The sequence below is a fragment of the Musca vetustissima genome, unplaced genomic scaffold (genome assembly GCF_032173495.1).
Source record: "Musca vetustissima isolate MV318-11 ecotype Yass unplaced genomic scaffold, APGP_CSIRO_Mvet_v1 utg113746, whole genome shotgun sequence".
NCBI classification, from domain to species: Eukaryota; Metazoa; Arthropoda; class Insecta; order Diptera; family Muscidae; genus Musca; species Musca vetustissima.
Window position 1 is genome coordinate 1 of NW_026879297.1, and position 72,089 is coordinate 72,089.

General features: G+C 34.9%; 2 protein-coding genes across 2 annotated transcripts; both read left to right on the forward strand.

Annotated features, from left to right (window-relative positions):
- The first annotated feature begins 6 nt into the window (after window positions 1-6).
- Window positions 7-13,158, forward strand: LOC133324118 (uncharacterized). The gene is made up of 5 exons (XM_061533004.1): window positions 7-58; window positions 11,257-11,454; window positions 12,595-12,687; window positions 12,805-12,954; window positions 13,022-13,158. Exons 1-5 carry the CDS (start codon window positions 11-13, stop codon window positions 13,154-13,156), a joined length of 624 nt encoding a protein of 207 aa, XP_061388988.1. The 5' UTR covers window positions 7-10; the 3' UTR covers window positions 13,157-13,158.
- Window positions 13,159-16,890: 3,732 nt separating this feature from the next.
- On the forward strand, window positions 16,891-19,661 carry LOC133324115 (NADH dehydrogenase [ubiquinone] 1 alpha subcomplex subunit 11-like). The gene is made up of 4 exons (XM_061533002.1): window positions 16,891-16,946; window positions 17,217-17,478; window positions 19,319-19,413; window positions 19,484-19,661. Exons 2-4 carry the CDS (start codon window positions 17,222-17,224, stop codon window positions 19,621-19,623), a joined length of 492 nt encoding a protein of 163 aa, XP_061388986.1. The 5' UTR covers window positions 16,891-16,946; window positions 17,217-17,221; the 3' UTR covers window positions 19,624-19,661.
- Window positions 19,662-72,089: the final 52,428 nt, after the last annotated feature.

Below are 72,089 nucleotides of genomic sequence, written 5' to 3' on the forward strand. Positions count from 1 at the left end.
CGAAAGGGCAATGGCCAAGTTAATTGCCGAAATGAATTCCGATCAATATGAAGCTAAGGTTAGATTTGGCTAAAAAGGTTTTCATTTTTCATTCAACTTATGTTTTTTCTATTCATTTAGTTAATTTTTTTTTTAAGTTTTAAAGTATCTTTCGTTTTAAGAATTATCCACACACACAAACACCCACTCATACATATACATGTTTACACTACGAGGACACAATCATTACATTACATATGATTAAGTAAACAGCTGATTACGTTAACAGCTGATGGCGTTAACAGCTGATCACGTTAACAGCTGATGTAACAAGGATTTGATCACATAAATAACTGATCAAATAAACAGCTTTTCAGTTGTTTTCATGATTGTATTTTATAATTTGATTGCAAAAATTATCAACATTGATGGTTGGAGAACTATTTTTTTTAAATTTATTGACTCGGAAATAACAAATATTTTTGGACAATCTTTTATTGACGTCTTCTTCAAATCTCCACATACCTTTTATTGCAAAGGACAAAACTATTCTTTAAAAATCAGATTCTAATTTAGACGTTAAAAATGTTTTTTAGAAAAAACTCCTCGTGTTAGTCCTTGAAAAATTATTCTTTGAAAATCCACGCCTATTTTAGGCCCTGGAAAAATATATATGTAAATAATTTACTCCGTGTTTGGTCCTTGGAAATATATACATAATTTAAAAACCACGTCCCGTCTGAGTTCTTGAAAAAATAATCTTTATAAAATCTTGTCTTCAAGTGTCCACATCACAAAAAATATTATTCTTTAAAATTCCACGCCAATATTAGGCCTTGTAAAAAATATGTTTTTTAAGTCCTTAAAAAATATTCTTTAAACCATCTACGTCATTACATTAAGTAAACCTATGGCTAAGATAACTGGTAAAGCTAGGAGTTGGTCAATTAAACAGCTGATCCTATGAACAGCTGTTTGCATTATTGTGAGTTCTTAAAAAAATATTTGGTTGGGGAAAAATAAATTTTGCAATGCAGGAAAAAGATGATAAACGCTTGGTGCCAAGTCCGGGCTTTATGGACTGTAAAACTTCCCAACCAAGCTCCCGAAGTTTCTGGCGAGTCACTGTAGATGTGTGTGGCCTAGCGTAGTCCTGGTGGAACACGACTCCTCTCCTGTTGTTCAATTCTGGCCGTTTCTGGTCAATTGCTACCTTCAAACGTCCATTTGTTGACAGTAGAGATCAGAATTTATAGTTTTCCCATATGGAACTCATAATAAAAAAATCCTCTTCCAATCCCATCAAATGCATAGCAGAACCTTTGACCACGATCGTATTCGAACAGGGTTATCGTATTTGATCCATTTCTCATCTCCAGTCACCATCCGTTTAAGAAATGGGTCTATCTCATTCCGTTGGGCAAGGCTTCGCAGATGGAAATTCGATTCATCCTATTTTTTTGCCGGTCAACTTCCAACATTTATCCGATTTCATCGACATTTTCATAATGGATTTCTTTTTCCCCAACCTAATATTATTTATAATACTCACGACTTGACTTCAAGTCTCCACATCCAAACAGAGCCTTAAATTAGTTCTTTATTACAGTATTCTTTAAAAAACCACACCTATATTAAGGATTAAAAAATATTTTTTTAAGAAATAAACTCTTATTGTGAGTCTTTGAAAAAATATTGTTTTAAAAATCCACGTTATTACATTAAGCAAACATATGATTAAGATAACAGTTGATCACGTTGAACAGCTGTTTACATTGATGTATTTTTTTAACTTTTATATTTGACATGAATTTAGGATCTAAGCATAGTCCATTTCGCGATTTTCTGTCAACAATTGGCAAGCGTTTCAATATGGACCAATGATTGTTTATCTTCGAATTTGATACAGTTCTTGCTTCTTACAGAAACTGTTCCGAGAATAAAACGATCGGAACCAGACGCATATACTTGGTTACATACATGTATTTAATATCGATAGAAGAAACGACATTGGGCGCCAAATAATGGATGATCGGACATTTATATTTTTTAATGATTATGGAAAGGTGGTAGGTACTAGATCAGTCCACATAACTAAATTAATCTACTGCACGAACAATTCCAGGGCCAGGAATGTTTCCTGATAATAGAATAGGCCAATTTAAAAAAATACAATTTGTTTTTAAAATATGTGTGTATTTTTTATTACTAAATTTCAGTATTTTAGCTCCTCTGATTCCAGAAGTCTTAGATCTGCCAAATGAATAATTTACTGTGAAGTCTTAGGTCTGTAAAAGGAATAATTTAGTGTGAAGTGTTTTTTCAGTATAAGTGGAAAGCGAAAAGTGAAAAAATCACGAGGAATCGACGTCCAGAATACGACTGTTTATATATTCTACGCCTCTTTGTGAAAAAGTTGGAACACATTTACACAGAACGTGTTTTATGATAAATCATCATTTAGTCGAGGTTTATGTTGTCATTTCCTTTGTGTATATGTCAAATAAATGATGATTTCCGTAAAACATATATGGTGTAAATGTGCCTTTATTTGGTTTGCAAATGTGTTCAATTGAATGATTCACTAAAAAGAGCACATGAACTAAATCAGTCGTTATAGATAAATGTTCAATGGTTTGGCACTGATTAAATCATAATCAGGATGTCAATTGACAAAATTAAGGATGGATTTTTCAGAGTATGTAAACCTTATATATGAACTATTAAAAAAATATAACTATGAACAAATTTAACGAAGAGCTAATGTGTAAAGAATCGCTCTTTTAAATATACTAAACAATTAAAGTGGAAAAATAAAAAAGCATTGAGGTTTTTAAAAAGAAATTTGAAAAGGTTTTTTTTTGGAAATTTTATTTCAAAAGTTGTAGAAATTTAGTTTTACGTAAATATAAATTATATATAAATATATATTAGTATAACATCACATTAATTTACATAGTCAGATACCGGACAATTTAAACTTAAAATTTCCAGAACTTATTATTTTCCCAAAAAAGAAAACAAAACAAAAACTACAAACCAACCCATTAAATCAAACACCATTTACACATATCAAAATTCCGTAGTGCATACTCTAAAAACATCAATTGATTTTCCAATATTTATTCACCCTGAGTATTTTGTTTTATTTCATATATTTCAAGATGGTTGCCATAAATTTTCTAAAACGTCAGCAATTCCATTCTTAAGAAACAATAAACCAAAACCAATTAAACAATTCGAAAAATAAAACGCACTCATCTTTATCAATTGAATCATAAGTATTATTGCAATTTTTTTAATTTTCTTATTTATTTAGCGTTTGGCATGAATGAAAAATATTTTTTACAGAGAAAAATAAAACTAAAAATAAAATCCATTCAATTTCATCATAATAAAAAAATAAATGTAAACAAATGTTTATTCGCACAAGGTCAATTACTAACAAATAATGGCTTGTGTATGCCCATGTTTTTAATATATTTCCCAAGCAAAAAAAAAAAAAAATAAAACTGACCACTTTTTTTTTCAAATTGTCCATGAAAAAATCCATTTTGTCTTGTTTGGCATGTTTGAGTAAATAACAAAGAAATACTACATACAAGTATTTACTCACAGTATCTATATAGTTCGATCTCTTTCTCGTTTAGTACTTTGTCTCTCTCTCTATCTCTCTTTTAAATCTCTTTAATAAATTCTCTTCGTTTTTCCAAAAATTAATTAATTGCAAATTTTCAGTGCTCCTAATAATTTTGCATGTTGATTAAGCCAGACGTAACGTATAGTCTACACTAACGTAACGTCTTGACTAATCACAGTGAGAGCCAAATGTAGCATCGTAGTGTCATACTAACACCATATATATTTTTTCCTCAAAAATTATTGAACAGCAGCATTCATTTCCTTTGCGAAACAAAAACAACAAACAAATAAAAAAATAAAACATGTGGGGACATATTTCTAAAAATGATTTGTTTTACTTTTCACTCTCTCTCGCTCTCTGTTCAGAGATTATTTTTGTGTGCAACATTACTGAATCAATTTTTATTTATTTTATTCATCCACAAATTCATTTTTTTTTTTCATTTATTCTAAATGGCTCTTGGGTTGAAATAACGAGGGAAATAAAAATGTGATAGAGTGCGTTTAGATTTACCAAATTGAATCAATTTCAAATGTCATTCACATTGCGTTTACGTAAAGTAAATCCTATTCATAAATCCAGTGGATTTGACATTTGAAATAATTTTTTTCATAAATCTAAACTTAATTCCATATATGATGCAATAATAGGGTGTTATATAAAAACAAAAACAACTGTTCTGTATTCGACCATTTGTCAGAAGTTATCTAGTAATATTTCTCATGGTTGCCAACATTGTACGATGAATTCAATTATAAATCAAGGTCTATTAATAAGGTCATCCAGGGAGACCAGCTATATTTCAGATCCCTCTCAAGTTTGCTGTCAAAATCCATTACAAAATTGTAAACAAAGTCCAAATTTTTGACATTAGACTTGAGAAAAAACAGCTGCCTTCCGCTAGCTAGGAGATCTTATTGATTGGTCTTGGTATAAACCATTATGAAATAATAAGGTCATGTATCAAAACAAAAACATTTGTTTTTTGTCTAGACCATCTGTCAATTTTTCCATATAATATTTCACATGGTTGGCAATATTGCACATCGAATTCAATCAAGTCATCAGCTGCGCTATTTATTGTGCCATAGTATAAACAATGGTACAATAAAAAGGTAGTGCATTTAGTGCAGCTGATGTCTCGATTACCTGTCAGAGTGCGTAATTTCTACTTGAATTCGATGTGTAATGTTGCCAACCATATGAAATATTATAAGAAAAAATTTGACAGATGGTCGAGACAAAAACAAAGGTTTTTGTTTTGATACATCACCTTATTGACTGTTAATCGGATAGTCAGCTGCGCTAAATGGAGAACCTATTTATTGTGTTATGAATATATATTAATAATAGTGACATCGTATCGCGAAGTAATTGCTCGTTCGTCATTTATTTATTTTCATGGTTTATACAAGTCTGAAAGTAATAAATTTTATCAGAATAATTTATTTTTATTTATTTATTTATTTAATCTATTAGTCTATGGATAATTCCTTACAGACTATATATGTACATAACTAATAATTGTATAATTAAAATTAAGAATTTAAAAACATTATTATTTTACTTTTTATAGTATTAATATCCATTGTAAAATCGATAAAATTATAAAACGCGTTAAAATCTTTTGAAATTCTTGTTAAAGGATCAGCGTTTGCATAGCTCATCCTGGAGAATTGAATTGCTAGTGGTGCATAGTGGCGGGTAGTACGTTGAGGAACATTGAAATTTATGTTGTTAACAAGAAAGCCAGCAGAAATATCACCCATAATCACATTATAAAGAAATGAGACATTTAGCATTTTTCTACGGCTTTCCAGAGTTGGCAGCTTAATCAGTGAGAGTCTATCAGTGTATGGTGGAAGATTATCATATGAAAAGTTCAAACTTCGTAGACAGAAAAGTAGGAATTGTTTTTGAACAGACTCGATGCGGTCGCTGTGTGTTTTATAAATTGGATCCCATATGACCGAAGAGTATTCCAAAATTGGGCGAACAATTGACATGTATAAATTTTTTGAAACATAAGGATCCTTAAACTCTTTACTCCAACGTTTCACAAAACCAAGAACTGATTTTGCTTTGTTTATAGAAACAGAAATATGAGATTTAAAGTTAAGTTTACAATCCAATACAACTCCAAGATCAACAAATGTATTAACTTTTTCCAGAGAATAAACACCGAGGGTGTAACTAGTATCCAATAATTTTTTTCTTGTGAATCTCATAAGTTTGCATTTCGAATAATTAATTTCCATAAGATTAATGTTGCACCAGTTAACAAACGAATTCAAATCATTTTGAAGCAGCTGATTCTTACATATCTCCGAAATGCTAAGAAATATTTTCACATCGTCGGCATACATCAAAATATTTGAAAATTTTATAGATGAAGGTAGATCATTTATAAATAAAGAAAATAGGATTGGTCCTAGATGACTTCCTTGTGGGACTCCAGAAGAAACCATAATACTCTTCGAAATTGCGTTTTTAAAACATACTTTTTGTGTTCTATTTTGTAGATATGAAAAAATCCATTCGGAACTTCTATTTGTAAATCCAATGTTTTTAAGTTTTAATCGTAATAATTTATGATTAACTTTATCGAATGCCTTGCTGAAATCTGTGTAAATTACATCAGTTTGCTTTCCTTGAAGAAATCCTCGATTTATAACTGTAGTGAACTGAATGAGGTTTGTTGTTGTAGAACACTTCCTCTGAAATCCATGCTGATAGGGTGAAACAATAGAACTAATGCAATGGATAAGGTTTTCAGTAATCAGTTTTTCAAAAAGCTTTGGAATCACGCTTAATTTTGCTATTCCTCGGTAATTGGCCACATCAGATTTATTTCCGTTTTTAAAGAGTGGAATGATATACGATGTTTTCCAAACCTCAGGAAAAACAGCTTGAGTTATGGAAGCATTGAACAGTATGGTAAGAGGATAAACAAAAGCATCGGCACACTTCCTTAGGATGCAACTCGGGATATTATCTGGTCCAAAATCATAGCTATACTTTAAAGTTTTCAATCCATTTAAAACCATAGAGCTGTTTAATAGTGAAATAGATATTGATTGATTAGTATTAATTTCGAAAGGGTAGTTGTTGCCGCTAAATGTTTTAGTAGAATATGTTGTACTGAAGAAGTCTGCAAACATGTTAGATATAACATTTATATCACAGGATTCAGCATCATCGTACTTTAAATTTGGTGGAAAATCGGTGGATTTGCGCTTCGAATTGACAAATTTGAAGAAGGACTTCGGATTCTGTTTAAAGTTGTTTTTGAGTTTTGTCAGATAATTTGAATAGCAAATATTATTCATAGTAGTATATTCAGACCGTGCTACAGAATATCTTCCGTAGTCAATGGAAGATCCTGTCTTTTTATATTTCTTATATTGTTTATTTTTCACATTTTTAGCCTTTGCCAAAGCTATAGAGTTCCATGGTGGCCCAGAAAGCTTCTTAATTACATATTTCGGTACGCTGATATCAATAAAATCGTATAGCTTTTTGTAAAAAATATCGATAGCACCATTTAAATCGTAAGCGCTAGACAAAAGGATATCCCAGTCTGTGTTATGCATAAGTTCACGTAACTGCTCAAAGTTTGTTTTCGAAAAACATAAGGATTTCTCACTTTGAGTCCCGGGTATGATTTGGTTTCCAGTAGGAAACGAAACATTAATTTTGATAGTTGGATGGTGCTGGTCTTCGGGAAATGTTAACGGATCAATTCGTTGAATGTAACAATCATCCACTTGATTTACAAATATCAGGTCCAATAACTTATTATAGGTGTTACGGATACAATTTATTTGAAAAATACCAAGATCAAAAAGTGTATCGAAGAATAATTCATAAAATTTGTGTATATTTTCGGGCAGCAGGTATTTATCCCCAGGTAAAAAATTCCACAACATGTTTGGTATATTAAAATCGCCAAGTATACAAATTAGATCCTCTGGCTTAGTTTTTTGTAAAACTGCTTTTAATGCATGGGTATGCTTTTCATAAATTATTTGCGGTGATGATGGAGGAATATATGAGCATGTTATAAACATTTTTTTCAAATTGTTTTTTACTTCGACAGCAATGAACTCAATATCAAGGGAAGAATCAAGATCCAGTAATTGGCATGAAAATATATTGGAGACAGCTATGAGCACTCCACCGCCGTTGCTTACACGGTCACGTCTAAAGATATTGTATTTATTTGACAGAATTTCCGAGTTTAAAATACGTTCATTTAACCAGGTCTCAGTCATTACTAAGATATGATGATCAAAGGTAAAACTGTCAACATACAATTTCGATATTTTAGATCGAATTCCGCGGACGTTTTGATAGGCTATAGATAATGTATCATTACAAAAAGTGCTTAGTTTTTTGAAAAGTTAACAGAGTTTTGATGAATGTAACCATTATTATCAGGCATTTGTCTTTCTCTATATACGTATTCACGAACTATAGTATGTTTCGGCCAGAACTCAGGATCAATAAGACGAGTATACATTTCATCAGAGGTTGTAATTTTGAATGATGCAATTGAGCGTTGTTGCGAAAAATTGAATTTATGTATGTTAATATCATTAAATTTTCCAATTTTAGATGTGATGTAACGGTCAATTGTCTCAGTAGTGGTATCCGCTGGAAGTCTTGAAATGAAAATGCTTCTTTTTGGCGGGACGGCAGTAAGGATAACCTCAACAGGGGTTACGTTATAAGGCGAAGAAGGATTGGCGACTGATTCAGGAACATGGTTTGTTAGGCGTTCAAGCCTGGTAGGAGGTACATCATTAACGGAAGTACTGTATGAACTAATTGGATTATTTGACGTAGGGGGATTGGATGAAGGAAGATTAGGTATAGGTGATGAATTGTAGGAAGTAGAATCAAGCATTGGCACGGAAGGGGTGTTTGATAATGATGTACTATAGTTATTTTCAGAGCGTTTTTCTTTGTTTGCATTCCTAGTTGATTTTCGACGCTTCGGAGATGATTGTGGTGAATTCATATTCTCTAACAGCTTATAATTTTCAAATAATTTACCGTAATCACTTATTCGATTAGAGAGTTTAGCTGAATCTTCTAGAATCTGCAGAAAAGTTTGTTTTTGAGATTGGAAAAATCGGTAAAAGCTCACTCCAATTTTTCTGCAATCCACACAGCACCAGTGAAGTCCCTTGTTGTTCGAAATTGCATCCGCAACAAGTCCAGAAATGTCACTACATTTAAGATGGCAATTTTCGTGACATAACCAGCATGTTATCATTCTTTCGTCTGATTTTATTTTGCAATTTTTATTTAAACACGCCATTACAGTAATATATTTTTACAATATGACGTACAGAAAAAAGTTGTAAAATTTGAAACAACGTAAAATTTATTTGCGATGGAAACGGTGTAACAGGGTTTTAATCAGGTTGATACAGCAAAAACAGGGTGTTGTAGTGAAACAGGGTGATGTAGTTGATGTAGTGAAACAGGGTGATGTAAACAGGTTAGTCAATCCAGGACACACACCGCAACGATAGCAGGGAAGATAACAGGTTCACAAGTTCAAGCCAGTGAACAGGTACGATAAACGAAAAACAGAATGCGAGATGACGTACGTACTTGTATATGAACAGGTAGGTTCAACAGCAACTAAAGATAATGAGAGCACTTCTATTTATGTTATTTACGAATGATAGCATAAAAGGGAATGGTAAAATTTATCAATATTGGTTTTTGTTTTGTATTTCTAACTGCTTAACATCACAAAGAAATGCGAATACTCGATAGCACACAATGTTGGCGAAACTGTGAGAGATCAATGGCGCAGATTATATGATGCTTTTGCTGCGACGAGGCGAAAAAATTGTAAATTTATAGGAGCGAAACACAAACACGACCGTACAGTACAGTGTCGATTAGAACTAAATCCTAATAAAGATGGTTAGCCCAGCAAAACGTTATAATGTAAATGCCTTTTTAACCCGGATTTATTAGAGTAAACGCGAATTTAGACTATGTCGATATAAAAATGATTGCACATTTATATAATATTATATATATAGATCATTTATATATACCTTGACATAATTTACAATTTATGTCAACTCATGGTATAACTACGATCTGATTACAATTTTTGCTGTGTATTTGTGTATCGTTGTATTGTGTATTGTGTATCTATTAAAAATTAGAACACTATATCTTTTTAGAAGATTTATTTCAATTTTGAGTCTCAATTAATGCATTATTTCTAAAACCAGCCACAGCATTTCTATAGTTAAGGAATACGTAGTCAACGTTGACTTTATGATCTTTCGATTTTTAATTTCTAACAAAAATGTGTCTTTTTCGAAATTAAAAAATCGACTAAAACGAGTAGAAATGCATTGATATAACAGGGTTGTATTTGTCTAATCATTAATGCCCTGTGTAAATCATAAGTTAGAAAATAATATTTAGAGAGTATGTTAGTGACATACGGAACGATTGTCATAAATTTCACTTCAAAGACGCGTATAGACAATTGGTCTGTTCCAGTACTTTTTTAATAGTAATGCTGGTAAAAGGGAAATAGGGAAAGTTGCAAAATTTGTAAAATAAATAGATTCTTTTTGGATCTGGAACGTAACTAATGTATTTTAAATGTAGCAGTTTAAATTAGTATTAAATGACATTGTGTTGATTTGTCAGCTGTTATTTGTTTACGTATACATACACATTTCAATGATTTCAGAGTTTCTGTGGCAGTTTTTCAATCAATTAAGTCAAAAATGTATTTTGAAGCATACTTTTAGGATCAGTAATGAAATTTTTTGGTGCAAAAGCAATTGTAATTGAAATTATATTAATTTGGAATATGATTTGAGTTGATTTAATTTTGTAGGGTAAAACGTGGTAAATTGATCTCGATTTAGCAACTGAATCACGATAAAAGGTTTAGTATGAATATGTCTCAAGATATCCTACAGTTTTATTGTATCATGTTATGTTGTCACATAAACAGGAACATTTCTTGTCGTTCAATTTCATTCCAAGAGCACATAAACATTCATCAAAATGCATTATAAAAAAAACAAAAAATAAAATAAAAAATCAATAATTTGATATTGTATTTTTCATACATTGCTCGATAAAACCCCCAATTTATGATGAAAACAAACAAAAAAATCCCATAAACCATTCAAAAAAATTACGTAACGTAGTAGTAACAGCTATACAAGGTTTAATTGATGCTGCTGACGAAGAATTAAAATTACGAGAGACTTCGACCAACGCCAACACCGATCCAAACAAGGTTAGCGCTTAGATTTTGAAATGATTTTGCAGATAGATGTACAAAAATGTGAAAAAACCCAAAAAAACAAACATGCCTCTTAATCCACTCCACGCTGCTGAATAACACTACTAATACAAATTTTGTATTTTGATTTTTGATAACAATAATTTTTATTAAAAAATACAACAAATACTAATAATTTTTGTTTTTGTTACCCTTTCTTTTCTATAACAAATTAATATTTCTTGTTTTTTGTAAACATTTTTAACAAATTTTGTGTTTTATGTTGTTTTCGGATTTTTTGTGTGTAACTGAATTTTAACAATTTTTTTCCATCATCCCTGTAACATAGAAAAATTCCAACGAAAATTCGACCACGAACCAACAGCAACAACAAAAAGAAAACATTTCCAATGGGCATGCAAATATTCCTGAGACCATATCTGGTGACGATAGTAAAGTAGAAAAAGAAACAGAGTTGAAAAAATCGGAACAGGCAACGGATGATAAACGTAAAAAGAGAGACGGAAGTGCTGATCGTACAGTTTCGGTGAGTATTTTTTGTTTAACAATTTATAATATTTTATTGTCAAAGATATTGGTCTGTGTGAACTGGTAGTTAGCGTCAACAACAGTGATGCCAAGTTAACAGAAAAGAAATAAATGAAAACAGTGATGCATGTGTCAATAAGAAGGTCGCCCGATATGGTCAGCTGATTTCACCGGAGATGTCAAAATGCTCAAAATATTGACATAATCGTATGAAAACGTAAACAAAAAATTGAAACGTAACAAAAAAAAATTAAATATAATATTTGCTTCTTACCTTCTGAATGGACCTGCAGTGATGTAAACTGTTTATAAAAAGTCTATAAATTGTTCTTTAGAATAACTAAAGATCAGCTTTTCTGTTAAAGCGGTCCTAAACACGTCTGTCATCTTTGAGTGAATGTAGGACACATCTATTCGAAAATTGAGACACAAAATAAATTGATTATAATAAGCGGTCTGTATACAAAAATTATATGCCTGTTTAACTACATTTCCTCTCCTCTGCAGAAAAGGCTGATAATACGTATTCCCCAATAATTAAAAAAATGCTTAACAATTTTCCTCTAGGTCCGAATTATTTAAAATTTCCCTTTTAGACTCGTATTAAAGGATTGTTCGGAATCAATTTTCGGAAGCCATTTTTGCAGCAGTTTCTTCCTGCTTATTAGGTTGAGGACAATTCCATATATATTTTTCAGCCCCTTCCTGGCAGAATTATTATCGTTGTCAGACCAAATTCTCTCCCTGTAGAAAGTGTTTTGGAAACCTCCATGTCTCTTATGTACACATGTTAAATTTTGTTTCGATCTGGCAACTTCTGCATATAGAAACAAGGCGCATCCGATGAAAGCACGCATTTCTAATTTTTCCATTGTAAACAATTGCGGATGCATCTTTTTTGAACACCTGTTTATATATGAAGGAGTTGTCAGATCGAAACAATATTTAACATGTGTTAATAACAGAGATGAATATTCCAAAACACTTAACTTTTTTCTGTTTATACCGTGCTTTTTGTGCTAGGCTAAAAACTTTCCGAACTGCCCTCGTAAAAAGTTCGTTCGAGCTTAAAGAACCTGTTTATTTCTTACGTTTTATTTTTCATTTTAATTTCATTTTATTTTCTTTTGATTTAAAGGTTCTTGGAATGGAAGTAACAGCCAGTTGTGAGGGAGGCCATAAATGGTCTGGTCGTCCTCCAACTCCGGTACTGTCACACCATCACGAACATGTGAGTTTTATAATTTGGTTTCTTTTTCATTAGGGAATTTAGACACTGCTTAGATAACACAGTATTTTGGTTTTTATGATTGGTTTCGAAATTAAATCTTATTCTCTTTTATTTCAGTCCAAATCTGAAGATGATAAGCCAGAACCACAATCAATTTATTTGGAAGGCTCCTTGGCCCATGATTCACAGATTTTGGTTTCCGATTCGGAAATCAAGCAGGAAGAAGTTTATGATGCTGAACTTAATGGATCTGAAGAAGAACCAGCTGTAAGCAATAATAATACAATAATTAATATTTAATGGAAAAAATATATAATCATTCCTCTTTTTTTAGGTTATATTGAGTAGTAAAATGACATTATCGCTAATTAATCTGGATAATAAAGCTGATTTGAAGAAACCTACAAGTCCCGAAGTAGAAAGTCCCTTGGCTGATGATATTGAAATAATTGGACATGACCTAAACTAAAAAGAGAAAAGAGAACATTGGATTGAAAATGTGTGACATGAGAAAAAAAACGTAAAAGTTGAACCCTGGACATAATAATGTTATCGGAAAATTATCATAGAAAAAAACATGAAACGATTTAAAAACATAATGACTGATTTATGAAATTAATTGCAAAACAAAAAAATAATTATGTTGGCCTCCTAATTTGTTTTTATAATACTGTGACACACATTTTTTATTAGTAGCAAATTAAAAGCATATATATCCAGTACTTCCGTTATAAGGAACTTGTGTAAACGTTGCCAAAAATTTTAACTCTGTTTTTTATATTGTTATATTTTGTTAATTTTTTCAGTTTATTTGCAAAGATACAATATGCATGGTATAATTAATAAGATAAACTTGCGGGAAATATTTTATTTTTAGTATTACAAATGAAAAAACATGTGTTTGCCATTCATTTGCCACACGTAAATCTTAAAGGATTGCCTTTAACCAAATAAAAAGTGGTACCAAGTTTACCATGTTTATCATTTTAATTGTATCATGTTTCTATGCATTTTTTCGGCTAGTTTGTAGTACAATTATTATTTTATTTCATTTCATTTGTTTTTGTTTCCATCTGACACTGTGTATGCTCAAAATAAAATATATCGTAAAAATTTTAAATCTATCGACCTTTAAATTATTTCTAAAAGAAAATAATTAATTGTATGCCAAAAATATTTTTTAGTATTCATCACGAATTAAAAATACAAATTTTATAAAAAACAAAACAACAACAATATTAATTATATTCTCTAATAATTGTGTCCCTCTTCCTTTTTTGTGAATTCATTAATACTACATTTGCTGCAATTGTATTTGTTTTAATTGTATGTATGTGTAATTTGAAATGAATAAATTAAAACAACAAATAAAATATTTTAGATTTTAATAAATTATTACAAAAAAAGAAAATTATGAAATAACAAAAAAATTCAATGAATTGATGGTATTTATTCAACTTGGCAGAGCAGGGATTATAGTTGAGAAAATTTTAATATGTGGATCATGGCCTATCAAATAAGGTCTCTCGGGCGAATTCAATGTCAATAATTTAATATGTATTTAATAAAAGTAATGATAGTAATGTGCACGCATATTTTTGTTCGAATAATAATCTTTCGCCGTAAAAAGGCATACAAACTCAAAAATAGTTTTTGTTTATTAATTCTTAAAACAATAAATTTGACAGTCAATGACATTTTCCAATTAACAGGAAAATCCCTCAAACTGTCAAAAAATTTGTTTACGTTTTCAGACTATTACACGACCTGTTACTTGGATCGTGATCAATGAAGACTTCGAATTCGGCTCCCGGTTAATCTTATGAATAAACCATGATGCAATAATAAGGTGATGTATAAAAACAAAAACATTTTTTTGTCTCGATTATCTGTCAAATTTTTCCTTATAATATTTCAAAAATTTGGCAGCATTGCACATCGAATTCAAGTAAAATTGACCACTTTGACAGTTAATCAAGACATCAGCTGCTCTAAATGGACTACCTATTCATTGTGCCATGGAATAAACCAAAGTATATTATAAGGTAGCCGGATCGGCCTAGCTGTTGGTGCAAATACATGTCAAAAATGTAGTTGTAATGTTGAACCAAAAAATTAAAACACAAAATTATAAATGAAAATCTCCGAATTTCGAAGAGGTTTTTTTCAATACTTTTATTAAAATTTTCTACAAGATTTTGTGTAAAAAATATTGTCAATCCATTTGTTTTGACAAAATATTTTTGACATATCAAAATACAACTACCTATGTTTGTTGTAGAAATTCGCCAATGCGGCTACCTTGTAATCTACCTTGGAATAAACCTTGATGTGAATTGTCCTCAATTCGCCTTAGTTGAAGCAAAATGTACATATTTCGCTTCGTCTAAAATTTTGACATAATGAAGAAGAAACGGCTGTGTAAATACGGCCAAATTATCAACGACACTACACGAGACAGGTTCAAGGCTTTGATATAATAGTCGATATGTCAAAAATGATTAAAGCTATGTTGGTTCTTGAGTCTACTAGAAATGTCGAATAATCGATGACAAATTCATTATCGTCAATTTATGGTGAAAACGACATCAAGTACTAAAATCGACGATACTATAGGAGGTGATGCAAATGTGGTATACCCATTTGTTTTTAGATTGCCAAATTTTTATTTTTTATCCGATTAAATTGAAATTTTGCACTTAACATGCTACATGTGTTGTCTTTTCATGTATCAATTTGAAAATAATATTATTCTAACAATTTACGAGATGTTTGAGAAAATATTTGAAATCACATAAAAAGTGATTTTAAAAAAAGTGCTGGTAATGTGGTATACCACATGATGTTAATGTGGTATAGTATAATTTTCACTTCCAATTGATATCTTATATAATTTATTGTTTTTAATGAATGCGAATTAGCTCGAGATTTATGTCTGTTAAGATTTTTAACGGATACGTTGAGTGCAACTTTTATTTTTATTATATAATAATGTCTACACATGGCAATATTTAATTTTTGTATGGAGAAGTTGTTCAAACAATAGCCTTTGTTTTTCATCCTTGTGATTCATGGTAGACTCTCGTAGAGTACAAATGTTTCACATAGAAATGAGATTTTGTCTAGTGCTGGCCTTTTTTCATGCAGAATCAAGGTATACCACATTACCTACACTTGTGTTTACTGAAGAAATGTCTAGTTTTTTTTTTCAAATTGGTGATTATGTGGTGCAATCGCGCATATTATTTGATTTTTAGTTCATACTGATTATTTTAATGCTTTAGTAATAACGATTAAAGTACATCCGTAAAACAAAAAAAATATTTTTAAACTTCAATCGAAAAAAGTCATTTTCATGAAAAATTTTATTTTTGGTACTGATTCTCAACGTGATTTAAATAAATTAAACAGGTCATTGCTATCTTATTTTTTTAAGAACAGCAAACTATAGAACATGTTTCAGTTATTCTAAAATTTTCAGTTTACAAAAAAAGTGAATATACCACATTACCAACCTATACCACATTTGCATCACATCCACTAATTACAATGAAACCATGGCAAAATAAAGGTCATCTCATTTGAAATCGAGTGGATTTCGTAAATCTAAACGTGCCTATAGCTAGACACGTAGTCTCTTATAATACGTTTACATTTAACCGGATTTCGTTAACCCAGTGGGTTTCAATTGTCAATTCCTTTGCATATATGTCAAATAAATCCTCATAAAGTAGGTTAACCCGGTGAAAAAGTTCTAGTGTACATGCCGTTTTATATATTTTTTCGTCTGCATTTTTTAATGATGATCTCTCAGTTATAGTAAGTTTACATTGTACCGGATTTCGTTAACACAGTGGGTTTCAATTGCCAATTCCATTGTATACATGTCAAATAAATCCTCATAGAGTAGGTCAACTCGGTAAAAAGCTCTAATGCCGCTTTATGCTCTCACACATCTACTCACGATTTTGTTCTATTCAACATTGATGTAAATGAATTATAAACTCATTCATTATCTAAATTTGGTTCAAATCCTCTGTGACATTGAGTATTTGTTCTTTAAATTTTCGATCACAACCATTTAATGCTTTGACATACGTCTCCACTAACTGTCAACATTTGCACAGCATTGCCTCATCAAGAATGTTTGGCAAAAAAGTGCTGCCAAATTTGCAAACCATCAACAGCTGTGTTAGATTGTCATTTTGACAATTGGCTAAATTACTGTTTTGTACGAAATTACGTAAAATTAGCAGCAGGTTAGTGATTTTTGTTAAATATTTAAATAAATATGGCAGAAAAACGACAATTAATAATCAAAAATATAAATTAATGACACCAGTGATTGATTTATGGTTTTCGAAAGCTTTGGTGATCGGGACATAAACCAACATAGACTTTTGCAAACAATGATCATCCTCACTACATGGCAATTGGTAGATTGTGGAAAAGAAGAACCAATTCAACAAATGTTATATATGTTAATTTTGTTATATATTATTGTTAAATATTTATTTTTTCTTTTGCAGTCAAAATGGCTCTGTCAAAGACCGGCTACTATGATAAACCCGAGGGTCAAGACTTGTTTGGCAAAATGGTTGCGACCAACACTTATGCCGCCACAGCCGGTTTGGCTTGGTCCACCGTTGATGTGTTGATGTTGACCCATCCCAAGGGTTATTTGCCAACATTGGCTCGCTTTGCCTATAATACCGGTCCAATGATGGGTATGGCTTCGGCATTCACATTGGCCACATATTTGTCGACAAATGTTCGTGGCAAGGATGATAGGTAAGTGGATGGGAATTCTGATATTTAATATTGGAGAGAATGAAAGCGGTTCCAATAGCCTATTGTGAAACCTGTAGTTTGGAGGAAAATGTTGATTATGTATTATTTCACAGCCAAAATTTTGCACCCGAGAGAAGTTTACATTAGAGTATCCAAAATTCAATATGCACAGTGGATTTCATTAGCAAATATGGATTTGATAAAAATCATGATTAAATCAAGTTTTTGGAGAAAATAGAATTTAACCTGTAAAATCTTTTAATGCTCCTGGTGATATACCGGCCAAGAAACCTTCGGAGTATGCTCGACAACATTCCGGGGACAAATTCAAATAATAAAAAAAATAATTAATATATTTTAAAGTCCTTAAAGCCGTTAGGCTGTTAAGCAGTTGGAAAGGTGTTGAAGGGGAAATTGTGAATGAATCGGGAAACTAGGAAATGTTAACAAATTCAACAATAGACTTGTCCGTTGACAGTACTGATAGGAAGTTATGAAACTGTGAAAGAATCGGGAAACTGGAAAAAATTTATTAACTTCAGCAATAGAGTCGTGCGTTGGCAGTGCTCATAGGAAGTTACGTATTTCAGAATGGTGTCACTCTCAACATGAGGACGCATTCCATAGTATCTTGACACAGAGGTCCACAGTGGACTGAGGTAAATTGTAAAAGCAATAGGGCTGTTAAAACAACAACACTGATGTCCCGTTTTCACGACAGAGGGATCAACAATCGGAAACGACACGAGTCGTACTTTGTCAAAATTTGTCACCTTAGCCCATTGTGTAACATCGGTGGGGCTGCTATAACAACAACATCTTTGTCCATTTAATAACTCCTGCCTATCAAAAAGCTTTAAACTATTCCTTACGTCTGTGCTGGATCTCAATAGAATATATATTCCAAAAGAATAGAAGGATGATGATTTCTTGACCTACATGACCTACAGAAGTTCCAAGAACATCTATATCCCGTTAAAAGGCCGAGAGATATTCTATTCTGTGTAGAAACCCCTTATGTTTTATTCCTATGAATCTGTCATTTCTTATTTTTTATAGAATAGGTCCTCTATGTCAATAGCTCCTCTATTGTGTTTTATACGTAATAGAAAACCCATAGGTCTTCTTTAATGAGACCAATAAGTAATATAAGTTCTTCTAATGGACCAATAGGTCTTCTTTACCACATGGAAGACCAATAGGTCTTATTTTCCAATAGTGTTTCTATTGCTTATATAAGACCAATATGTCTTCTATTTCTTATAGTAGACCAATAGGTCTTTTTTACCTCATAGAAGATCAATAGGTCTTCCATTCCTAAGAGAAGACCAATAGGTCTTATATTCCTAGAGAAGGTCAATAGGACATATTTTCCTTATATAAGACTTATAGGGCTTTTATTCCATAGAGAAGACCAATAAATCTTACATCTCTTATAGAAGATCAATATATCTTCTATAACTCATAAAAGACCAATAGGTCTTCTATATTGCATATAAAAGACAAGTAGGCCTTATAGATTGTCAATAAGTCTTATACTATTTAAGAAATATTTTATAATAATATTCCTTTAAGAAGAACAATGTTATTATATTACCTTATAGAAGTCTTTAAGGTCTTCTATTCTTTTCCAAAAAGACTATTAGGGCTTCAATCCGATGTAGAAGAAGAAGGCTCTGAGATTTATTTTTTCTCATGCAGTTACGTTTATGTATAGAAGACTCTAGGGCCTACGATTTTGCACATACTTGATTATGAGCTATTTTATTTTGTAATTCATCCTGTGTTCATTCATATTTTCGATTATTTAATAACGCACTTTTCTCCTTCTCCACATCAGACTAAACTACTTCATTGGTGGTTTTGCTGCTGGTGGTGTCTTTGGTGCCTGGAGACGTAGCCATGTTGCTGGTCTTGTTATGGGTCTTTTCTTCGGTGAGTTTTTGAAAAAAAAAACATTTGAGAATAATATTTATTATTAACTGTTCTATCCCCTCTCTTCTAGGTATTGCCGGTGTCATTAAGAAGACTTCCATTCAAGAAGGCTGGGAATTCTTCCCACCCCTCAATCATCATGCCTATATGGGTGTGAGACAAATCGATAATTCTTTGATGGCTGATCCCACCAAAGAAAAGAAAAATTAAAGGCAAAGATATCTGTGTTTTTAGTCAATAGTCAATAAATTAAACAAAAATGAAAAGAAAACATAATTCTACATTACAAATGTTTTGTTAAGAAACGAAAAAAGGAAATAAATATCGTGTAAAATAAATTCAATTGGAGTGCAAGAAAATGCATGGAGAAGCAAGATAATTCAAATTTTATTGCAAGTTATTTCGTAAGAAGGATATCAAGTGGATAATTGAGGTATATTATTTTAATTTTTTGTATTAAAATATTTATATATTTTTAATTCTTAGAGATTATTGTAAAGAAACTCATATGAAATGTGTATAAATGTTGGGTGTAATTGAATTAGAGCCGCATTATTTACAAACTACTGTATAAACGCAATAATTTGTATTTTCACAAAACAGATATGGCTGAAATTTGGAATTTTCGCTTCACATTGGGTATCAAATATCCCCACCAAAAATTATCAATATTGATTCATGTTTTGATGTATGCCGATATTCCGTATTTTTGGGAGTTTGGACACGTTTTCAAAGAAATTAGCAGCAATTTTGTGTGCTTGGTTTATAATTGGATAGCAAATCTAACTTCAAAAAATTATCAATTGGCCAAGTTTTTAAAGTTGCCCCCATTATAACGTAACTTCCCAAATTTCGCTATATTGGTGAATATGGGGACATTTTTAAACAAATTTAACAGTAGTTTTATATTTTGGATTCTCATTGGGTGAAAAATCCCACAATCAAAATTTTTTTCAATATAGGTCCTTCTTTCTGTATAGCCACCATATAATGGTAACCCCGCTAATCGGAATTTTGAGGCTTTTAGACATATTTTTCAACCGTCACGCATCCTTTAGAGTATGTTCAAGGCCCTATTGTGAAGCTATGCTGAATTTAACGACGTTGTTATACCCTTCACCACAATGTGGTACAGGGTATTACGTCTTTGTGCATATGTTTGTAACAGGCAAATGAAATCAAGATAGACCCTTGGTTGCTTTTGAGAATATGCATAGAATCACTTTCTGAGTCGATTTATGCATGTCCGTCCATCGTTCCCTCCGTCCATGTATTTTTGTGAGCAAAGTACAGCTTGCATTTATGATCCGATTTGGATGAAATTTGGCATAGGCCCAAGGACTAACCCCTATTGAAATTGGAGAAAATCGGCTGAGATTTAGATATAGCTCCTATATATATTTTCGTCCGATTTTACCTTATTGATGCACCAAACTCCCAATATTGGTCCGATTATGACAACATTTTACACAGAGTACTGAATTAGGTCCACAGTGATGTATGCCAAGTTTTGTTGAAATCGGTTCAGATGTAGATATAGCTCCCATATATAGTTTCGTCCGATTTTATGTAAATGGAACACCATACTGCCAATATTGGTCCGATTGATACAAAATTTTACACAGAGTGTTGAATTAGGTCCAGATTGATGTATGTCAAGTTTTGTTGAAATCGGTTCAGAATTATATATAGCTCCCATATATAGTTTCGTCCGGTTTTATGTAAATTGAGCACCATACTGCCAATATTCGTCCGATTGAGACAACATTTTGCACAGAGTTCTGAATTAGGTCTAGATTGATATATGCCAAGTTTTGTTGAAATCGTTTCAGATTTAGATATAGCTCCCATATATACTTTCGTCCGATTTTATGTAAATGGTGCTCCAAACTCCCAATATTGGTCCGATTGAGACAAAATTTTACACAGATTACTGAGTTAGGTCCAGATTGATGTATGCCAAGTTTTGTTGGAATCGATTCAGATTTAGATATAGCTCCCATATATAGTTTCGTCCGATTTTATGTAAATGGAGCACCAATGGAATCAAATTTAGCCCGATTGGCACAAACAATTTGCACAGCCTGCTGAATTAGGTCTAAATCTAGCATCTCTTGTATGTACCCAAAGGGGTGAAGAGTATCTTATAGTCGGCCCGGTCCGAATTTTGATCTTTCCTTACTGGTAAATATTTGTTTTATAGTTTCTTATTATTTGTTTATTTTATTTATTTATCCGACATGTTTGTGGACAATGCACCATAGCTCAGTCAATTCGAACTTTAACCTTATTTCACAATACTTGACAACAACTTTTTTTGTTGGCATTATAATTTTCCCTACTGATAATAACCTCATTTACATAAAATCATTTATTTCAAACAGTAGTAAATTCTTTTGTTTTTTTTATTCTCATGATAACTTCAAAATTGAATATAAAGAAAAAAATCCGAACAACAAAGAAGTAGTAAAGTACGTAAATAATATTCATATGTATATTTTCCTTCCTTCCATATAACTGTGTCATTATCATAAGAAAGTAAATGGATCTTTCATTTAACTAAGAAAGGCCATAACAACCGAACGAACAACTGACAACAATGACTGCTCGAATATCAGCCAAAGATAGATAGATAATCTGCAACTAACCGCACATAACAGATTTTGACAAACCAACAAAGAGACACAGAACACACTCTTCGAAAGTGTGGTGGGTCGTTCGGTTTTGGGTTTGAGACTTGTCTTGTGTTCGTTCGTTCGTTTTTTCATTTCAGTTGTTTCTTCAATTTCAATCACTTGGTTTTGTTTCTGGGTTTCTTGGAGTTGTTGCCTTCCAAGGAATTGAAATGAGATTCATGCAAACAAATTAATAACCCCTTTTTTCCTTCTTCTTCATTATGAAGGTATTGTGAAAGCAATAACAAACCATTTGAGTAGGAAAAAAAAGCTAACCTATCAGCAACCAAAAGAAACTCCATGGCCGACCTCAAGAACCGATGACGAGGAAGAAGAAGTTAAAAGCAGTAGCAGCTGCGGTTTCAAGTATTACGAAACTAAAGATTTCTGTTTTGAAAAAAAGAAATATGCAATATTCAGTGAAAAAGGTGAAACAATCAACTAGGGTTTGCGGCAAACATACACACACGCCTCTAAATAACACACAAACATATTTATGCTTTGCGATGCTTGGTTCAAAGGCATTTCCTGTCTCTTGGCCAAAGGAGTTTTATTACGAATGGAGAAGTTTTTTTTGTTTTTAATTGCGGATGGTGAATTGAAAAAAATCTTAGCACTGGGAAATATTTGAAAATTAATAAGAAGGTTCTATGAATTTAGTCTGCGAAAGGGAAAATAAAATAGAATAAAATATGTAGAGTTAGCCTGGGAAACGAATTAACTTTTCTCAATGGTTCATAAAAAATATTTTTTTCAAGGGGTGGATTTTTAAAAAAATATTTTTTCAAGGCGTGGATTTTTAAATTTTTTTTTTTTCAAAGCTTGGATTTCTTTAAAGTATTTTTTCAAGGCGTGGATTTTTTTAAAAATATTGTTTCAAGGCGTGGATTTTTTAAAAATATTTTTTCAAGGCGTGGATTTTTAAAAATATTTTTTCAAGGCGTGGATTTTTTTAAAATATTTTTCTAGGTGTGTATTTTTTAAAAAATATTTTTTCAAGCTGTGGATTTTAAAAAAAAAATTTCAAGGCGTGGATTTTTTAAAAATATTTTTTCAAGGCTTGGATTTAAAAAAAAATATTTTATCAAGAGTTATTGTAGAGTTAGCCTGGGAAACGAATTAACTTTTCTCAATGGTTCATAAAAAATATTTTTTCCAAGGCGTGGATTTTTAAAAAATATTTTTTCATGGCGTGGATTTTTAAAAAATATTTTTTCAAGGCGTGGATTTTTAAAAAATATTTTTTCAAGGCGTGGATTTTTAAAAAATATTTTTTCAAGGCGTGGATTTTTAAAAAATATTTTTTCAAGGCGTGGATTTTTTAAAAATATTTTTTCAAGGCGTGGATTTTTTAAAAATATTTTTTCAAGGCGTGGATTTTTAAAAAAAAAATTTTAAGCCTTGAATTTTTTAAAAATATTTTTTCAAGGCTTGAATTTTTTAAAAATATTTTTTCAAGGCTTGGATTTAAAAAAAATATTTTATCAAGGCGTGGATTTTTAAAAAATATTTATTCAAGGCTTGGATTTTTAAAAAATATTTTTTCAAGGCGTGGATTTTTAAAAAATATTTTTTCAAGGCGTGGATTTTTAAAAAATATTTTTTCAAGGCGTGGATTTTTAAAAAATATTTTTTCAAGGCGTGGATTTTTAAAAAATATTTTTTCAAGGCGTGGATTTTTAAAAAATATTTTTTCAAGGCGTGGATTTTTAAAAAAAGTATTTTTTCAAGGCGTGGATTTTTAAAGAATATTTTTTCAAGGCGTGGATTTTTAAAGAATATTTTTTCAAGGCGTGGATTTTTAAAGAATATTTTTTCAAGGCGTGGATTTTTAAAGAATATTTTTTCAAGGCGTGGATTTTTAAAGAATATTTTTTCAAGGCGTGGATTTTTTAAAAATATTTTTTCAAGGCGTGGATTTTTAAAAAATATTTTTTCAATGCGTGGATTTTTGAAAAATATTTTTTCAATGCGTGGATTTTTGAAAAATATTTTTTCAATGCGTGGATTTTTGAAAAATATTTTTTCAAGGCGTGGATTTTTTTAAAATATATTTTTCCAGACGTGGATTTTTTTCAAGATCTCTCAATAGTCGTGGATTTTTAAAAAATATTTTTTCAATGCGTGGATTTTTCCAAGTTCTCTCAATAGTCATTGATTTAAAAAAAATATTTTTCAACGCGTGGATTTTTCCAAGTTCTCTCAATAGTCGTTGATTTAAAAAAAATATTTTTTCAACGCGTGGATTTTTCCAAGTTCTCTCAATAGTCGTTGATTTAAAAAAAATATTTTTTCAAGGTGTGAAATTTTTAATATAGATGACGTAGGGGATGATAGATACCAAGCAACGGCTCTGATTGGTTTTTACATGGCGAAGCCCAGGCTTATCTTGGTCCCTCTTTCATCTCAACACAGAACTCCCCGCGGTGTCATCTGGGGTAACTACTTTCATCACCCGTTGAAATAGTGATCTAATATGTGCCGCGAGTTCACCCATAAGAACTATAAAAAAATGGGTTGAGGCGTCGGGTTAGTTGCCCACACTCGGAAAACTCCTCCTACTATGAAAAAGCAAAGAAAACCAAACCCCCCTAATGTTGACGACCCCCGCAAACGTATAAAGGACCACGATCTGCGAATCTACAGATTCAGTTCTCGCTTTGGTGGATGTACTCAAGAAGGACAAAGCCGATATTATTGCCTTACAGGAAATGCGAAGAGACCAAAGACATATTTTACGAGTGCCTAGAAACAGCATATGACCGTTGCCCTGGCCATGACATTAAAATTCTGCTAGGAGATTTTAATGTAAAAATCGGAATGGAAAATATCTTTGGTCCCACCGTCGGAAAATTCGGCCTCCAAGAAGAAACATCAGACAACGGCATGAGGTTGATTGACTTCGCGGCAGCAAAAAACATGGTAGTTAGCAGCACGATATACAGAAGGCCACCTGGATTTTTCCTGATCAAGCAATGAGAAATCAAATTGACTATGTTGTGGTAGACGAAAGGCATTCATCCAGTGTATTAGACGTTCGATCGATCCGAGGAGCGAATATCGATTCGGACCACTACCTTGTAGCAGCCAAGGTTCGCACTCGTCTTAATGTAGCAGCAAAGGTGCGATCTAATGCAATACGGAAATTTGACGTCGAAAAGCTGAAAACACAATAGGTTGGAGAGGTCTACTCCGCTCAACTTACCCACCTGCTTGACGAAAGCACTTCTTGTCCCGATAATAGTATAGAAGCACCGTGGCAAAGAATTGCTCACTCCCAACATACTGCAGCAAAAGCAACACTTGAGTACCAAACATCACCACAAAGAAACCCATGGTAGGATCAGGAGTGTCGTAATGCAACTGATCTGAAAAACGCAGCGTATAGGGCAACTCTGCAGACAGTAGGAACACGTAATGTGATGGAGAATTATCGGGAGAAAAGGAGAGGGAAGAAACGTATTTTCAGAAAAAAGAAGAAAGAACAAGAAAAACGTGTGCGTGAGCAAATCGTGGTGTACAGGAGTCAGAATGAAGTCCGGAAATTTTATCAACGGGTAAAACGGGTAGAGATGGAGAAGGAAACCTGGTAACAGATATAGACAGCCTGCTGAAGATCTGGAAGGAGCATTTTGAAAAACTTCTGGTATCAAATTGTAGCGGTGAAGTGGATACCCCTGAACCAATAATAGATGACGGTATAGAGTGTATACCACCTAACCAATCGGCTGAAGAATAATAAAGCAGCAGGTTCCAATGGGTCACAAGCCGAACTATTCAAGATTAGTAGTCAGATGCTGGTAAGGAGCATGCACCAGCTGTTTAGTACACTTTGGCTAGATGAATGCATGCCCAATGATTGGAACCTCAGCATCATGTGTCCCGTGCACAAAAAAGAGACAAGACGATATGTGCCAACTATAGAAGAGTAAGTATCCTTCCCATCGCATATGAAGTGCTATCCAGTGTGCTATGTAAACGATTGAAGCCAATGGTCAATGACATTATTGGACCATACCAATGCGGCTTCAGACCTGGCAAATCCATCATTGACTAGATTTTCACTCTGCGACAAATCCTGGAAAAAACCCCACGAAAAACACATCGACACATTCCACCTATTCGTCGACTACAAAGCCGCATTCGACAGCCCTATCCGTTCAGAGGTGTTTAAAGCCATGTCTGTGTTCGGCATTCCTGCAAAATTAATACGGCTATGCAGTATAACTTTAAATGGCACAAGGTCAGCAGTTTAAGTCGGAAAGGACCTCTCGGAGCCCTTTAATACCGAACGAGGATTCAGAAAAGGTGACAGTTTGTCGTGTGACCTTTTTAACATCCTACTGGAAAAGATCGTACGAGAGGTAAAGGCGAACAGAAATGACACTCTGTACACCAAACAATACATGTTACTCGCCTACGCCGATGACATCGACATAATGGGTCGAACATTGCGAGCGGTAACAGCCACCTTTGAATAAATTGAGAAAGAGTCTGCCAAAGTGGGACTGGCAGTCAACGGTGAGAAGACCAAGCTGATGGTATAAACGCGCAAGATGTCCAGTAGACTCGGACCAACTGTGGAACTTGAGAACTACAGCTTCGAGGTAGTTAAAGATTTTATATACCTTGGTACCGCCATAAACAAAACTAATAACCTTTCGCCGTTGGTTATTAGTTTTGTCGCATAATGGTGGGAATGTATCTCTCTGGCTTTCCATTTCATTGCAACTCCGATCATGTAGCTCATCTCGAAAGAGAAATTAATAAAAAAACATTTACATGAATGATCCTTCGCCTTGAAAAGGCATAAAACTCAAAACAGATGCTAATATGGTCTGAGCAAACAACTCAAAAGCAAGGCCACCTTCAGCCAAACCAAACTCACACTCTACAAGACGCTGATACTCCCCGTGTTGTTTCATGGATCTGAAGCATGGGTACTGACGCAAGCAGATGAGGCAGCTCTTGGGAATGTTTGAGAGAAAAATTCTCCGAAAGATCTATGGGCCGATCTGCGTTAACGGTGAATATCGCCGTCGAATGAACCATGTGTTGTACCAGCTATTCTCGGACATCGGCATTGTTAGACGTATTGAGCTGCAGCAACTACGTTGGCTAGGTCATGTTGCGAGAATGGATGAAGATGCCCCAGCCCAAAAGGCATATAAAAGCGAACCAGCTTATGGTTCACGCAGAAGGGAAAGGCGACGAATAAGATGGAAAGTTCAAGTGAAAATCGGTTTAGATTTAGATATAGCTCCCATATATATTTTCGTCCGATTTTAGATAAATAGTGCACCAAAGTCCGTTTATAACCATCGATTTGCACTAAATTTGGCATAGCGTAATGAATTGAGTCTAGAATAATGAGTGGTGAGTTTCGGGAAAATCGGTTCAGATTTAGATATAGCTCCCATATATATTTTCGTCCGATTTAAATAAAAAATCGACGCCTTGGAAGGTGGATTTTTTAAAAATATTTTTTCAAAATATAGCAGAAGGCGTGGATTTTTTTCAAGATATATTATTTAACAAACATGGAAATTGCCTGGATTTGTTTTCTCTTTCAAATCTCATTCCATCCACTCATCATTTGGCGCTTCTCCTATATAACAACTTCCTCTTTTTACCATTGTTATTGCATTAATCATAAAAAATAATTTTCACCGGGCGCATTCCAGGCCGTATGAATCACTATGTGGTCAACCTAAAAGCTGTTGCCACACAAAATTAACAACTAAAACAACAACAACAGCAGCACATCAAAGAATTCGTTTTGGCCAAAAACAGACCACTTAAACCACATCACACCATGCAGAGGCCGCCGAAGAACGACTAAGCCATCATCTAAGACGTAGCAGCAGCAGCAGACGAAGAAGAAAAGACAATTAACCGAAACCTTTATGACAAACTTAACTTAAAAAATGAAAATAAATAAAAGATTTACAAAACGAATTACCTAAAAAAAATGTTGAATGGGTTTTTTCACAATTGAAATGTGTGGCCAGCCCAACACCAGTTGACCAGCGGGTACCAGCAATTCTTCTGTTGGTGGTAATACCATTTACCACCACAATTGGGCCAAAATGCAAAAAAGAAAAAAAACTGTTCCGCCGTGTTGAAGTGAGTTGGGTTTTTTGATGTGGAATGTTTTCGATATATTCCCCAAATGTGCGCTATTACTCAGAGTCTGAAGTGGAAGGAGACAGAGAGCGAGAGTTGAAACAGAGATGGAAGAGTGGCGCCCAATCAGTTACTTCTTTATTAATAAATTTGTATTGGTTTTAATTTATTTTTGCCAAGAAGAAATGCCCCTGATTAATTGTGATCCGAAGTCTTGAGTCAATAAAATATGTTTCAGAGTTCCAAATTCGGAAATTTCAGGGTCGGAAATTCATTTAGGGTCGTATAAAATTCACATTTTTTTCGTATTTCCCCATTTTAGAGCTTTCCATGTTGAAAACCAAATCATTCCCATCTCTGCCATGTCAGTATGTTAGTCATTCATTGGCCGCTGTCCACTGACCACCATGGCCCGCTAAGTCATTTTTTCGGACCACTCACCCAGACAGCATTTGTGGTGCTCGCTGGTTTTGTTTGGCCGTTTCTGCTTAGCAGTTTTATTGTGGGTCTTAATGTTAAGTTTTTTCGTTTTGTTTTGATTTTAAAAGTTTTATTTTTTTATTTTATTGTAAATTTTACGGTTGCCTTATTTTTGCACAATATGCGGGATTTACTGGTTGGCGTTTTTTTGTAAAGTAAGTAAAGGCAGTGGTGGAAAATGTGGGGTGCATATGGGCCAAAAGTGGGTAAGATTGTAAAGGGCCCTAATTTGTCAAGCACTCGATGGCACGAAAGCGAGCTTCGATCTTCTCCTCAATCAAATTTGGGAAAACGGTTATTTCCGTCTCAGCCAACAGACCTAACCCTGGAAAGATCCAACCTTGACAGATTCATGAACTCCAAGGAGAATAATCAATGCTGATGAGATGGACGTAAATATTGGCCGATGCTAACAAATCAGAAGGCCATTCAGGTGCTGATAATCTGCCCATTGAAGCAATGGACAAAACACCAGCACCATTAACCACCACATGTGTCTAAAATTGATGACATTTGCGAGAGGCTGAACCACTATCTCGTGGATATCGCAGATTTTTCCGGTCGAGGAATATGAAAATATCCGCCACTAAGTCAACGGCCACACTGTTTACCACATGGACAGCGGAGATGCGGCTATCTTTGGATGTGCAGTTCGAGGGGTCCGACCACTAATTACCCCAAGGTTCTAGGGGTCACATTCGATAGTCTCTACAAGTCGTCCGCGCATACCACAGCTATTTGCGATAAAGTCAGGAGCAGAAACAAGGTTCTCAAGTCGCTAGCCGGCAGCATTTGGGGAGCTGACAAAGAAACCTTGTTAACGACTTATACAGCAATAGGTCGGTCTGTTGTAAACTATGCGGTGCCAGTGTGGTCCGCCAACGTCAGTGCAACGCAGTGGAAAAGTCTTCAATCCTGCCAGAATGCCTTCCTGACTCTTACTTACATGAGGAGACGAAGATCCTTCCTGTGCGTCAACACAACAACATCTTGTCGTTGCAATACCTGCTTGGGTGTTATAGGAGTAGCCATCCAAACCGCTACCTAATGGATAGGTACCCACCACACAGACATGTCAGGAAGGATATCCATGATCTGGAGAGAGAGGCCCAAAGGTACAAAAGGGAGCCTCTAGATCAACAGGCCTAGCAAGCAGGATTGAATCGTATTCACACGGATGCAGTTGAGGTAGCAGTTCAAGAATATCGTGTGAATACCATCCTCGGAGACCATCCGAATATGATAGCTGCAGAAGAGCAGTAGCTACCTCGACAAACCAGAGTGGTCTTGGTAAAACTAAGATCTGGATGGTGTAGCCGTCTCAATTCAATTCGACAATTTCTGCCCGGCATGTGGTAACGGACCACATGACACGCTACACAAGTAGCTATAGGACTAATTTAACCAATGAACGGTACCAAAAAATGGTCCTTTTCGGATCATAGGGTGATATTATTTTAGATTCCCAACCATTAGAATAAATCAGAAGCCTAATAGGAATCCGCCGAATACGAACTGGGATATGTTCAGTGCTAAAACATCGTCTTCCTACGTTGGTCAATAGGAACTCAAAACAGCTGAGGGTGTTAAGAAAGCCGTGTGTGAAGTAACAGGAACTCTTCTGATATGCTAGATGACTTCTTGTCCAGTTACCTACCCTATAAACTAATCTGAACAGGTATTGTGATCAAAGAAAATGCCCAAAGAAAATGCAGCCCGTATACCTCATAACCAAGCCAGTAGGACTTAACGTAGTACTGATTGGGATTTTTATGGGGAACAATTGCGGGTCGCCCCTCTGGCTACTTCGACGAGTAAAAGAGTGAAATCAAGAAGTCTAAACACAGGTCTTGGGTATGTTTTAGTGAGTCAATTATAGGAGTTAACGAATCGGCCAGCAATATCTAAGTACTACAAATCCATAGGTAGTATAGACTCAGACTCAGATTAGCAAACATCCAAAGGTCGTGCTTTTAAAGACAAAAAATGAAGCGTGTATTCGGTAAAATACCCTCTAACGAAAATTATAGATTTTTAAAGGAATATTTTTATTTGAAATCTCTATAGTATTTTTTCTCTCCCTCTAGCAAGTGGTTCAGGATTTTGCTGTTCTCTAGGTCATAACATTTCTCTCGGGGCTCTCTTTCTTTTCATCTTTTTGGATTCACAGTTCAAATGGATTGCTGCACGAGCTTTATTCGTCTTCGAATGGTTTCCTGTCTACTTGGGCCATGGCCCGTTTTTCGCTAAAATATCTTCTTGGTATTTTAGGCAACATTTTTTTATTGTTACCTTAACATTGAACTGATTGGGCGCCACTGAAGCCCAATCAGTTCAATGTCACTAACCTGTATTCGAAGAACATCTATTCATTGTTTAGTTAATAAAATGTTTTACATACTTCAAATATTCGTGGCGGAGATCGTCATCCAGGTACTTTAGCCAAGATTGTCGCCCTTTGTCAATAAGTTCTGTTCTTCTAGAGAGATTTCCACCCTTGATCCTCTGATATCGTTTTCTTTGTTGTTAGCTTAGCATTCGCTTCATTGTATTACTGCCAAGCAGAAGAAGAAAATCGATTCATTGTAATCCTAAGTCTATAGTTTTAGAACTTTCGTGACGGAGATCCTCCCCCAGGTATTTGAGTCTTTTACTTTTTTACTTTATCATATGATCAGAGTGGCGCCCAGTCAGTAAAATTAAAAGAAGAAAAACCCTTGAACACTTGGTTCATTGTGATCCGAAGTCGCCCTCTCTCTCTCTCTCTCTCTCATTTTATGGAGGATTTCGTGGCGGATAATGTTTTCTTAGTACTTCAGTCGACTTTGTCGATCTCAGTCAGTCTCAGTCATTTGAGCCCTAGATATCCTTTTCTTTGTTGTGAGCTTAGCAATGCGCTTGCCCATTCCGACTCAGAATTAGAGTCTCCGTTTGTGTATGAAGGTTGGAAGAGATTATACTTCCCCTGTGGTTATCGGTATAATCAGCCCTTCAATCAGTATAACTTCAGAGAGAATATTTTCTCTTCACATATTTCATAATCAAGTATCGCCAAATTTAATAGAAACTATTGCGCATTTCAGCCTTATATTTCAAGGCTTGATTACTGCTTATTTTTAAACTGACTATACAATTTGTAATAAGGCCTTGCTGCACCTTACCGCCACCAACCCTTTTGCTCCGCCACTGTTCCGACATATGCATTTGATGCTATTACCCACAGAAAAAAAAAACATTTGTTTTGTCTGATATATGACCGGTAAAGCTGAGGCGATTACAATTTAAGCCATTGATGTCATTGTTGATTTTGTTGTTCCTTTTTTTTATTGAGAAACTCATGTTGGAAAAAAATAATGTTTTCTCTTTTAGAGACCCACTTTTTATAGAAATTGTTTTGGTTTATTTTGGCTGAGGCAAATTTTGAAAAAAAAGTAAATAAAAATAAATAAATAAAAAGAACTTGAAAACAAACAATTTTAATTAAAAACATCGAGGTTCTAAAAGGGCTGTAAATAAACAGAAATAGTTATGATTTCCGTATTTAGCTGTTCCGAACATTATTTCATGGTCTTAGGCACATTTTCTGTCGAAGTGACAATAATATCACGTTCTGAATTCTCGTTGGGTAAAAAAGAAAACTCGTTTCTTAAGATTATGAATATGGGTCCGTATTTTTGGCATAAAGATCCCGTCCTTCGGGATTTCTAATATTAAAGTAAAGCAGAAGCCTTATAAGTATTCGCGAATACGTATTGGAATAAGTAAGTAAAGCGAATTCTTTTGAGATTAACAAAAATCCAAAATGTTCCTTTTCGGATCATGGGATGATATTCTTCTAGATTCCTATTAGAAGCCCTATAGAAATTCGCTGAATGCGAACTGGGATAAGTTCAGTGCTAAAACAGCGTGCCGAAGTAAAGGGAATTATTTTGAGATGCTATAGGACCCATTAATCCACTGGAGGCTATCGGAAACATTTTCCTTTTCCGATCATTGGATGATATTGGAGAAACGTATTTTCAGAAAAAAAAGAACAAGAAAAACGTGAGCAAATTGTGATGTACAGGAGTCAGAATGAAGTCCGGAAATTTTACCAACGAGTAAAACACCAAACCGAAGTCTTTGGCGCAGACACATCCTCCTGTAGAGATAAAGATGGAAACCTGGTGACAGATACAGATAGCGTGCTGAAGATCTGGAAGGATTTTGAAAAGCTTCTGGTATCAAATAGTGGCGGCGAAGAAGATACTTCAGAACCAATAAGAGATGACGATGTAGATTGTAATACCACCTAGCCAAAATGAGGTCAGAGTATCAATTAATGTGCTAAGGAACAATAAAGCAGCAGGTACCGATGGATTACCAGCCGAACTATTCAAGACTGGTGATCAGATGTTGGTCAGGAGCATGCACCAGCTGATTGGTACAATTTGGCTAGAGGAAAGCATGCCCAATGATTGGAACCTTAGCATCCTGTGTCCCGTGTACAAAAAAAGGAGACAAGACGATATGTGCCAACTATAGAGGAATTAGCTTTCTTCTCATGGCATATCTATCCAGTGTGCTGTGTGAACGATTGAAGCCAATGGTCAATGACATTATTGGAACATACCAAGCGGCTTCAGACCTGGAAAATCCACCAAGACCCACGAAAAACACATCGACACATACCACCTATTCGTCGACTATAAAGCCGCAGTCGACAGCCCTATCCGTTCAGAGGTGTTTAAAGCCATGTCTACGTTCGGCATTCCTGCAAAATTAATACGGCTATGCAGGATAGCTTTAAGTGGCACAATGTCAGCAGTTAAAGTAGGAAAGGACCTCTCGGAGCCCTTCAATACCGAACGATGATTCAGACAAGGTGACTATTTATTGTGTGACCTGGTCAACATCCTGCTGGAAAAGGTCAAACGAGATGCAAATGTGAACAGAAATGGCACTCTGTACACCAAACAACACAAGTTACTCGCCTACGCCGAAAACATCGACATAATGGGTCGAACATTGCGAGCGGTAACAGCCTCCTTTAATTGAGAAGGAGTCTGCCAAAGTGGTACTGTGAGTAAATGGTGAAAAGACCAAGCTGATGGTAGCAACGCGCAAGACGTCCAGTAGACTCGGACCATCTGTGGAACTTGAAGACTACAGCTTCGAGGTAATCAAAGATTTTATATACCTCGGTACCGCCATAAACAAAACTAATAACATTAGCTCTGAAATCCGGAGGAAAATAGTGTTGGCCAACAGATGCTACAATGGTCTGTGTAAGTAACTCAAAAGCAAGGCCACCTCTCGCCAGACCAAACTCATATTCTACAAGACGCTGATATTACCCGTGCTGTTGTATGGATCTGAAGCATGGGTACATGCGCAAGCAGATGAGGCAGCTCTTGGAGTGTTTTAGAGAAAATTTCTCCGGAAGATTTATGGGCCAATCTGCGTCGATGGTGAATATCGCCGTCGAATGAAACATGAGCTACTATATATTCTCGGGCATCGATATAGTCAGAAGGATCGAGCTGCAGCGACTATTTTGGCTAGGCCTTCTTGTGAAAATGGATGAAGATGCCCCACCTCAAAAGGCACAGAAAAGCGAGCCAAGTGATGGTTCACGCAGAAGGGTAAGGCCACGAATTACCATGGAAAATGGTCTTTCAAATGGGATGAGATGCGCATAAGACCGACGAGCATGGAACTCTTTTTAAGCACGGAAGCACAGAAATCTTTTTAAGGATGATATTCTTCTAGATTCCTACTATTAACTCGGATAAGTTCAGTACCAAAATAACGTCTTCACACGTTGATCAATATGAGCTCAAAGCAGCTGAGGCCGTTGTCATGCGCATTATTCAATGGAATTGGCTATAATATGAAATTCCGATTTTTTTGTAAAAAATCTTTGCATTTTTTACACGTTCCCTTATATCTTGATTCTACTTGAAATTCCGAGGAAAGTGTCTGAAATTTTGCATCGCGTTATCTCAGACGCTAAAAAAACCTCCAATATGGGTCCCAATTAATACTGCCGTTCATAACATCAGATATTTTTAGGATTTGGCCCTCCTCCCCTAATTGAAGTTACTTTTCACCCCTCACTTTTCCTGCATTGAACTTTACTTGAAGATTAATCATTAAAATTTTATAGATGACAGTAATAATATTAAAAAAAAAATAAAAATAAGCAATAAAAACAACATCAACAAATTGCTATCTTGCTGACTGCCGGAGTAGGTACCCATTTCAGAATTAATCTTAAGCACAGCTGGCGATTTTTTTCTTTTTTTTTTTGAAATGAAAAATAAAAAAAAATAATATTGAAAAGCCGCCAGTCTGTCGTATCAACTGACTGACACATGCATAGACAAGCTTAAGTAGTACATATGTACACATGCGAGTACATAAATATATGTACATATGCGTCATAAATGTTATTGCTTTTTTTAGTGCTCTACCATTCACCTTGATCTTTAAGAAAACTTTAGAGTAGAAACTTCAATAATAAAAATTATTATCATGGGGTTGGGATACACCACGGGGAGTGCTAGTTGGAGAATATTTACTCGATTGAATTATTAACAAAGCGACTGAAATAGCTTCCAATGATCATCAGTGAACAGAACATTTTTATAGGTAGTCTACTGATAGAAGTAGTTCTCATAGCTGATTAATGTGTGACCAGGCTAATATCCTGCTGATCTATTCATTAAGAGATTTTGTTAGACCTAAATACTGAAGTCCTTGGGTATTCTCTTATTTCTATAGATCTCCCACAAATTTCCTATGAATAGGATATCTTCTTCCATGAATCATCTTCTTCTAAAGTCTTTCCATATACGTGATCTTCTCCTTTTGACAGAAGACCTATATAATCGATTCCACCGATTTTCTTTCGGATAGATGTCCTTATGTAGATTTTCTATTCTATTAAAATCTTTTAGGGGTTATCCGATGGCCCTCTATATACAATGACCACCTCAAGTTCTTGCCTTATAAAATGTCTTTTAAAAAAAATCAGGCCTCGTATAAGTATTCTACAGATTGTAGGCCCTTTAAAGGTCCACTAAGAAGTTCACCTATCGCCCTTAAGGTACGCTATAAATGTTTTATAGGGACCTTCCACAGTTGAAAAGCTCAACAATAAATGGTTTTCTATAGATAAAATACCACCAATGTTTTTTTTTTAAGAAAATCGAACCTGCTATCCGAAAGTTTTCTATAAAAATATACAAAATATCTTCGATCGTCCATAAGTAGAAGACCACCTATTGGTCTACTATAACTGCTTGAATTTATATCGTAGCACTGTTGTAGCTTTGCTGTCGCTCTTTTAGATATAAAAACATATAAATATTAAACCTCCTTTCGTCCTTCTGTGACATATACTCCGAACTCCAATAACTAGCCCTGTCATTATCCTATATCTGGAATACCTCTAGTCCTATTATCACCCTATATCTGGAATACCTCTTCTGTCCTATATCTGGAATACCTCTAGTCCTATTTTTATCCTATATCTGGAATACCTCTTATGTGTCTTTCTAGAAGTGCTTTTGTACCCGTTTTATAGTTAGAATGGTTCATAATGTTCTTCTGTGGATCTAGCTACTCTATAGACTGTCGTAGCTCTAGAAATCACCTGGACGACTTCATATAAATGTTTTTAATGCAAAATAAATCCGCTATCCTATAGCTAGAAGACATTTTGCGGTTTTGGTTATAATGAAACACAATTCACTCTATTATAGCCAGGGGACCCCTTTTCACTCATTTGTAACCATATACCGCTTATCGCCTTTATATAACTTTTCTCGTTCTTTTACAGCTGGAAGAACTTCTGTCAATGCCAGAATACCTCCTGTCGCTCATCGCTACCTGCCGCTCAACTTTTGTAGCTGAAGACTACACTCATCTGAATATATATAACACCTCCTGACGCTTTTTTGCAGCTGTAAAAACCTTTTTTCGCACACTTATAGCCAGGATATTTGGTGTCGTATCTTCTGTTCCATTTTTATCAGCGCTTATCTATAAGTATAGGACCTCTTGTCCCTTTTTGCCTCAGTATAATCCTCTGTAGCATTTCGGTAGCTAGAAACCTGCTGTCTCTTTTCGATAACCAGTTTACCGCCTCTAAGGTCTTCTATAGCGAGGCAACCTTCTGTCGCTTCTTGTACACCCAGTAGGTCTTGTGTAGCCACATTACAGCAAGAAGGTCTTGTGTTTCCCATATGTAACTGAAGATTTCCCATTGCTCATCTGAGGATAGAAAATCTAATGTCTTTTTTTCGCAATAACACCCTCTTATAGTAGATCGCATTCTATAGCCAGAAGACCTTGGGTCGCTTCTCGCTACAAGCTAGAAAAATTCGCTTTTTTTTATCGAAATAATATCTTCTGCCAGTTTCTTGCCTCCATGTCACTTTGTTACATACGGAAGATCTTCTGTCCGCCTTTTATAGACAGATGCTATCTTTTATAGGTAAAACCCCTTTCCTAAAAAATCGCCTGTACTTCTCCTATAGCTTCTCACTAAAACTTCTGTTTCCTGTAGATAGAAGACCTTCTGACGTTTTTTTACCACAATAAAATCGCCTGTCCCTACTTGGTAGCTAGAAGACCTCCTGTCGGTTTGTTATAGCCAGAAGTTCTCCTTCGATCTTTTATATCTATTTTTCAATATGTATATATCGATAGATGTTATGGTATAGCCCCGATATAACGAAAAACTTATCTAAAAAATTTTTTGTCTTTTCTGCACACAAAACTACAACATTTTTATAAAGAAGTGCAATTCCATTGATTTGCTATTGCCTAATGACTCAATAATATATTTTACACCTAAAAGCCTTTCAGTCGTCCTTCTATAAGGTCACCTCATCTCAATCTTCTGCAACTGAAAGACTAAGTGTCCCTCAATTATTCAAAAATCGTCTATGGTTCTGGTATATATTTAATATCTTCGGACGCTCTTCTAGTGATACATCAGCTTTTCGACTTCGGGAGGACTACTTGTTAGCCAGAAGCCCCTCTGATTCATTTCTGTAACTACAAGACTTATCGTCGCTCTTCTATTACCTCCTGGCTCTTCTATTATCCGATGTTCTGAAAGACAGATCTTTTATAACTTTCCTATAGCTAAAAAAATCTAGCTATAGGAACAGCTGTCCCTCTTTTGTAAATCCATAATATCTAAAAGATCTTCTGTAGCTCTAAAATATTTCCTATAGTTCTTTGAAGCCCAAAGAACATACATTTTAATTCTAAAACTAGAAGGTCCATTGCTGGTATGATTCTTTCATATATATGTAAGTTTCCTTTTTGTGTCCACCCTAATACACACACTTGAAAATGTTAAAACATTCAATAATAAATACTGAAAGAGTAACTCAAAACATTTGCAAAATGTGATATTTTTTTAAGAGCTTTAACGAATGTGTGTATGTACGGCTGTGCAGCTTCTATGATTTATGATTGAGAATCTGTACTTAATCAGCAGCATGTGTCGTCTTCTGCACTAAGTGTGAGCGCTGGCTACGTTGGATGGCTGGTAGCAAAACTAATAAATTTATGACATCATCAATATTCGCATAAATACCACCAACTGTCATCGTAAATTGTTGGCATATGAATGAGCAGGGGATGGGGATATTTTAAACATAATTGGATTTTTTCTTTTAATTATCAAAAAATAGATCGGAATCTGATTTTCCTTGGAAAGAAGAACTAAACGACGTGGAGTCATTAAAGATTATTTGAGCCTTGAAAATCCACAGCCATTTAAAAAACTGTTATAGGCCTTGAAAAAATATTCTATAAAAAATCGATGCCAATTATGGCCGTGGAAAAAATATTCTTTAAAATATCAACGCCGCGGATTTTTAAAGAATAATTTTCAATACCTTAAATTGCCATGATTTTTTAAAAAAATATTTCTTCAAGGGTCATCACAGTCGTGGATTTTTTTAAAGAATAATTTTTCAAAGTTCACGTGGGTTTTAAAAAAAATATATCTTCAAGGGTCACAACCATAGGCGTGATTTTTTTTAAAAAATATGTTTCCAAGGCAACTATAGGCCTTGAAAAAAATCTTTAACATGTTTAGACATCTATTGATTAATTAGCTGGCTTGTGACAGAATTTCGTTCCATAAGCCGAGCTTAGAAAAGATTTCCAGGCGCGTCGGTCTTTTGCGCAGTTTTTCCAATTTGAAAGACCATTTTCGGCGATGTTGTCTTCTACTTGATCTTTCCATTGTATTCGTTGCCTTCCCTTTCTGCGTGAACCATCAGCTGGTTCGCTTCTATATGCCTTCTGGGCTGGGGCATCTTCATACATTCTCACAACATGACCTAGCCAACGTAGTTGCTTGCTGCAGCTCAATACGTTTAACAATGTCGATGTCCGAGAAAAGCTGGTACAACTCATGGCTCATTCGACGGCGATATTCATCGTTAACGCAGATCGGCCCATAGATCTTTCGCAGCAATTTTCTCTCAAACACTCCAAGAGCTGCCTCATCTGCTTGCGCAAGTACCCATGCTTTAGATCCATATAACAGCATGGGTAGTATCAGCGTCTTGTAGAATGTGAGTTTGGTCTGGCGGGAGGTGGCCTTGCTTTTGATTTTTTTGCTCAGGCCATAGGAGCATCGGTTGGCCATCACTATCCTTCTCCGAATTTCAAAACTGATGTCATTCGTTTTATTTACGGCGGCACCAAGGTATATAAAATCTTTAACCACCTCGAAGCTGTAGTTCTCAAGTTCCACAGTTGGTCCGAGACTACTGGACGTCTTGCGCGTTGATGCCATCAGCTTGATCTTCTCGCCGTTTACTGCCAGACCAACTTTGGCAGACTCCTTCTCAATTTGTTCAAAGGTGGCAGTTACCGCTCTCAATGTTCGACCCATTATGTCGATGTCATCGGCGTAGGCGAGTAACATGTGTTGTTTGGTGTACATCGTGCCATTTCTGTTCACTTTTGCCTCTCGTATGGCCTTTTCCAGCAGGATGTTAAAAAGGTCACACGACAAACCTATCACCTTGTCTGAATACTCGTTTGGCATTAACTGCTGATCTTGTGTCAAGATAACTTTATCCTGCATAGCCGAATTAATTTTGTAGGATGCCAAACGCAGACATGGCTTTATACACCTCTGAACGGATAGGGCTGTCGAATGCGGCTTTATAGTCGACAAATAGGTGGAATGTGTCGATGTGTTTGTCGTGGGTTTTTTCCAGGATTTGGCGCAGAGTGAAAATCTGGTCAATGGTGGATTTGCCAGATCTGAAGCTGCATTGGTATGCTCCAATAATGTCATTGACCATTGGCTTCAATTGTTCACACAGCACACTGGATAGCACTTTATATGTAATGGGAAGGAGACTTATTCCTCTATAGTTGGCACATATCGTCTTGTCCCCTTTTTTGTGCACGGGAGGTTCCAATCATTAGGCATGCATTCATCTAGCCAAATTGTACTAATCAGCATCTGACCACCTGTCTTGAATAGTTCGGCTTGTAACACCATCGGCACCTACTGCTTTATTATACTTCAGCCGATTGATTGATATTCTGACCTCTCATCTTGGCTAGGTGGTATCCACTCTATACCATCATCTATTATTGGTTCTGGGGTATCCTCTCCAGAAGTTTTTCAAAATGATCCTTCCAGATCCTCAGCACGCTGTCTGTACCTGTTTCCTTCTTTATCTCTACAGGAGGATGTGTCTGCTCCAAAACCTTCGGTTTGGTGTTTTACCCGTTGGTAGAATTTTCGGACTTCATTCTGACACCTGTACATCACGATTTGCTCACGCTCACGTTTTTCTTGCTCTTTCTCCTTTTTTCTGAAAGTACGTTTCTCCTCTCTCCTTTTCTCACGATATTTCTCCATCGCATTACGTGTTGCTACTGTCCGCAGGGTTGCCCTATACGCTGCGTTTTTTCATATCAGTTGCATTACGACACTCCTGATCGTACCACGGATTTGGACAATTCTCTGCCATTGCGCTTCTATATTATTATCGGGACAAGGGATGCTTTCGTCCAGCAGTTGGTTTAGTTGAGCTGAGTAGGCCTCGGCTACCCGTTGTGTTTGCAGCTTTTCGACGTCGAGTTTCCGTGTTGTATTAGACGCACCTTTGCTGCTACATTAAGACGGGTGTGTATCTTGGCTTCCACAAGGTAATGGTCCGAATCGATATTAGCTCGATCGGACGTCTAAAACACTGGATGAGTGCCTTCCGTCTATCACAACATGATCGATTTGATTTCTCGTTGTTCGATCGGGAGACATCTATAGCTCTCGTATTTTTTTTTAGTTTCCAAAAAGATCGAAGTATGAAAATCTTATAGAAAACTTTAATAAACTTTATTTAATTTGACCTAAAATTGTTTTTAAAATCTACTTCAGATTTTTAAGAGGTCTTGTAATGCCCCTCCTTTCCTACAAAACAAAGCCATTATAATTAAAAGGTTTTAATATTCGACGATTAATATCTAAATCTGAAGTACATAAATATTTTGACTTTTGTTTTTTTTTTCAAAACTGTTTTCATTTTTTTTTTTCAAATAAATTGAATTAAAGAAACTCTTGTAGAAGAAGTCAAAATCATATCCAACTCTCAAGTACCCTCATGTTGTATGGTCGGTCGTCTTTAGGCTTCAAACAGCAACATAAACATTAGCCGAACAATGGAGTCAAAGTTTTTTTTTATTTTTTATTTATTGTTGTTGCTTTGATTCACTCAAGAAGTCCATATTAATTAAAATGAAATGAATCGAATTGTGGTGGTGGTAAGAGGGCATCAATCACTCCTCTTCTCTCCCTCTCTCTCTCTATCCCTTGGCTGTGGACTTGGGGTTGAAAATACTAAAAGTCCAACAAGTCAAGAGCCAAGTTTGACTTCGAAATCATTGCAGAACATTATTTGTAGCTGCTGCTGCTGCTCCCTTTCGGTATGCAAATGTTTATAATGTAATTAAAGAAGAAGCAGGAGGAGGGTTGGGGGAGGACGTATAGGAAAGCCAATCCATTGAAGTGGAGTACAAATAAAGTTTCAAAGAAACCAAAAATAAGTTGTTGTAGAGGGAGCGGGAGGAGGAGGAGGGGGGTGATGGAATGAACGAATCAATGTCTCAAGTACTTAATAAGTTTTTATTGTACCAGCTTGGCCATTAATGCTAATACAATTGGATTTTTTTTTTTGCTGTAAACCGGGGAATGGTCTAGGCTAGGCTAAGACATGGTAGCGGTCATCGCATTGATCTTGGTTACAGTTGGGAAGTGCCACAAACCGGTTGAAAAGATTACACCGTTTCTTGCAGGGAAAACATAAACAAAACGAAAAATTGAAAAATCTACCCACGAAAATCTAGGCCTTGAAAAATCTACGCCTAAAAAAACCACGCCTCTGATAGGCCTTGAAAAATCTACCTACGCTCAGATAAGCCTTGAAAAATAGTCTTTAAAAAATCCACGCCTCGGATAAGCCTTGAAAAATAGTCTTTAAAAAATCCACGCCTCGGATAAGCCTTGAAAAATAGTCTTTAAAAAATCCACGCCTCGGATAAGCCTTGAAAAATAGTCTTTAAAAAATCCACGCCTCGGATAAGCCTTGAAAAATAGTCTTTAAAAAATCCACGCCTCGGATAAGCCTTGAAAAATAGTCTTTAAAAAATCCACGCCTCGGATAAGCCTTGAAAAATAGTCTTTAAAAAATCCACGCCTCGGATAAGCCTTGAAAAATAGTCTTTAAAAAATCCACGCCTCGGATAAGCCTTGAAAAATAGTCTTTAAAAAATCCACGCCTCGGATAAGCCTTGAAAAATAGTCTTTAAAAAATCCACGCCTCGGATAAGCCTTGAAAAATAGTCTTTAAAAAATCCACGCCTCGGATAAGCCTTGAAAAATAGTCTTTAAAAAATCCACGCCTCGGATAAGCCTTGAAAAATAGTCTTTAAAAAATCCACGCCTCGGATAAGCCTTGAAAAATAGTCTTTAAAAAATCCACGCCTCGGATAAGCCTTGAAAAATAGTCTTTAAAAAATCCACGCCTCGGATAAGCCTTGAAAAATAGTCTTTAAAAAATCCACGCCTCGGATAAGCCTTGAAAAATAGTCTTTAAAAAATCCACGCCTCGGATAAGCCTTGAAAAATAGAATGCCTCCTTGAAAAATAGTCTTTAAAAAATCCACGCCTCGGATAAGCCTTGAAAAATAGTCTTTACAAAATCCATGCCTCGGATAGGCCTTGAAAAATAGTCTTTAAAAAATCCATGCCTCGGATAGGCCTTGAAAAATAGTCTGGATAGGCCTTGAAAAATAGTTTTTAAAAAATCCATGCCTCGGATAAGCCTTGAAAAATAGTCTGGATAGGCCTTGAAAAATAGTTTTTAAAAAATCCACGCCTCGGATAAGCCTTGAAAAATAGTCTTTAAAAAATCCACGCCTCGGATAAGCCTTGAAAAATAGTCTTTAAAAAATCCACGCCTCGGATAAGCCTTGAAAAATAGTCTTTAAAAAATCCACGCCTCGGATAAGCCTTGAAAAATAGTCTTTAAAAAATCCACGTCTCGGATAAGCCTTGAAAAATAGTCTTTAAAAAATCCACGTCTCGGATAAGCCTTGAAAAATAGTCTTTAAAAAATCCACGCCTCGGATAAGCCTTGAAAAATAGTCTTTAAAAAATCCACGCCTCGGATAAGCCTTGAAAAATAGTCTTTAAAAAATCCACGCCTCGGATAAGCCTTGAAAAATAGTCTTTAAAAAATCCACGCCTCGGATAAGCCTTGAAAAATAGTTTTTAAAAAATCCATGCCTCGGATAAGCCTTGAAAAATAGTCTGGATAGGCCTTGAAAAATAGTTTTTAAAAAATCCACGCCTCGGATAGGCCTTGAAAAATAGTCTTTAAAAAATCCACGCCTCGGATAAGCCTTGAAAAATAGTCTTTAAAAAATCCAAGCCTAGGATAGGCCTTGAAAAATAGGCTTTAAAAAATCCACGCCTCGGATAGGCCTTGAAAAATAGTCTTTTAAAAATCCATGCCTCGGATAGGCCTTGAAAAATAGTTTTTAAAAAATCCACGCCTCGGATAGGCCTTGAAAAATAGTCTTTAAAAAATCCACGCCTCGGATAAGCCTTGAAAAATAGTCTTTAAAAAATCCAAGCCTCGGATAGGCCTTGAAAAATAGTCTTTAAAAAATCCACGCCTCGGATAGGCCTTGAAAAATAGTCTTTAAAAAATCCACGCCTCGGATAGGCCTTGAAAAATAGTCTTAAAAAAATCCACGCCTCGGATAAGCCTTGAAAAATAGTCTTTAAAAAATCCTCGCCTCGGATAAGCCTTGAAAAATAGTCTTTAAAAAATCCACGCCTCGGATAAGCCTTGAAAAATAGTCTTTAAAATATCCACGCCTCGGATAAGCCTTGAAAAATAGTTTTTAAAAAATCCACGCCTCGGATAAGCCTTGAAAAATAGTCTTTAAAAAATCCACGCCTCGAATAAGCCTTGAAAAATAGTCTTTAAAAAATCCACGCCTCGGATAAGCCTTGAAAAATAGTCTTTAAAAAATCCATGCCTCGGATAGGCCTTGAAAAATAGTCTTTAAAAAATCCACGCCTCGGATAAGCCTTGAAAAATAGTTTTTAAAAAATCCACGCCTCGAATAGGCCTTGGAAAATAGTCTTTAAGAAATCCACGCCTCGGATAGCCCTTGGAAAATAGTCTTTAAAAAATCCACACCTCTGGTAGGCCTTGAAAAATAGTCTTTAAAAAATCCACGCCTTTGGTGGGCCTTGAGAAAATATTCTTTAATAAATCCACGCCTAGGAAAGGCCCTGAGAAAATATTCTTTAAAAAATGTACACCTAGGGTAGGCCTCGAAAAATTAGTCTTTAAAAATCCACGTCTATGACGCCTGTTGAAAAATCCCCGCTTATTCTGGAAATGGTGTCTCTATCTCCCTTCCTATAACCCACAGGCTTCAATTATCATGGGTCACTCCGCCATCCATGGCATGACATAGGATGCATATAAATAAATAAATTTTCTTTTAATAGTAATGCCTTGAAAACTAACGCCTTACAATAATTAATCTTCTTATAAAAGCAAGGCAGCCGAATACGGATGGCAGCAAAGACAACAAACGAGGAGGCATGGAATTGCCATTGAAGCCATTGAGGGCTTCATTGCGCATGCCCATCTCTCGTATGTGTATTCCTTTTTTAAATAGAAAGGCATTGTTGCATTGAAGCTGTCGAGCTTCATAGCTCATGTCGAGATCCAGATCGTGGTTGAGGCTTCTTGTTTTGACTATGGCCATGCAGTTGACTGAATGGCTGGCTGGTGGACTGGTTGACAGACTCCAAGTACTGTCAATTAATCACTTAATTCATACATTTCATCTGCTGGGGTCGGAATGCTTATCAACAACAGCAACAATGAGCATCAGTAAAATACGAAAAACAACAACAACTGAGACGACACCACAATATGCCACCATTCGAAGTCAATATTTACAACACTTCGCCTTCAGAGATCAGGGCTATGTATGTAAAGCTTTGTAAGTATGTATGTAACATACTTACATACATTTATATTTATCCATAAGGAATATCATTATATTGTGTGTTTGGCGTTGCTTTTTTCTGGCATCGTTTGTCAGCAGCATCTACACACTCCACCCATTCGTATTGATTGTCGCATTGGAGATTTATGTAAAAGGCATAATGTTGTCCGCCTCAGCAGCATCAGATTTCTTTATAACTGTATGGAATATTAATATTGGAATATTTAGTTTTTATAGACCCTGAAATAATTTCGTTAAAAAATACACGCCTATGGTGCCATTAGAAAAAAAACTATTTAAAAAATCCAGGCCTAAAGAGCTCTTTGAAAAAAACTTTAGAAAATCCAGGCCAAGACAAATTATCCTTTTAAAAATCCACGCCCTGGATCAGCCTTGAAAAAGTATCCTTTTAAAAATCCACGCCCTGGATCAGCCTTGAAAAAGTATCCTTTAAAAAATCCACGCCCTGGACCAGCCTTGAAAAAGTATCTTTAAAAAGTCCACGCCCTGGATCAGCCGTGAAAAAGTATCCTTTAAAAAATCCACGACCTCGACAGCCTTGTAAAAGTATCCTTAAAAAGTCCACGCCCTGGATCAGCCTTGAAAAAGTATCCTTTAAAAAATCCACGCCCTGGATTAGCCTTGAAAAAGTATCCTTTAAAAAATCCTCGCCAAGGATCAGCCTTGAAAAAGTATCCTTAAAATGTCCACGCCCTGGATCAGCCTTGAAAAAGTATCCTTTAAAAAATCCACCCCTTGAATAGGCCTTGATGAAATATTCTTTAAAAATCCACGCCTTAAATAGGCCTTGATGAAATATTCTTTAAAAAATCCACGCCTTGAATAGGCCTTGATGAAATATTATTAAAAAAATTCACGCCTTGGATAGGCCTTGAAGAAATATTCATAAAAAAATCCACGCCTTGAATAGGCCTTGAAGAAATATTCTTTAAAAAATCCACGCCTTGAATAGGCCTTGAAGAAATATTCTTTAAAAAAACCACGCCTTGAATAGGCCTTGAAGAAATATTCTTTAAAAAATCCACGCTTTGAATAGGCCTTGAAGAAATATTCTTTAAAAAATCCACGCCTTGAATACATTTTCTTTGAAGACATTTTTAAAAAATCCTCTTTTTGGAATTGAAAATTATTCTTTAAAAAACCTTGCCTCTGATAGGTATTAAAAAAAATACTTTTTGAAGTGTATGGGAACATTTTTAGGGCTAATTATCCAAGGAGTATTTGTTGTTATTTTCTCATTTCTGTTGTTATTGGTTTCTTTGCGAAATGTTACAACTTATCTTCTTGTTTTGACATGCCACATTTGCAACAAATTAATGCCACATCTACAACAAGACACTAAACACCTTGTGTTTATGTTTTGTCTCGGATGCCACTATGGCGGCCATGACTTCTCCAGAGATGTCGCCGACAACATTGCAAATTATTTACAAAAAATTAAAACACAACAACACCAACAACAAACTATGTTAAATATTTGTGATTAGAGACAATTCAAAACTAAATAACCTAACCATCCTCTGAAAAAAAGAGACATGCCATTCTCCGATGGAGTATTTAATGGTGCATTGCACCAAATGCCCCACTTTGTTGCATTCAACATGAAGAGCTCTTCAAGTTGATGGTTGGAGATGATCGGAGTCGTGCTACTCTATCGGTAGCCCTTACAATGTATGCGATTTCAATTTGAATGGATGGGGTGATACTACTTGAACGAAGTCTTCTCAATATCTGAATTGTGATGGTAGTCATAGTGAGTGAGGGCATCTTCATTTTCTGCTGGTGCTTCTTATTTTTCTTCTTAATCATCATCCTCCTCAAGTGATATAAATGATCATGAAATGATTCTAGGAATATCGAAATTGCTGGTTGTTATTGTTTCATAATTTCAAAACTGTTTTGACATTGAAATGTCAAATGGAAACTAGTAAGTGTTACTATAGACAGCATTTAATCTCAATTGAAGGACTTCTGTGGGTCTTCAATACATGGAATATTTACTACAATAGGTATAGGTGTTTTGTATAGTGACCACACATCCTCCTCCTTCAAAATACCAGTTATCTAATTTTAATATCTCCACAAAGAAATTTTTCTGTTGCCCAGTCCTGAAAATAAACATAACCGTTTTTTTCTTTGTTGTGATTTATCAATTTGTTTGTTTATGTTCATGTCTTTGACATTTCACTTCGATGTCTTCCAGTGTTGTCTCTTCCCTCACTTCCATTTATTGCAACATTGAATCGATGCTATGGAGGAAGCAGAGACCCAACCACAGCCGATAGTTTTTTTAGTTGCATTGAACTTGAAGCAGTTTTCAACTTCCCCTCTTCTCACTTCTTGATCCGACATCTTAGATGTGGTTTACAAGCTTCAAGTACTCCATACATTATGTTCGGTTCTTGTTGTTTTTGTTGTAAAATGGAATGTGTGCTGATAAGTTTGTGGACTACAAATAAGGGCCGCACAAAATACATAAAAGGAGGGAACTATCCCTCCTTGCCATCATTTTAATGTTGAGTGGATTTTTTTTATTTTTTAAAGAATATCTTTTCAAGACTTAAAACAGTGCGTGGATTTTTTAAAGAATATATTTTCAAAGGTCACCATAGGCCTGGATTCATAAAGAATATTTTTTCAAAGCCTATGAAGGCCTATCCAAAGCATGGATTTTATAAAGAATATTTTTTCTAGGCCTATCCAAGGCGTGGATTTTATAAAGAATATTTTTTCAAGGCCTATGAAGGCCTATCCAAGGCGTGGATTTTATAAAGAATATTTTTTCAAGGCCTATCCAAGGCGTGGATTTTATAAACAATATTTTTTCAAGGCCTATCCAAGGCGTGGATTTTATAAACAATATTTTTTCAAGGCCTATCCAAGGCGTGGATTTTATAAACAATAGCCTATCCAAGGCGTGGATTTTATAAAGAATATTTTTTCAAGGCCTATCCAAGGCGTGGATTTTATAAAGAATATTTTTTCAAGGCCTATCCAAGGCGTGGATTTTATAAAGAATATTTTTTCAAGGCCTATCCAAGGCGTGGATTTTATAAAGAATATTTTTTCAAGGCCTATCCAAGGCGTGGATTTTATAAAGAATATTTTTTCAAGGCCTATCCAAGGCGTGGATTTTATAAAGAATATTTTTTCAAGGCCTATCCAAGGCGTGGATTTTATAAAGAATATTTTTTCAAGGCCTATCCAAGGCGTGGATTTTATAAAGAATATTTTTTCAAGGCCTATCCAAGGCGTGGATTTTATAAAGAATATTTTTTCAAGGCCTATCCAAGGCGTGGATTTTATAAAGAATATTTTTTCAAGGCCTATCCAAGGCGTGGATTTTATAAAGAATATTTTTTCAAGGCCTATCCAAGGCGTGGATTTTATAAAGAATATTTTTTCAAGGCCTATCCAAGGCGTGGATTTTATAAAGAATATTTTTTCAAGGCCTATCCAAGGCGTGGATTTTATAAAGAATATTTTTTCAAGGCCTATCCAAGGCGTGGATTTTATAAAGAATATTTTTTCAAGGCCTATCCAAGGCGTGGATTTTATAAAGAATATTTTTTCAAGGCCTATCCAAGGCGTGGATTTTATAAAGAATATTTTTTCAAGGCCTATCCAAGGCGTGGATTTTATAAAGAATATTTTTTCAAGGCCTATCCAAGGCGTGGATTTTATAAAGAATATTTTTTCAAGGCCTATCCAAGGCGTGGATTTTATAAAGAATATTTTTTCAAGGCCTATCCAAGGCGTGGATTTTATAAAGAATATTTTTTCAAGGCCTATCCAAGGCGTGGATTTTATAAAGAATATTTTTTCAAGGCCTATCCAAGGCGTGGATTTTATAAAGAATATTTTTTCAAGGCCTATCCAAGGCGTGGATTTTATAAAGAATATTTTTTCAAGGCCTATCCAAGGCGTGGATTTTATAAAGAATATTTTTTCAAGGCCTATCCAAGGCGTGGATTTTATAAAGAATATTTTTTCAAGGCCTATCCAAGGCGTGGATTTTATAAAGAATATTTTTTCAAGGCCTATCCAAGGCGTGGATTTTATAAAGAATATTTTTTCAAGGCCTATCCAAGGCGTGGATTTTATAAAGAATATTTTTTCAAGGCCTATCCAAGGCGTGGATTTTATAAAGAATATTTTTTTAAGGCCTATCCAAGGCGTGGATTTTATAAAGAATATTTTTTCAAGGCCTATCCAAGGCGTGGATTTTATAAAGAATATTTTTTCAAGGCCTATCCAAGGCGTGGATTTTATAAAGAATATTTTTTCAAGGCCTATCCAAGGCGTGGATTTTATAAAGAATATTTTTTCAAGGCCTATCCAAGGCGTGGATTTTATAAAGAATATTTTTTCAAGGCCTATCCAAGGCGTGGATTTTATAAAGAATATTTTTTCAAGGCCTATCCAAGGCGTGGATTTTATAAAGAATATTTTTTCAAGGCCTATCCAAGGCGTGGATTTTATAAAGAATATTTTTTCAAGGCCTATCCAAGGCGTGGATTTTATAAAGAATATTTTTTCAAGGCCTATCCAAGGCGTGGATTTTATAAAGAATATTTTTTCAAGGCCTATCCAAGGCGTGGATTTTATAAAGAATATTTTTTCAAGGCCTATCCAAGGCGTGGATTTTATAAAGAATATTTTTTCAAGGCCTATCCAAGGCGTGGATTTTATAAAGAATATTTTTTCAAGGCCTATCCAAGGCGTGGATTTTATAAAGAATATTTTTTCAAGGCCTATCCAAGGCGTGGATTTTATAAAGAATATTTTTTCAAGGCCTATCCAAGGCGTGGATTTTATAAAGAATATTTTTTCAAGGCCTATCCAAGGCGTGGATTTTATAAAGAATATTTTTTCAAGGCCTATCCAAGGCGTGGATTTTATAAAGAATATTTTTTCAAGGCCTATCCAAGGCGTGGATTTTATAAAGAATATTTTTTCAAGGCCTATCCAAGGCGTGGATTTTATAAAGAATATTTTTTCAAGGCCTATCCAAGGCGTGGATTTTATAAAGAATATTTTTTCAAGGCCTATCCAAGGCGTGGATTTTATAAAGAATATTTTTTCAAGGCCTATCCAAGGCGTGGATTTTATAAAGAATATTTTTTCAAGGCCTATCCAAGGCGTGGATTTTATAAAGAATATTTCTTCAAGGCCTATGAAGACCTTTTCAAGTCGTGGATTTTTAAAGAATTTTTTTTCAAGGCCTATGAAGACCTTTTCATGTCGTGGATTTTTAAAGAATTTTTTTTCAAGGCCTATGAAGACCTTTTCAAGTCGTGGATTTTTAAAGAATTTTTTTTCAAGGCCTATGAAGACCTTTTCAAGTCGTGGATTTTTAAAGAATTTTTTTTTCAAGGCCTATGAAGACCTTTTCAAGTCGTGGATTTTTAAAGAATTTTTTTTTCAAGGCCTATGAAGACCTTTTCAAGTCGTGGATTTTTAAAGAATTTTTTTTTTCAAGGCCTATGAAGACCTTTTCAAGTCGTGGATTTTTAAACAATATTTTTCAAAGCCTATGAAAGTCTATACAAGGCGTGGATTTTAAAAGAATATTTTTTCAAAGCTTATGAAGGCCTACCCAAGGCGCGGATTTTTAAAGAATATTTTTCCAAGGCCTATCCAACGCGTGGATTTTTAAAGAATATTTTTTCAAAGCCTATAAAGGCCTATCAAAGGGGTGGATTTTCAAAAAATATTTTATCAAGGCCTATCAGAGGGTAGGTTTTTTAAAGAATATTTTATCAAGGCCTATGAGAGGCGTGGATTTTTAAAATGTATTTTTGCAAAGCCTATTAGAGTCTTGGATTTTTTAAGAAGATTTTTTCAAGGCCTTGGTTTTTTTTAAAGAAAATATTTTTTTTTTATTTTTTAATGATTATGATGACTTTTGAAACAAATATTCAGTATTTTTTTCCTCTAAGTGTATCTAATGATTGGGTGTAATTAAATCATGATGTTTCCTAACAATGATAATTAAAGTTAAGTTCCGAATCCAAAGAGGCACACACATACCACAGAAAGGGAAATTACACAGATATTTTACCATGGTCGGTACTTCATACATCCCATTCCATGGATGTCGCGAATATCTAAGAAAGTTTCCCAGCAACAAAAATTGACTACATTGACTGCAGTCTCCCGTTGTTGTTGTTGTTAGTTTTTTTCTAGTGCATGAGTTGGTTTTAATTTTAAATATTTTTCCAAAAAAAAAAAACTTAAATGAAATCAATTAGTAACGCATGTCTTCTGTCAAATGTAATCATCACAAATATTAGAGAGAACATCAAAAACAAAAGAAAAAAATCGGGAATAAAAACAAAAACGACTGACAAACAAGTCTAGTTCGTTGTGTTGCATGGAGTTGCAAAGGGGGAGAATGCGGGGAATCAAAACAAACGTTACATTCAACATTTCTAATTTTTATTTATAAAACAAACAGCTGTGACCTCGAAAAACGAATGGCTAGGGGAATTTTTGGAATCCCTTTATGTTTGGAAAAAAGTCATCTTGATATTCATATTTGAATGGCATATTTTTGTTGTTGTTGTTGTTGGAAGATAATATTTATTTTCTTTTGGTTTGAAAGACTCGTGTCATGGTGGATTATCATTAGAACATTGAGAAAATCTGCTGTTGTCGTTCGTTTTAATAATCTCGTGTACAACTTCAGTGACGGTATCTGATGTGGTTTTCTTTGTTTTCCATGTTAAGAAAATCCCCCGTGAAAATTATGCATGCCCCAGTTGCAGTTGTAATTTGCCAAAGACACATTAAAAATAACAACCAAAAATGTTTTTTGGGATTATGGGAATATTTGGGAAATGGGTCACTGAGAACAGAATAGAAATAGGCCTTGAAAACATATTCTTTAATAAATCCATGCCTTGGATAGGCCTTAAAAAAATATTCTTTAATAAATCCACGCCTTGGATAGGCCTTGAAAAAGAAGAATCCACACTTTGGATATGCCTTGAAAAAATATTCTTTAAGAAATCCACGCCTTGGGTAGGCCTTGAAAAAATATTCTTTAAGAAATCCACGCCTTGGGTAGGCCTTGAAAAAATATTCTTTAAGAAATCCACGCCTTGGGTAGGCCTTGAAAAAATATTCTTTAAGAAATCCACGCCTTGGGTAGGCCTTGAAAAAATATTCTTTAAGAAATCCACGCCTTGGGTAGGCCTTGAAAAAATATTCTTTAAGAAATCCACGCCTTGGGTAGGCCTTGAAAAAATATTCTTTAAGAAATCCACGCCTTGGGTAGGCCTTGAAAAAATATTCTTTAAGAAATCCACGCCTTGGGTAGGCCTTGAAAAAATATTCTTTAAGAAATCCACGCCTTGGATAGGCCTTGAAAAAATATTCTTTAAGAAATCCACGCCTTGGATAGGCCTTGAAAAAATATTCTTTAAGAAATCCACGCCTTGGATAGGCCTTGAAAAAATATTCTTAAAGGAATCCACGCCTCTGGTAGGCCTTGAAAAGATATTCTTTAAGAAATCCACGCCTTTCGTGGGCCCTAAAAAAATATTCTTTAAGAAATCCACGCCTCTGATAGGCCTTGAAAAGATATTCTTTAAGAAATCCACGCCTTGGATAGGCCTTGAAAAAATACTTTAAGAAATCCACGCCTTGGATAGGCCTTGAAAAAATATTCTTTAAGAAATCCACGCCTTGGATAGGCCTTGAAAAAATATTCTTTAAGAAATCCACGCCTTGGATAGGCCTTGAAAAAATATTCTTAAAGGAATCCACGCCTCTGATAGGCCTTGAAAAGATATTCTTTAAGAAATCCACGCCTTTCGTGGGCCCTAAAAAATATTCTTTAAGAAATCCACGCCTTTCGTGGGCCCTAAAAAATATTCTTTTAAAAATCCACGCCTGTGATAGGCCTTTGAAAAAATATAATATAAAAAAATATATATTTTTTTAATTTTCTTGAGCCCCAAACTTTTCACCCCAACTGTTAATTTTGTTCGCATAATTCCTATTTTTATTATTATTCAATATTTTATTGAGGAGGAATTTTTGATTGGAAATTTAATTTCGACTCTAGCAACAACAACAGCATCAAACAATAACCACAAAATCTTTTCATTTAATGACTCCATTGGAAGTTGGTGGGTTTTAAGGGGGGAATAACACTGCAGCACGTTGCATCGTGCTGACAAAAGTGTTAATCAAATAAAAATTTATATAGAAATTATCATAACAAAAAATAAATTTATGATTTCCATAAAAAAATATTTTTATGTCGATATTAGTTGTGATTTTTTTTATGAATATTACTACCACAATAGGTTTTATGCTGGTGCTATAAACATGGCAGCCAGCTAATGAACACATAAAAATTGGGGAGGGAGCTTGGTTCGTTTTATGGTCATAAAAGAAATGCATTTCAAGTTTCTGGAAAAAAAATATTCTTTTGTTTAAATGCAGTTGCATTGTTGTTGGGTATTGAACAATTTTAAGAGAGTGTGTAGAAGAGGCGGATTTTTTAAAGAATATTTTTTCAAGGCCTAGAAGAGGCGTGGATTTTTTAAGAATATATTTTTAAGGCCTGGAAGAGGACCCAAGGCGTGGATATTTAAAGAATATTTTTTCAAGGCCTAACAGAAGGCGTGGATTTTTTAAAGACTATTTTTTCAAGGCCTATCCAAGGCGTGGATTTATTAAAGAATATTTTTCAAGGCCCATCCAAGGCGTGGATTTTTTAAAAAATATTTTTTCAAGGCCTATCCAAGGCGTGGATTTATTAAAGAATATTTTTTCAAGGCCTATAAGAAGGCGTGGATTTTTAAAGAATATTTTTTCAAGGCCTATAAGACGGCATGGATTTATTAAAGAATATTTTTTCAAGGCCTATAAGACGGCATGGATTTATTAAAGAATATTTTTTCAAGGCCTATAAGACGGCATGGATTTATTAAAGAATATTTTTTCAAGGCCTATCCATTCCTATCATTCTACCCCGCTCCCGCCATTTAGGAAACTTTATGACCGTTCAGATTTCACAAGGAAATTATTTCATTGGCATCAATTGTTGCGTATGCGGGTTCTTAAGATTTTTGTCTGGAGTCTGAAATGTGGTGTTGTTGTTTCCCCTCTTCGTTGAAGTTGAAAGAAATCTCTTCAAACATAAAAACAATTACGCATTCAAATTTTCTAACGAACAGCAACAACAATAAGTTTGATTCATACGAGTGCTGTAATTCAATTAAAGACAAACAAATAATAATTAAGTGTTGTGCTTTTTGAAGGAGGGTGGGGTGAAAAGGGAGGGCAGTATTTGAAAAGGGAGAAATGATATTTAAAAATATGAATTCTTGAGAGACAATGCGTACTAATTTTTGTATTAGACTAGATGTGTGATTCTGGGAATAGATTTTTTCTAATCGCCAAACATTTCATACCAACCTCGTTTTTCCTGGTCAAAATTAAATTACCCATGTCAAATTTAGTTTTTCTTGTTAATAATTTAATTAAAATAGTCACATGGACACATCTATATTTTTAGACATAAATTTTTGGAACTTGTCATTCTTATATCGACTGAGATTCTATGTTTTGGGGAAACTAATTGATTGCTGACTTCCCCTTCCCCCTTAAAATTTAATAATTATGTTGAGACGGATTTTTTTTTGGGGATTTTTGACTTAATTTATAAAGAATTTGTTTTTGTTCATTGTAAATTGAAGAAAACTTCCCAAAATTTTTAAGCGGATTAATTTTGAAAGATGAGACTAAGAAGAAATCGTGATGAATGATTTAAATATAAAACAGACAAATAAATACACTCGAGAAAAGTGACTGTTAAATGAGGAAAATATTTTTTCAAGGCCCATCATAAGAATATTTTTAAAGACCCATCATAGGTGTGAAATTTTTAACGAATATTGTTTAAGTCCTCCAATAGGCGTAAATTTTTAAAGAATATTTTTTCAAGCCTCTAAAATAAGCTTGGATTTTTTTCAAGGAATATTAAAAAAATATTTTTTCTCAAGTTGAAACCAGTAAGGAAAGTAGTAAAGTCGGACTGTGTCGACTATATGATACCCTTCACCACTTTGGGTGTATTCTACATATGTATACTAACAGACGTCGCGTTTTTGTTATATGTCTATATCGGAACCGATTTCACGGAAACTTGACAGAGACTAATTTATATTACTTCAGTACGTTGTGTCAATCGGCTTAGCTTTGGATCTTTTCACGAAGCTTAGCAATATCATTCTAGACTTAATTCAGTGCCCTATACCAAAATTCATGCAAATCGAAACATATATAGGGACCTTGGTGCACCAATTACATAATATCGGACGAAAATATATAAGGGAGCTATATCTAAATCTGAACCGATTTTCATAAAACTTAGCATACATTACCATAGACGCATTTCACTACGCTATGCCAAATTTCGTGCAAATGGAAAGGTATATAGGGTCTATGATGCACCAATTACCTTACATCGGTCGAAAATATATATGGAAGCTATATCTAAATCTGAAACGATTTTCACGAAACTTTGCACACATCATTCTAGACGTAATTCAGTATGCTATGCCAAATTTCGTGCAAATCGAAAGATATATAGAGACTTTGGTACAACATTTACCTCAAATCGGACGATGATATATATGGGAGCTATATCTAAATCTCAACCGATTTTCACGAAACTTAACACACATCATTCTAGACGTAATTCAGCATGCTATGCCAAATTTCGTGCAAATCGAAAGATATATAGGGACTTTGCTACACCATTTACCTTAAATCGAACGAAAATATATATGGGAGATACATCTAAATCTGAACCGATTTTCACGAAACTTTGCACACATCATTCCAGCATAAATTCATTACGATATGCCAAAATTCGTGCCAATCAAAAGATTTACAGGGACTTTAGTGGACTATTTACCTCAAATCGGGCGAAACTATATATGGGAGCTATATCTAAGTCTGAACCGATTTTCACGAAACTTTGCACACATCATTCTAGACCTAATTCAGTACCCTATACAAAAATTCGTGCAAATCGAAGAATATATAGGGTCTTTGATGCACCAATTATCTTAAATCGGACGAAAATATATATGGGAGCTATATCTAAATATCAACCGATTTTCACAAAACTTTGCACACATCATTCTAGACGTAATTCAGCATGCTATGCCCAATTTCGTGCAAATCGAAAGATATATAGGGACTTTGGTACACCATTTACCTTAAATCGGACAAAAATATATATGGGAGCTATATCTAAATCTGAACAGATTTTTCCCAATTTCAATAGGGTTCGTCCTTGTGCCAAATAACAGACCTATGCCAAGTTTCATCCAATTCGGATCATAAATGCGATCTGTACTTTGTTTACAATTTAACATGGACAGACGGACAGAGGGACGGACGGACGGACAAATCGACCCAGAAAGTGATTCTATGCATATTTTCAAAAGGAACCATGGGTCTATCTCGATTATTTTTGCCTGTTACAAATATATGCAGAAATACATAATACCCTGTACCACAGTGTGGTGAAGGGTATAAAATAGGCGTGGATTTTTAAAGAATATTTTTTCAAGTTTGCTAAGATTACCAATGGGTGTGCATTTTTAAATTTTTTTTCTCGAGCCTCCACCAAAATATTACAACTAATCTCCCCTTCTGCCAAATACCCTCAGCACTTTTTTGTAGGTATATTTTATTTCAAATCTTTACATAATGAAATTAAATTATTCATCATCACCAGCAGCATCATCATCATCAGCGGCGTCGTCAATTCATGGCTACACCCTATGTTCGAACAGTTAATAGCGGATTATAATTTTCGGACAATGTGTCGAGACAATTTCACCGAAAACACTGAAAACAACAGCAGACAATAATTGAGGTCATGTTCAACAGCATTAACATCCTAAGGCGTACTCGCATATTCACAGCTTCCGCACATAATGGATGGAAAGCCCTTTTTTAGATGATTGACAATAGAAAAAAAAAATTGAAAATATGAAAAACAAAAAAACAATATGTGACAAAGATTGAAATTTTATGCATTATCACACTTACGGTGCGGACCCTTATTGTTAGCCAGCCATCATCTACATAAGGGTTATTCGGTTCGAAATGCTGTTAACAATTGAAAAAAATCTGTGTTAGAAATGCCATTAACCAATTTGTTTCAATTAGAGAAAAGGGGGATTTTTATACCCTACACAACTATGTTGTCAGGGTATTATAGCTTTGTGCAGCCCCAAATGTTTGTAACGCCGCGAAATATTGGTCCTAGACCCACCTTTAAGTATACCGATCGTCATATCTCGACTAGCTGAGTCGATCTAGACATGTGTGTCCGTCCGTCCGTCCGTCCGTCCGTCTGTCCATTATAATTTGTAAACACGATACAGGCCACAGTTATGGACCAATCTTCACGAAATTTTGCATGTAGGATGGGTTCTGGCCAATGAAGACCCCTATTGTTTTTGGAAAAGATCGGTAAATATTTAGGGGATGAAATGGACCAAATACTAAATTTTTGTCGGTTTTTCTGGTCGCTCCAGAGGCCGCAATTATGGCCCAAACACCGCGAATTTTTGCATGGAGAAGGGGATCGGGCCAGAGAATAAGCATGCATGTTTTGATAAAGATCGGTCAATATTTAGCGGGTCAAATGGACCCTGACTTTTGTGTGAAAAATGACAAAATTTGTATTCTATGGCATATATATTTACTCCTGGAGGATGTAGACCCCAGGAGTTAATAGCATATCCAAGAGGAGTGGTTGGCCTTTAAATTGATACCAAATATAGTGATGTATCTACTCAGATGTGGGAGTTACAGTCAAATATTTACAGGTGCTTACGTATTCAGATATTATTTAGTAACCCATTACCACATTAGAGGGAGAAATATCGCGCTGATGGCTTTGCAATTTTTCATGAAGTTACAGTTATGGTCAAGAACAACGCCTACAATTTTCGGTGATGATCAGATTAAAATTTTGGGATGAAATGGACCGAAAACATAATTTTTTGTGTGTTTTCGAGTAGAGTATAATCCGAAAATCACAACACAACCCACCGTGAAGGTAATCTAGACAAGTAATTAGAAGGACTGTACTGAATATTCGAAAAAAGTAAGGAAGAGGTGTTGTTAACCTCTAATCGGACAAGAGGGGGCAAATATCACGAAATATTACTCAGACTCGGAATAAACATCCTCAGAAAGTTAGAGTTCGTGGTAGTTGTGTAGGGTATCGCATGGTCGGCCCCGTCCGACTATACTGCTCCGCTCACTGGTTTTAAATTGAATTTGAATATTTTGAAAAAAAAAGGTTTTCCAAATTTAATTCGATGTAACAAAAGAAATTGGTTGAGATTTAAAAAAATTACATGAGGGTTGGCATGAAATTAATTGTTATTGAAATATGGAGTAGTTAAGTGGAGTGTCATTTAAGATTCATTACAATTTGAATTAGTATTTTTCTTTATATACATGACAGGAACATCTATGTTTAACCGTATTTTGAGAGAGAGGTTTTATAGTATTTTATAATACCACCCTTCTATAGAAAGTCTTCCACATTTTGTATGAAAGGTATTTCTCTAATGGAACATTCAAATCGGGAGAAAAGGAGAGAGGAGAAACGTTTTTTCAGAAAAAGAACAAGAAAAACGTGAGCGTGAGCAAATCGAGATGTAGAAGAGTTAGAATGAAGTTCGGAAATTTTACCAACGAGTAAAACACCAAGCCGAAGGCTTTGGTGCAGGCAATTAACCGGCTGAAGAACCATAAAGCAGCAGGTGCCGATGGGTTACAAGCCGAATTAATCAAGACTGGTGGTCAGATGCATGCACCAGCTGATCAGTACAATTTGGCTTGAGGAACATCAGCATCCTATGTCCCGTGCACAAAAAAGGAGACAAGACTATATATGCCAACTATAGAGTCTCTATCCCATCGCATATAAAGTTCTATCCAGTATGCTGTGTGAACGACTGAAGCCAATGGCCAATGACATTATTGGACCATACCAACGCGTATTCAGCCCTGGCAAATCCACCATTGACCAGATTTTCACTCTGAGCCAGAAAAGACCCACGAAAAACGCATCGACACATACCATAATTTCTTCGACTATAAAGTCGCATTCGACAGCCCTATCCGTCCAGAGGTATTTAAAGCCAAGTCTATGTTCGGCATTGCTGCAAAATTAATACGACTATGCAGGATCACTTTAACTGGCACAAGGTCAGCAGTTAAAGTCGGAAAGGACATCTCTTCAATACCGAACGAGGAATCAGACAAGGAGACAGTTTTTCGTGTGACATGTTTAACATTCTGCTGGAAAAGGTCATACGAGATGCAAAGGTGAACAGAAATTGCACTCTGTACTCCAAACAGCATATGTTACTCGCCTATGCCGACGACATCGACTAATGACTCGAACATTGCCACCTTTGAACGAATTGAGAGGGATTCTGTCAAAGTGGGACTGGCTGTAAATGACGAGAAGACCAAACTGATGGTATCAACGCGGAAGACTTCCAGGATACTCGGACTAACTGTGGAACTTGGGAACTACAGCTTCGAGGTAGTCAAAGATTTTATATACCTTGGTACTGCCATAAACAAAACGAATGACATCAGTTTTGAAATCCGGAGAAGGATAGTGATAGCCAAGAGATGCTACTATGGTCTGAGCAAACAACTCAAAAGCTAGGCCACCTCCCGCCAGACCAAACTCACACTCTACAAGACGCTGATACTACACGTGCTGTTATACAGATCTGAAGCATGGGTACTTACGCAAGCAGCTCTTGGAGTGTTTGAGAGAAAAAGTCTCCGAAAGATCTAGGGGCCGATTGGCGTTGACGGTGATTATCGCCGTCGAATGAACCACTAGTTGTACCAGACGTATTGATCTGCAGCGACTATGTTGGCTAGGTCATGTTGTGAGAATGGATGAAGATGCCCCAGCCCAAAAGGCAGTTGATGGTTCACGAAGAAGGGGAAGGCCAAGAATATGTTGGAAAGACCAAGTCGAGACAACTTCGCTGAAAATGGTCTTTGAAATTGGAAAAATTGCACTAAAGACCGACCGTTTAGTATTATTATTACTCCACTAGAGGGCGGAAATGTTGCACTGATCGCTTTGAAGTTGTATATGAAGTTCCGGTTATGGTCAAGGGCGACGCCTATAATTTTCGATGATGTTGAGATGACATTTAGGTACCGAAAACTTTATTTTTGTCAGATTTTTTAGTCGCTCTGGAGGTCATTATTATATGCAGAACGTAGCATATTTTACACGGTGAAGCTGATCTGACCAAATTCTAAGAACGGCTGTTAAGATGCTAATCGATCAATATTCCCATCAATATTCAATTAAAACCTAAAGTGATAACATTTTTATTTTATGGCGTAAATATCCACCTCGGGGCAACACGATTTGGAAAATGTGTCAGGTTTAGAAAATGGAACTATTGACCCATAATCGATCGAGAGGCGTCAAATATCTCGAAATATTGCCCAGAATATAGAACCGCAGAAAGTTAGATATTCGTGGTAGTTGTGTAGGGTATCATATGGTCGGCCCCGTCGACTATACTGCTCCGTTCACTGGTTTTACATATACCACATATGAAGGTCCCCACCCATTTTGGATGTGGAAGCCTTGTGGGCTCTTGTTGTTTTTGATGGGTAGAGTTATATAAATGCAGGACATTTTCGATGTATGTTCTTATATTGATTGATATAGCCCATATGAAGGTACCGCCCCATTTCGATGGACTGTGCTCTTGCTGAGTAGCGCCATATTCATGGTGAATAAAAGCTTCTTCTCCGAAAAACTGTGGTTGTTGTTTTTAGTAATGAAAAGAAAATCCCTTCTTTTCGACGCCGGGCATGATTACCGATCAGTGGAACATCCGAATTATAAAATTCCAACGCAATTAGAACGGGAAGCTGTGGTATGATATAGGATTATTGACTTCCTATTTTTGCGACATTCATTCTTGAATTAGTGTAGGTAAGAAATGAAATCGAGAGGTTAAAGTTCAAGTTCAATATAAAGGCCTAATCTTTTTAAAGAATCTAGAAAGAACACCACATGGTGGAAAGATATATAAGGTTCGGCCCGACAGAACTTCGTTAATATTTTTGTAAATGCCCCCAAAATTAAGAATCAAAGTAGGACTTTGACATTAAGGCTTAGTATTCCCAAATCACACTTCAATTCTTGCAACATCGGCCCACTTTATCTCATAGATCCCGACACCCCATACCTGAATTTATACACACGTCTTTAGATCGTCTTTAAATCTACCAAAAGTTCATATAGATTTAATTGTCAGCTATGTGTAAAGCCGGGAATTTTTCAAATGATATTTTCGAAATATTTTTTGTACAATAAAACATCCGATTTTGGATTTGAAGAATACCCATTTCGATTCTTGGATAATTATTTTATTGTCTTGTTTTATTATTATTTTAACACGAATGTTTGTACAAACAACTATTTAATTGGGGTCATTCAACCAATCTTCAAACTATCAACCGAGAAGCAGCAGCAACCGATTTGCGGCAGACGACAAGTGAAGAGCTGGCGATGTCGTTGGTTTTGTTGTTGTTTCGCTAATTTGTTATAATTCCTTATTTACTTGAGGCTTGACTTCTTAAACTAAATCTTGTGGAATGACATGGAATAAAGGCAAGAAAGACGGCGATGGTGACAATGACAACGTCACAATATAAACACCAACAATGTATGTATATACTTACAAAGTAAGCGACCGACGAGGAATAAGAAGACACCGAGTACGAAGTGTGCGTGTAAGTTGGTCATTAGCAAATATCTAGTGGGGGTAATAAGAACGTAAACAACAACGACAATAACAAGAACAAGTACACAAAATAAATTAACAAAACTAAAAAATAACTAAAATAGAATACAACACAGTATGGAACATATCTTATCGAAATTCTCCTCCACCTCCAAAAAAACTAACATAAAAAGAAACTGAAGTGAATAGAAGCTATGGAGAAGTCTCCTCCATACCACCACTTGTCACTACCACTATCGGGACATACGGTGACAATAACTACAAATAATGTCTTCTGTTTTTCTTAGCTTTTGCTGCTTTCTTCAAATAAACGAAGCGGCAAGTTTTTTTTTTGCATTGACGGTGCAGGGCAGAATACCGTTTTTTGGGGGAGGGGGTAAGGGAGCATAAGAGGAAAAATTGCCTTTGTACATAATGTATGTATATCTGAAATACGGCTGTTCTGAAAAAAACGACCTAGAATCGAAATTGGCTTAAAGAGGTACGAGGAGCATTTTTCAAATAAAGTCGCTATAATTTAAAATTCCGGGTTCACCATTGTCAATGGTGCTGCAATTTGGTATTCCAGGTTCTTTGACGTAGCCCTCATATAAAGGCCCCTCCGTATTGGAGGATTTTTTAATGTTGTAGACATATTTTCCAACCAAAGGAGCTTAAATTTGGTAACCCTCTTTCATAGAGCATGATAAACATATTTTTCGAAAATTTTAAATAGTGTTTCATGTTTTGACATAGCCCCCATACCCCGCAACATTTTCGGTATTTTGAAGTTTTTTGTCGCAATTTTTTTAACGAAGTGGCTGCAATTTTGCTCTCCATGTTTCTGGTGGCTAAAAATCGTCTTCGCAAAAAATGTTCAATGTATTTCAATGTTTTGACATAGATTCCATATAATGGTCTCGTCAAGGAAAAAAATGTCAATATAGGTCCAAGTTTTGACTACTGTTCCATTTTAGGTATCTTCTATGTTCTTAAGCGTATTTTCATTCATAATAATTTCATGTTCCCTGTTAGAGCTGACTTTCATTTTAAAAAATCTAAGTCTAGGTCTGGCCTCCCTTTAAAAATCAGGGTCCGGCTTTGGACCTCCTTTTGAAAATCCAGGCTTTGGTCTTCTTTTTAAAAATCCAGGTCTTGGTTGACCTTCCTTTTAAAAATCCAGGTCTTGGTTGACCTTCTTTTTAAAAACCCAGGCCTTGGTTTGGCCTACCTTTTAAAAATCCAAGTCTTGGTCCTTCTTTCTTTTATAGAAATGAAGACCTTGGTCTGGCCTACCTTTTAAAAATCCAAGTCTTGGTCTGTCTTTCTTTTATAAAAATGAAGACATTGGTCTGGCATTCTTTTTAAAAATCCACGCCTTGATCTGGCGTACTTTTTAAAAATACAAGCCTTGGTCTGTCATACCTTTTAAAAATCCAAGCCTTGGTCTGTCTTTCCTTTGAAAAATGAAGTCCTTGGCATTGACCTTCCCTTTAAAAATCCAAATATTGATCTTGGCTTTTTTTAAACCCAAGCCATGATCTAGCCTTCTTTTCAAAAATCCACGCATTGGTCTGGCTTTTCTATAAACATTTTAAGCCTTGATTTAAAAATCTAGGCCTTGGGTTTCGGCCTCTTTTTAAAAAATCAGTCTTTGGTTTTCTTTTTAAACATCCATGCCTAGGTCTGGCCTTCATTTTAAAAATCCTAACCTTGATCTGGCATTCGTTTTAAAAATCCAAGCCTTGGTCTGGCTTTCCTTTAAAAAAATAAGGCCTTGGCTTTGACCTTCCCTTTAACAATCCAAGTCTTGATCTAGTATTTCTTTTAAATATCCAAGCCAAGGTCCAAGGTCTGGGCTCCATTTTCTTTAAAAAATCCACGTCTGGTACTGGCTTTCTTTTTAAAAATGCAAGCCATGGTCAGTATTTTCTTTGTCTGCAGGATATAAAAAATTCGACCTGGCAGAACTTAACCACGTATTTATTCATTGTTTAAAGTTTTTCCAGTTTTAACCAGAACAACCCATATCTACGACTCAATATACAAAAATGTAGTTCACAGATACCCTGTTGAGAATTTTGATTTTCTTTTTTTTCGAATTTTTTCATTTATTTTATGAACTTAGGCCAACAATAACGGTATCAATATCAATATCTTCAACATGCGACAATTCAATTTTGCGTTTTTATTTCCCAAATCAACTGCGTAGACAACGATCGACCTGAAAGAAAAGAAGTTCAAAAGAAAAGAATATATTGAAGATATGGGAATGGGGGAGAGGGTTTTCATTGTTGTAATCTAAGATGTAAATGATCGCGAAGAAAGGAAAAATCCACAATAGAAAGCCTCTCATTCTTTCTCCCTCGGTTGGTGGTGGTGAATAGAATAAGGAAGCTGTGATTTGCTTTCTTCAATTGATTCCCGTTCAAAATGTCAGCCACATCCAGCAGTTTACAGCAATTGGAACATAATACTCTGCGGATCGTTGTGAGTTTAGGTAACAATAGGAGTAGCAAAGCGGAAATTCTATGACAGAACAAACAATTGAATTCAATTCATTCCGATCATAAACACACAGGCATTTTTCCATCAAATCATTACCACCATTTGAAGTTGTTTTGGGTATTGTTGTTGTTGTCGTTGCTGTTGTTTGTCAACTGCGAACTTTTGAACTCAATATTTTGAAGAGCTATTGTGTGCGCATAAAAGTTTATACGGAAATGCGTAATAGATGCACTCTTATGTATCTCTAAATTTAATTAAAAATGTCTTAGTTCCGCCAGGATATTTTTTTATACTCTGACTAAACGAAGTACATAATTACACTCAGGTTGCATGATTCGGCAAGGATCATCAACACACCCAGAATGTGTCGGGACTTTGGATTGGGGTATTTTTGGTTGGAAAATGCTGATAAAAGCTTCAAAGTACCGAAAAAAGGGACGAAGGGGTACTATGTTAAATTATGGACCCATATTGATAATTTTCTACGAAGAAGTTTTGTACCTACCATGAACCTGAAATACCAAATAATAGTCACTTCGATGGAATGGACAATTCAGTTGGAACCATCAAAATACCGAAAATGTGACGTGACCTTTATTTAGGGGATATATCTAAACATGGGCCTTAATCGAAAATTTTCGGCAAAGATATTTGTTTACCCTCCAAGGAACCGTTAGGTCAAATTACAGTCGCTCCGGTTGAAAAAACGTCTAAAACGTTAAATACCAAAAATTCCGCTGGTGGATATATTCCATTTTCAGTATCAAACATCTATCAAAAAAAAAAACATGCGGACATATAGACAAAAAATCCAGGCCTTGGCGAACTTTTTTTTAAAAAAACATTCCCTTTAAGAAATCTAACCCTTGGCGTACATTTGACGGTCATTCCTAAAAATTGAGGCCTTGGCCATTCCTTTAAAAAAACGCAGGTCTTGGCCATCCATTTAAAAAAAATACAGGAATTGCCGTTTCTTTCTAAAAAAATCCACCCATTGAAGGTTCGATTAAAATCCAGGTTTTAGTGTTTAGCCTTTGCCTTCAAAAAAGGTGTTAGGTCCTGACAGTCCTTTTTAAAAAATTCAAGCCTGTTCGCTCCTTTTGTCTGGCCATTTTCTTTAATCTAGGCCTTCGTTTTGGACTTTCTTTTAAAAATCCACACCTTGAAAGGAGACCAGCCTTCCTTTTAAAAATCTACGCCTTGGTCTGATCTTCCTTTTAAAAATCTATGCCTTGATCTGGTCTTCCTTTTAAAAATCTACGCCTTGATCTGATCTTCCTTTTAAAAATCTATGCCTTGATCTGATCTTCCTTTTAAAAATATATGCCTTGGTCTGGTCTTCCTTTTAAAAATCCACGCCTTTCTAAAAAAAAAACAGACCGACATTGGCTTTTGACTTCCTTTAAAAAATCCAGGCCTTGGTTTGGTCTTCTTTTTAAAAATCTAGGTCTTCGTTTTGGGCTTCCTGGTCTGACTTGGCTTCGTATAAAAAACCCAAGTCTTGGTTTTGTCTTCTTTTTTTAAAATGTAGCCCTAGGCTGTGGGTTTGCTTTTAAAAATCCATACATTGGTTTTGGGCTTCCTTTTTTTTAATCTGGGTCATGGCTTTGAGCTTCCTCCCGGCTTAAAGCTTTCTTGAAAAAATCCAGGTCTTTTCTCTGGCCCTCCTTTTAAAAATCTACGACATGGTCTGATCTTCCTATTAAAAATTCCCGCATTGGCTTTGGGCATCCATTTAAAAATCTAGGCGTTGGCTTTGTACTTCCTTGTACAAAATCCAGGCCTTGGCTTTCTTTTAAAAATTCTAACCTTAGATTTGGGTTTACTTTTTTAAACTCCAGGCCTCTAGGTTCTAGGCTTCCTTTTAAAAATCCTGGTCTTGATTTTGAGCTTCTAATAAAAATCTAGTCCTTGACTTTCCTCTAAACATCCAGACCTCGGATTTGGGTTTAGTTTTAAAAATCCAGGTCTTGGCTCTGGGCTTCCTTTATAAAATCCGGGCCTTGGCTTTGAGACACTTTTTAGAAATCAAGGCTTTCTTCTAAACATCCAGACCTCGGATTTGGGTTTACTTTTAAAAATACAGGTCCTGGCTCTGGGCTTCCTTCTTAAAATCTGGGCCTTGGCTTTGGGACACTTTCTTTTAAAAATCCAGACTTTGGTTCTAGTTTCCTTTTAAAAGTCCAGACCTTGGGTTTGGGCTTCCTATTAAAAATCAAAGCCATGTTCTGGCCTTCCTTTCAAAATTAGAATCTCCATGCGAAACAATTGTTTTAATAATCCACGACAATGGATCTGTTTGTCTTTGGAAAAATTAGAACTTTTCTTAACATTTTTTGGAAAAAATCCTAAAAATTCAAGCCAACTCAAAAAGATCTTCCTCAAAAAAAAACACCCCTCTTTTGGTCAAAACAATTGTAAACGTCGTTATATTCTGCCAGGCCGAACGTTCATCTTAATACCGACAAATGGGGGTACCACTTATACCAAAACGATCCAAAAATATCCAAGGTATGTATAAATGTCATAGCTATGTGTGTATAAATTTCAGAGCTATATAAAATAAATTCGTTACACTTTCCACGGATCAATGGATCGCTTTCAAAATTACAAATAATTAGCAAAGCTTACGGCTATCATTTTCCATTTTGAATTATTATTCCATTAATATAGAAGTGCATAAATCTCCCGGATCAAAAATATTTCTAAGTGCTTTCATCAATAATTCTGAAAAGAATTAAAACGCAAATGGCATTTAAACACCCTCCACCACCATCTGGGGGCTCTTCAAGCCATCAGACATCTTAAATAGTCATAAACCCACCCTAATAACACCCCTCACCCCCCGGATTACTTGAAATTTTATGATTAGTTTGGATGGGTGGCGTGACCAGAACAAAATCCAACCAAAACAAATCATTTACAGTCATTACCAAAATGTAATGCCACATTTTGAGAGGCCAAGAAAAATCTATGACAGTCCTTTTTCTAAGGAGACTACAACAACACAATTGCCCATTTGGTCATATTTATGATTATGAGTATGGATTTCGATATTCCTGGTGACTGGTGGGTGGGTGAGAATACGGCAGGACTATCACACATTGAATATTTTTTGCAAGGCGTGCATTACAAATTGCTTAAATTGCGATTGGAAAATGTTGATAGGATATCAAAAAATTGAAATCAATTGTTTATGGGGGTGGGATATGGACAAGGATAATGGTTGTTCTTTTTTTTTTTTGGTTGAAATTCCACGATTGTTTCAGCGATAAAAATCAAGTGTTTAAATATTATTCGTGGCATGCATGACATGATAAATTCTTTGAACAGGATATTAAGGATGTCTGTGGTGGTGGTTGATGTTTTTTTTTCGTTGCAAAAAAGAACAGCCCGAATTTTGACACTCACGAAAAGGCGTGCGTAATTTAACAGATGTCGATAATGGATCGATGTTTACCCAAACAGATGATATCACTACTCAAAAAAAAGAGAGCAGGACATTAAATAAATACACGTAACGAATATCCTCTTGTTGTTTGACACCATTTTTTATTGAAACCACTTTTTTTGGAAACATTTTTGAGCAAAACCAATATGAGACATATGCCGATGATAAACCAAAAAAAAATGCATATGTTAATCGATAGATTAGGGTGTGTCCTGGTAAATAATTTTATACATTCCAATATTGGTTTTAAGGATCAAAATGGGAGATTTTTTTTAAAAACCAAAAGAGGGGTGGATTTTTTTAAAGAATATTTTTTTAAATTACCAAAATAGGCGTAGATTTTTTATAGAATATTTTTTTAAATGACCCAAATAGGCGTGGATTTTTTAAAGAATATTTTTCTAGGCATGGATTTTATAAAGAATATTTTTCTAGGCGTGGATTTTTTAAAGCATATTTTTCTAGGCATGGATTTTTTAAAGAATATTTTCCTAGTCGTGGATTTTTTTCTAGGCATGGATTTTTTAAAGAATATTTTTCTAGGCGTGGATTTTTTAAAGAATATTTTTCTAGGCGTGGATTTTTTAAAGAATATTTTTCTAGGCGTGGATTTTTTAAAGAATATTTTTCTAGGCGTGGATTTTTTAAAGAATATTTTTCTAGGCGTGGATTTTTTAAAGAATATTTTTCTAGGCGTGGATTTTTTAAAGAATATTTTTCTAGGCGTGGATTTTTTAAAGAATATTTTTCTAGGCGTGGATTTTTTAAAGAATATTTTTCTAGGCATGGATTTTTTAAAGAATATTTTCCTAGTCGTGGATTTTTTTCTAGGCATGGATTTTTTAAAGAATATTTTTCTAGGCGTGGATTTTTTAAAGAATATTTTTCTAGGCGTGGATTTTTTAAAGAATATTTTTCAAGGCGTGGATTTTTCAAAGAATATTTTTCTAGGCGTGGATTTTTTAAAGAATATTTTTCAAGGCGTGGATTTTTTAAAGAATATTTTTCTAGGCGTGGATTTTTTAAAGAATATTTTTCTAGGCGTGGATTTTTTAAAGAATATTTTTCTAGACGTGGATTTTTTAAAGAATATTTTTCTAGGCGTGGATTTTTTAAAGAATATTTTTCTAGGCGTGGATTTTTTAAAGAATATTTTTCTAGGCGTGGATTTTTTAAAGAATATTTTTCTAGCCCTTAAATAGGCGTGGATTTTTTAAAGAATATTTTTCTAGCCCTTAAATAGGCGTGGATTTTTTAAAGAATATTTTTCTAGCCCTTAAATAGGCGTGGATTTTTTAAAGAATATATTTCTAGCCCTTAAATAGGCGTGGATTTTTTAAAGAATATTTTTCTAGGCGTGGATTTTTTAAAGAATATTTTTCTAGGCGTGGATTTTTTAAAGAATATTTTTCTAGCCCTTAAATAGGCGTGGATTTTTTAAAGAATATTTTTCTAGGCGTGGATTTTTTAAAGAATATTTTTCTAGGCGTGGATTTTTTAAAGAATATTTTTCTAGGCGTGGATTTTTTAAAGAATATTTTTCTAGGCGTGGATTTTTTAAAGAATATTTTTCTAGCCCTTAAATAGGCGTGGATTTTTTAAAGAATATTTTTCTAGGCGTGGATTTTTTAAAGAATATTTTTCTAGCCCTTAAATAGGCGTGGATTTTTTAAAGAATATTTTTCTAGCCCTTAAATAGGCGTGGATTTTTTAAAGAATATTTTTCTAGCCCTTAAATAGGCGTGGATTTTTTAAAGAATATATTTCTAGCCCTTAAATAGGCGTGGATTTTTTAAAGAATATTTTTCTAGGCGTGGATTTTTTAAAGAATATTTTTCTAGGCGTGGATTTTTTAAAGAATATTTTTCTAGCCCTTAAATAGGCGTGGATTTTTTAAAGAATATTTTTCTAGGCGTGGATTTTTTAAAGAATATTTTTCTAGGCGTGGATTTTTTAAAGAATATTTTTCTAGCCCTTAAATAGGCGTGGATTTTTTAAAGAATATTTTTCTAGGCGTGGATTTTTTAAAGAATATTTTTCTAGCCCTTAAATAGGCGTGGATTTTTTAAAGAATATTTTTCTAGGCGTGGATTTTTTAAAGAATATTTTTCTAGCCCTTAAATAGGCGTGGATTTTTTAAAGAATATTTTTCTAGCCCTTAAATAGGCGTGGATTTTTTAAAGAATATTTTTCTAGGCGTGGATTTTTTAAAGAATATTTTTCTAGCCCTTAAATAGGCGTGGATTTTTTAAAGAATATTTTTCTAGGCGTGGATTTTTTAAAGAATATTTTTCTAGCCCTTAAATAGGCGTGGATTTTTTAAAGAATATTTTTCTAGGCGTGGATTTTTTAAAGAATATTTTTCTAGGCTTGGATTTTTTAAAGAATATTTTTCTAGGCGTGGATTTTTTAAAGAATATTTTTCTAGGCGTGGATTTTTTAAAGAATATTTTTCTAGGCGTGGATTTTTTAGAGTATGTTTTTCTAGCCCTTAAATAGGTGTGGATTTTTGTAAGAAACATTTTTGTAATTGAGGTCACCTTGACATAACATTATGTTACTGTTTTGATATAACCTCCAAAAATTATTTTGATTTTTTTCTAAATTTCGTTCCTACCTAATATCCCATTTGAACTACATATTTTTAATATCCCCATTCCCGAAATTAAAAAAAAAAACATAAATTGTCCGCATTTTATTTAAATGCGTCATAAAGTTTGCACAACAACAACAGCAACTTCCACAAAAAACGCACGCTCACCGGCACTTAAGTATCAACTGTCGACTTCTTCCCAAATAATAACAACAACAACAAAAACCAGTGTTCCACATGTTGCACTTTATACTACTTCCCTGACTCTGGAGAATTAAAGCACAAAGCCCAGTCCGGACACACTTAACGACAAACCAGTCAGAGATAATCATCAACATCCGTTTTAGAGGGTGCCCCCCTTCCCGAACCAGACAGAAGCTACAAATTTACAACGATCAGCAACATTGTGACCGAAGAGTAGTTCCGCTCAACAGTTAATGGACTAGTGAGGGCTTTGGTCAACTGACGGGTCAGACGTGCATTGAAGTGCAGTATGGGTGGGGGGAATACTCATATGTCACCATGTATGTAATGCAATTGTAAAGTAATTTTCGGAAGAAAGGAATTCAGGCAGACGTCAGACGATGCCGGATGAATTTTTAAATTGAAAAAAAAAAATCATTCGGAAGTATTGAAAAATATGGGTCGGTAAAGAAATATTATTTTATTTTCGGGGAAATATTTAGTAATAAAACTATTTAGGCAACTATTTGTAGCCGATTAGGTATGTCTGGGTTTTTTAATTATATGTGGACTATAAGTTCCGGAAAAAATCTAAAAGGCGCCAGAATTTAAAACGCTTCGAATTACAAATTTTACGACAGGTTATTCTTATTTTTTTAATATGCAATTACCTTTTAAAATTCAAATATTTCCATTTCAATAATTACTTCAGAAAAAAAAATAAAAACGGAATTTGATGCCATGCCCTGGTGCAGCAGTAGCTGCAACTGCAGTAAATTGCGGTTTTGTCATTGCGCTTCGTATTTTGAGGGCATATCGTAATTCTCTAGCAACGAAACCCCAAGTTCTTTGTGGAAGTTCGAGCTACAGTTTTCCAGTCAGCACTACTTAATTCCTCCTCCTCTTCTTCTTCTTCTTCTTCGTTATGTTATTTGAGATTTCGAGGTTATTTATGTGTCAGGCGTTTAATGAGTCTTAAAAAAAGCTAGAAAAAAAAACTAAAACTTCGTAACAAATGACATCGTGTAATATGAGCTCGGTTTTCAATTTGTTTTCTTATTTTTATTACACGCTTTAAGGTTACCACCATTGGCGGGTGTGAGCGACAAACAAATAACGAGAAACAAAAGAAATTCAGAGAAAAAAACTACTTTGACTTCTCTTGAAAGCTGTTGCGCGGTCGCTTGAGTAGAGGTTTAGCATTAATTTCTGCTGAATGGTTT

Bases quoted from the DNA above. Each gene is read 5' to 3' on its own strand.
- LOC133324118 (XM_061533004.1), top strand. From the start codon at position 11: ATGGCCAAGTTAATTGCCGAAATGAATTCCGATCAATATGAAGCTAAG. The intron at 59-11,256 runs GTTAGATTTGGC...CCTGTAACATAG, and splicing joins CCGATCAATATGAAGCTAAG to AAAAATTCCAACGAAAATTC. The intron at 12,955-13,021 runs GTAAGCAATAAT...CTCTTTTTTTAG, and splicing joins GATCTGAAGAAGAACCAGCT to GTTATATTGAGTAGTAAAAT.
- LOC133324115 (XM_061533002.1), top strand. From the start codon at position 17,222: ATGGCTCTGTCAAAGACCGGCTACTATGATAAACCCGAGGGTCAAGAC. The intron at 17,479-19,318 runs GTAAGTGGATGG...TCTCCACATCAG, and splicing joins GTTCGTGGCAAGGATGATAG to ACTAAACTACTTCATTGGTG. The intron at 19,414-19,483 runs GTGAGTTTTTGA...CCTCTCTTCTAG, and splicing joins TGTTATGGGTCTTTTCTTCG to GTATTGCCGGTGTCATTAAG.